The 72089-nt window shown below is 45.3% G+C and overlaps 1 protein-coding gene across 1 annotated transcript; it reads left to right on the top strand.

The window, feature by feature from the left end:
* Positions 1–31667: 31667 nt before the first annotated feature.
* Cnn3 (calponin 3) lies at positions 31668–71373 on the top strand. The gene is made up of 7 exons (XM_032897398.1): positions 31668–32000; positions 63503–63624; positions 63790–63856; positions 65445–65582; positions 65931–66047; positions 68158–68304; positions 70282–71373. The coding sequence occupies exons 1-7, from the start codon at positions 31944–31946 to the stop codon at positions 70624–70626; spliced, it is 993 nt and encodes a 330-aa protein (XP_032753289.1). The 5' UTR covers positions 31668–31943; the 3' UTR covers positions 70627–71373.
* Positions 71374–72089: the final 716 nt, after the last annotated feature.

Genomic DNA, 72089 nt, shown 5'->3' with positions numbered 1-72089 from the left:
TGTCTTGTTATATTATTTCTCTGGGAGAGAGTGCAAGATACAAGCTTTTCTGGTTATAGACTAAAGAGCACGATTTTGGGAGAAAGGTTTTGTCTTTCTGTTTTTGAAAAGGGTGATTAGGCTCTGGACACCTTCCAGAGTTATATGGATCAGATTTGATAGAGGGAGACAGCCCGAAAAACTAGATTCAAGAGACTCAAACAAAAAGTTATCTTGATGATGCTAAAACTTTGGCCTTGAGTATTATACATTGCAGAATGTACCTGCTTGGATTCCTGATCTCAAGGACTTTCAGCTGGGTCCAGTCAGCACAGACACATCAGGTACAACATTTGTTCCATTTTCCCTACCCCCTACCCCCCAAGAATATCTCAACACCCACCTACAGCTTGAAGAAGTTATTAAAGAGTCGTCGCCCTGATTCCCTGGACTGAATCAGGAGGGCTGAAGGTGGTTATTCTAAGGTTGTTTTTATGAGGAATTTAGAAATGGTCATAATTTAATGGGGAGGAATTAGCTAGATTGATTTGTACAGCCATAATTTCATTTAGTAACTAAGCTAAATTCATATCTTTACTTTAGAACAGAACTTATTTGTTACAAAATTTTAAAAGTACAAGGTTTGGACCCAATCCTCCTATTGATGCCATTACAAAATTCTGAGTTAATTAAACATAGGAATTACGGGCCAAATAGCAAATTCGTAGCTCCTGGTTCACCATTAGAGTGTTTTAAAAATATTCTCGTCAGAAACAGCTGAGAATAGTTAATGGACAAAAGTCCAGATTACCTTATATAGATACATAGTTTTCAAAAACGTCAGATATCCACAAAATATAACTTAAAACTATTTATCTTTTATCTGCTCCTAACTGTTCTCCTTTGGTGGACTTAGTGAATTGAGCATCTCTACCTCCAGGTGAGGAAAATCTTTGTGGCTAGGCAGCTACTGGGCAGAAACTGCCTATTTCACCTATAGACTAATACTATCCAAAAAAGGACACATTATGCAGAATAGTCGACTGATAATCTTTGCCTAGCCAGAATTATCAGCCCTTCAAGATTTCTGCATTTCAAGGGTCTGTCAATTGATCCTGGACCAGAAGGCTGAAGCCTGGTGCTCACAGGTGGCTAACTGGAGGACTGTGTTAGTGGAGATTTGTCTCTACAACCTCTCAGTTCTGGAAAGCCGTGTTAGGCTTTCTATGTTTATAAATATTTGATCATTCTCAGATTTCTGACGGGGTTGAAGACTGATTATAGTCTCATAGCATATGAGCCTGTTTAACTTTGATAATACGTATTTAACTGGATAGTTATCAGATAGTATATGAGCTAGCCAGGATATAACGTAGATTTTAAGCCTTTCTTAAGCTGGAATAGATAACTAAATGCCCTGTTTAACTGATGAAATGTTGGACTGGGTGTTAGGGATATTTTATGCTTTTAAATTACAAAATGATAATAGTTGTGCTCAGCTGACATCCGAGAAAAGGTTTTTAATTAGACAGAAAGGGTGAAGTGTAGGTTGATGTCATTATGCAGGTGAGGGCAGGCACAAGTTCGATCAAGGCCAAGACTGGACAGTAAAAGAATAAGGTGGGGACGAAGTTTTTTGTAGGGAGGGAGATAAGGAGAAGGAGAAAAAAAAAATCAAGAGGGAGACGACAGAGCAGAAAGATCCAGATCCAGGTGGACTGGATCTATTTTGTCTTGTCTAGGTGGGTGGTTTAAATCTTTATTTAATTGGCAGTGAATTTGTTGTGTGGATGTATTTAGGATTGGGAATTTAACACATAAATCTAATTGCTAAATTACAAGTTTCTAGAACTTTGATTTGCCCAGCTAAAGAGGACAGTGTGTGAAAGAAACGGCTGAGAGGTAGTTGGAGTGTGCTGTGTGTGTGTGTGTGTGTGTGTGTGTGTGTGTGTGTGTGTGTGTGTGTGTGTGTGGTAACTACAGTCTAGGGGACCAAGCAGAGAAGGCGGCTAAAAGGGAGATGTTGCAGTATAATTAAAAAGGCGCACAACCTGGTTCCCTAGAGTTCCCACTCCTCACACATCCGCCTGCTTTAGCTGTTTCTCTGTCAGCAGCTTTCATGTCCCCTTGGAGGGTTATTACCACGCCTGAGACTCATTGCGTTCTGCGGGCCATGCTAGCCCCAAGCATTCTACAGCCTAGCACTGCTTCCTGTCACAGACTCTGCTCATACTCCCAACGATCCAGTGAAAACATGACCAACAAACTGTAACCCAACAACCAGATTTATGTTAAATACTCAGTGTACAATACATCCACACAATTAACTTGCAACCAATTGATAAGGATATAGACCGCTCACCTAGATAAGATAAATTTGCCTATAGACATCCATCCCTTAAGAAATATTCATAACAACCTGTATGTATGTAGAGATACATGGCAAAGACCCTTTACGTCAGCCTGCATTTTGCGTCTCCCTTTCAGCTCCTCCCTCTCCTTCTAAAACCTCTGTTCCCGCCTCCCTTTCTTCTCATCCAATGACAGGCCTTGTTTTATCTTGTACCTGCCTTCAGTTGCATAATGGCATCAACCTACAGGAGACTGCCGGGAGAGGTCGGCTTGCAGACCCCATGGTAGAGTAGTAGCCGGAGGGAGCAGATCTGGCTCCAGGGAACTCATAGAAAAATGTTCCTTTATTTAATTTTTACTGCAACATAGGAGAGCAAGTGACAAGTAGAAATATGTCCTGAATGTGGGCAGCATCACCCACTGAGCTGGGGCCCGGATGGGATAAATGTTGGAGAGGATGCCGGCCAGTATATGTGAGCTCAGTTCTGAGCCAGTGTGTTAACTGTTGCTGCTGTTGTCCTGGGCATCCGACTCCAGCTTTTTCACCCTTTCAATGTAGACTGACACGGACAACTCTCCAGGAAGCTTCTAGGCCTTCAGCCTGGGCTTGAGACCGAATCATTGTGCCCCCTGGTTCTGAGAAGCCTGCAGGGGGTCACTGCAGGAGAAGTCAGTTTCCTATTGTGCAAGTCACTTGAATAAAGCCAATATTCTACTGGATCTGTTATGAGGGACGGTCCGAAGGCACGGACATATTCTCAGCCTGAATCCACAAAGCCCAGGATAGCAGAGATGTCAAAGCCAGTACCGTGGTCAAACGTTTGCAAGAGACGCCAACAGAGCTGCCGGTGACGTGTCCCTTGAAAGAAAGCAGTAAGGGATCCTGTTGTTCACGGTGTCATTCTGGGCCCTCAGAACCCCGGATGCACAGTTGGCCCCTCCTGGTTCAGCCCCCAGACATGACAATTAATTGTGGGTTGTTGTTGTTTTTTTTTTCTGGTTTTATTAATTTTATTTGTGTGTATGAGTGCTCTGCCTACGTGTGTAAGTGTGTAGCATATGTATACCTGGTGGTGGAAGAGGCAGGACACAGTATAGGATCCCCTAGGGCTGGAATTATAGACAATTGTGAGTCCCATCTGAGAACTGGGAGCTGAACCCCAGCTTTGGATAATCTTAACCACTAAGCCATCTCTGCAGGCCCTCGCTGTGAGATTTGGGGGTTTTGTTTGTTGTTTGTTTTGAGACAAAGTCTTACTGGGTAGCTCTGATTGTCCAGGAATATGTAGACCAGGCTGGCCTTGAACTCACAGAGATCCTCCTGCCTCTGCCTCCCAAGTGCTGGGACTAAAGGTGTGCGCCACAATGCCCGCCCGACCTCTAGATGTGAGATTTTGAACACATTTCCATAACACTAACTGGGTCTAAATATTCTCATCTATAAAATGAGGGAAAGGAAGCAGGACTTGTTTTGTGGTTATTATCAAACTTTAACGATTTAAACAGTATACTGGCCTGCCTTTGGATCCTTTTCCCCTGCTGGGCTGCCTTGTCTGGCCTCAATGAGAGATGTGTTTGGTCCTGATGAAACTTGATGTAGCAGGGCAAGTTGGCATCAGGGGGTGTGGGGGAGAATCCTCTTCTCTGAGGGGAAGTGGGGGATGGGACGAGGGTAGGACTGGGAGGGGAGGAGGGAGAGGGACTGTGATCAGGATGTAAATTGAATAAATAAATGAATTAATGAAAAAATAAATAATAAAAATATAAACAGTATCTGGGCATATGATAAAGACCCCATAACGTTACTTATAATATAAGTTTTAAAAGACCAGATACCACTTTATGAGGGAAGGATACAAAAACTTCAAACGGCTGAAAGTGTAGCTGAGTCGTAGAATGCTTGCCTTCTGTGTACAGATACCAAATAAAAGGAAAACCCTTCCCGTTTACAACTGCCATTCTCGGGATTATCTCTACTGATGGTATGCATGCAGAAAGAAATTAGCAAAGAGGACCTAAACTCCCCCACAGGACAGGCCTGCTTGCCAGGTTGCCTCTCTGCTGGTGCCTGGGAACTTGAATTTTGTTAGGGTTCCTCCTGCCCTTGGTGATAAGAGGCTGCCTGTGCCTAAACTATGCAAACAATATGGTTTATGCTGAACACCTGCTTTCCTCCTGGGAGTCTCAAATTGGCACCTGTGTCAAGCAAGCAGAGGCTGCCTGTGTGACTGCCCCCTCAATAAAAACTTGGATGTGGAGTCTCTAATGAGTTCCCTGGGTGATAAGATTTCAAACAGTTCCCACATGGAGAAGTCCTTGCCTGAGGTTTCATTTGCGTCTGGCTCTCTTGGGACAGCACACACACACACACACACACACACACACACACACACACACACACACACACACCCGGGAACCTATGCCTGGGTTTGCCCAGAGCTCCCCCTCTATTGTCTTTCTCATTACTGAATGTGTAGACATGTGTTTCCTCGCAGTGAGTCCTCATCCTGACTGGGGTTACACATGTGTCCTGGAACCTCTCAACACAATGCTGAACTTTTTACCTCAAAGAACAAACATTTCAGGGGAAAACAGCATATTACCTAATCCAGTGAAGATAAGTGAACATGTTTTCATAAAAAGACTCAAATATATAGAGTCTGAAAACTTTTTTTTCAGGTGTGGGAGGATGGCACTGGGATCAGGAAATCAAACCCCAGGGCCTTATGCACGCTAGGTAAGCACTCTCTCTCGAAGTTCCATTCCCACCTCTTGGAAGAGCTATTCCTAACTGAATGAAGGATACAAATGCCACCAAGCTCGGTGACTTTTCCTTGATATGATAAAGTCATCAGGAGCCTTCAGGACCTTAGAGTTTAACCGCCTTACATACACTGAAACAGAAAGTGGCAGGGCTATCATTCAAATCGTTTAGGTCGTTATACACTAAAAAGCTTTCTGGTTCTGCCCCACCCATATATGACTTTTTCCCTTCCTCCTCCTTTTCCCCCTCCTTTTATGAGACAGGGTGTCACAACACAGCCCTGACTGACCTGGACCTCATATGTAGATCACGCTGGCTTCATATTCATAGTCAACCTCCTGAGTGCTGGGATTATGGCTGTGCACCACCACACCTGGCTGGAACAAGGGCTGGGTTCGTCTGGAGTTCTTCCCTTTATTTAGTTCTCACTATGCTTCACTCGACCAGTTTTTCTACACAAGTGAAGGGAAACTGCACGTTCAGTCACAAACCCCATGTATCGTGGGAGTTCTGGGCCAATGTGTCGGATTGTGAATGTGCTATCACGTCTGTGTCTGTTTGAAACGTACTCAATCAGCCAGAATTAATTGAATACCTTCTTTTGTGCCCAGCTGACTTGTAAATTTCTTTGGTTGGACATGAATCCTGCAGCTTACAAGTCCTTGTTAGAAAAGCCTCTGAAAATCCTGCTTTCTCCTCTTGCAGAAGACTATCAACAAACCACGTGTTTGGGAACGTTGTGCTAGACTTCATATCCAATGTGCTAGGTACGGGTGTTGTTTTCTTTTCTTTTTTTTTTTTTTTAAGATTTATTTATTTATTATGTAAGTACACTGTAGCTGTCTTCAGACACACCAGAAGAGGGCATCATTATAGATGGTTGTGAGCCACCATGTGGTTGTGGGATTTGAACTCAGGACCTCTGGAAGAACAGTCAGTGTTCTTGACCACTGAGCCATCTCTCCAGCCCCCTGGGTTTTGTTTTCTATCTCTTTGATGGAACGCAGCATGGGAAAGAAAAGCAAACCTTCATTTTACAAAAGTTTAATAAAATGGAACTTTCTTGAGTCTGACCTGTCCAAGCCAGGGGATTACAGTCACGAGCTACCATTCCCAAAATGGTACTTCTCTCCAGCTGGTAAAATTTAAAACACTGGGAAAAAAAATAAAATAAACAGTTTCATGCAAGGCTCTTCAAATCTGGCCATGGGCATATTCTCTTGAGGGTGAGCCAAGAGATCGTATTGGTTTGCCACTCACTGGTCTGTAAGCATTTGTCTACTCTGGAGGGGACTGAGCCCTCCAGCTCTCCGTAGCCCCTATGGTTCTCATAACTGTGGTTTGCATTACTGCTGCAGCTGAAGGCCCCTTCTCTTTGAGTGCTGACAGGTTTCAAGGAAAGGCTGGGCCAAAACTGTTTCTATTTTCCTCTGCAAGTTCCTAACAGAGACATTCCCTGACGTCCTCATGCCTTTTTCTGAGGCGGCTTGAAGCCTCCCTTACATAAATTGGCAGAAACGGTGGAGACAGATAATAAGTGCATCCAGCTGTAACAGGAAGTAAACACAGTAAGTCAAACAATATTTACCTACTGAGCACAGGCGCTGCTCCCTAGCCTACACCCACGTCAGGAATGAAAGAGGAAAGTGTAGGGTACAGGCCACCAGGAACAATGGCTGCCTATCTTAGTGCTCTTTGATGACAGGAGGCTGCTGGGACTGGCTTCTGTAGGGTTGTTGTGAGCTGGGGAGGAAAGCTGTTGGGTCTCCATGATGTACCTGGTGCCAGCAAGAGGTCTGAGGATGTTGTTCTTGACTTCTAGAGGTCCCATCTCCTGCTGCTGCCTTTTCTGCATCTACTTGATGATTACCCTGTGCTCACCCACTGTCTCTTTTTCTTTTTTCTTTTTTTCGGAGCTGGGGACCGAACCCAGGGCCTTGGCTCGCTAGGCAAGCGCTCTACCGATGAGCTAAATCCCCAACCCCTCATCCACTGTCTCAACTTGGGGCAGTTGAGTCGGCTTGTCTGCCTATGACCTCACCTCCACCTTCTTGGAGAAGATGTTTTTCTAGACATGTGTCTACACAGCTAATGGACACACTTCTGATGAGACTCTGACCAGTGCAGTACGGGCAAGGAGGACATGTACAACCTCTGGGTCAAACTCTTGGTGTCTTCTGTCTGTTGTGAAGACAGACTCAGTTCAAAGCCAGCTGGCCTCAGACATGGGATCCGCTCACCACTCATATTTATCTTAGGTAGACACAGTTAACTCTTTCTTTTCTCCTGTTCTTTCCTTGGTCTTCATGTGGCCGAGATGCAGCAGGTGAAGTCACTGTCTTTGACCCAGAGAGACAGGACCTGAAAGCTGAAGAGGGTAACAACAGCAGAGACATCTGGGCCCTGACCTCCAGAGCTGGAGTGATCATTAACCCTTCCTAGACCGCTTCACACTTCCCTATAAAAGGAAAATCTCTACCTTGTTTGAGCTATTCTTAGATTAGGACTTTTACAGAGTCTAGAACCTAGTGAGATGGTTCAGTGGGCAAAGCACTTGTTCCTCAAGCCCAAGGACCCAAGTTCTAGCCCTGTTTCCCATGAAAAGGGAACCTGACCTCCACATATGTACTGAGTCATGCCCCTTCCCCACGTGTCTCACACACACGCACAATAGAAAATAAAATAAATAAACATTTTTAAACATCTAAAACAAAACTAATAAACCCATTTTCTTATGTTCTCTATATCTGAGAAGGAAAATGATCACCTTGTCACTTCTAAATTTACCAGACCCAGTTGAACTGGCCATATGAGAATTTTCATTTCTAACACCAAAAACTTTGGTCCATCTTCTGCATTCTGGTTAGCTAAACTAAGAAGGGGGAGTCAAGGAACACAGGCCTAGTTACTGGGCACCCCTGGGGAGGGGCATTTCCAGAAGAAGGACCTCTTCTCTCTCTCTCTCTCTCTCTCTCTCTCTCTCTCTCTCTCTCTCTCTCATCTATCTATCTCTATATCTATCACTACATCTACATCTGTCTCTATATCTCCATCTCTATATGCATCCCATAATTAATCAGGTCTCCTTTGCATGTGACATGAGGCTGGAATGGCTAGTGTCGGGTGACCTCCTTCTCTCATGTAGATCTTCCAGAACATGTGGCCGTGTAAAAGATGATAACAAGTCCCAATCCCTTTTGGTCAAGAATATTCAAAAAAGCGTGTTCTCGTGGAATCTTAATTCAGACATAAGGAATGTACATGAGACCTGTTTGACAGAAGAAGAAGGTTTTAGATGAAAGGAAGGTACCACCAGCGTTGATACTTCAGCCACTTCAGCAAGGCCACTCAGCTTGGGTAGCGTGTAGCATGGTTCTGCAGGCTGGAAGCAGAGTCCCTGCAGAGCTGGGCTGTGCGGAGAGGCATGCTCTCTGCCCACAGACTGCAAGTGTCTCTTTGTGTCATCACCAGTGGAAAAGGAGCCACTTCTTAGAGAGTCAACCACCGGAGTCCCATTCTCAAGACCCAGTGACTTCCTAAAGGCCCAACTTCAAACACTATCACACTGGGATTAGACTACAATGTGAATTTAGGGGAGAATGGGCAAAAATTCATGGACCCTCCCCAAATGTATGCAACATGCTGACACAGTCCCACCAGCTTCCAAATCCTTGACTCATTCCAGTGTCAGTCCTTAAGTCCAAAGACTCATTTAAATGCCATCTAACTCTGATATGGGTAAGACTCTAGGCACATCCTGAGGTGAAATCCCTTTCCTTCAGTGAACCTGTAAACCCAGTCAGCTGGGTTACTTTCAAAACAAAATGGCCGGGGTTGGGGATTTAGCTCAGGGGTAGGACCTTGCCTAACAAGCGCAAGGCCCTGGGTTCGGTCCCCAGCCCCAAAAAAAAAAAAAAAAAAGAAAAAAAAAAAAAAAACAAAATGGCCACCTACTCCTCTTCTGAAGGGAGATAAGAGGAAGAAGGAAGAGGTAAACGGTCCCAAACCTAGCAGACTAAGAACCACGCCTTCTCAGAGCTGAAGAATGACCTCTTCTGATGCCTTTTTTCTTTAGTTAGTCAGTGGTCCTTCCTTTGTGACCCACTGGAGTGCCCTTCTAATCCCTTAGATCATCTGGGATGGCAATCTCTCAACTGCAGCCTCCAAGACTGAGGGACTGCACTTGGACTCTCGGTGGTAGTGCCTGAAAGTCCACTACTTTGAAAATAGTACATTTTTGCCTTCCAATAGCTCTAAGGCCTCATCAATAAAAGCCACAGAACCGATGATGACTTCTGCTTCTTCTTCCTCCTCTTCCTGTTCCTCCTCCTCCACTTGTTCCTCCTGCTCCTCCTCCCCCTCACCTCCTCTTCTTCCTATCCCACCTCCTCCTTCACCTCTGTCGATCTCCTCTTTGGAACAGGATCTTGCTATGTAGCCCTGGTTGACCTGGAACTCACTAGATAGACCAGGCATGCCTCAGATGTACAATAATTTTCTCCCTCTGTCTCACAAGATCTGGAATCAGAAACATGTACCACCATGCCTGTTCTGAGACAGGACTTACTATGTAACTCAGGATGACTCTGAACTAACTTCCCACCTCAGCTACCTAACAGAAATAAACTCCCGAGCCCAGCATGACAGCCAACTCCTTATTCTCCCCCTCCCTCCCCTTCTCATCACACTGGTGGCATCTGTCCAGTGTGCACCGTTCACTCTTACACAGATATTCCTAATGAACTTGGGCTATGTCAGTTGGCCACACCCTGAATGACTGACATCTGAGCTTGCTTCCTTGCTTTTCACAGAGTGGGTAGGGCCAGAATTTTCTAAATCTTTTACATTCTAGATCCCTTTGCTTAACAATTCTGGCTTCAAATTTTTTTCTTCCTTTTCACATTTAACTAATAGGACTGGAGCCTCTTTTCAATGCTGGGCTTAGAAATCTATTCAGCTAAATAGCCTATTTCCCCTCTTCTCAGCCTCCCAAAAAAAACAATAGAGCACAAACATAGGCTCTGTGCTTGGCAAGAATTGTCTTTTCCTTATTGGCCAATAACAGGTTCCTTTCTTGGAGACCTGATCACACTGGGGTACCATCCACCCATTTGCTGGCTGTAGTGGTTATAACTCTCCACAAAGACACTTGGCAGCTTCTTTTCTTTCCTTTCAAAGGTGCCGGGAGACCTGACTTTAAAGTCCCTTCTTGGCAATCTGGACTGCTGAATCTAGACTATCCTTTACCTGGTTCCAAAGCTCCTTCAGCACTGTTAAGTGCATACACAGAACCAACACACTTCTCAGTACCAAGTTCCATCCTAACGCAAGTCACAATGGCAAAGTACCCCAAAGCTGAGACGCTACCAGCCCAGTGTCTGTTGAGGATTCTTTTGCATTTAGAATTCTGACTACATAGCACACACACACACACACACACACACACACACACACACACACAGAGAGAGAGAGAGAGAGAGAGAGAGAGAGAGAGAGAGAGAGAGAGAGAGGGAGAGGGAGAGAGAGAGAGAGAGAGAGAGAGCGCAAAATTCCACAACTGGATATATGTGGAAAGAAATCAAAGTGAATGAACAAGAGCATGAACACACCCACTATTACTATTTACTGCAGCACTGCTCGCACAGCCAAGATAGGAGTCAGCCTGGCGCCTATCAGCACATGAAGGGATAAGGAAAATGTGGTGTATGTGCACAATGCAGTTTTATTTCGCAATAAAGAAGAAGGAAAGTATGCCGTTTGTAGTAAAATGAACGAACTGGAGAACCATGTTAAGCAAAAGAAGCCAGATTCAGAAAGACAAAATTCCATGTTTTCTCTCACACGACTAAACTAGATTTAGCCACAATAAAAAGATACATAAATAGGAGGGAGGCCAGTTAGAAAAGTACGGGAAGGTAGGCATTCTAGGTGTATATGAAAATGTCACAATGAAACACGTTATTTTGTAAAATTAATATATACAAGTGTTGGAGCACAGTCCAAGGAGTCATGTGAGAATTCTGAGGGCTGGTGAGAAAATTCCAAGAAAACAAGACAAGAGTCTCGCGACTTCAATCTCTTCAAATCACAGAACTGTTCATGGAATGTGTTTGTGTGCTCTTCCCAGGTATAGCAGATAAGAGTGAGTTTACTTCAGCTGTTACTCATGTGCCTCTATGGAAAAACCTGTTTTTTCCATGTGTGTCTTGTCCTTGTGTTTGTACCCTTTATTCAGGTGAGTCTTCTTAAATAGTAAGAGTATAAATCGTCTGATGCTTGGAATGAAGTTGACTGTTGCATGAGACTTTAGTCCACCTCTTTTGAGGCTCCACTCTCCCAGGTCTGTGGCACGGACTAGATCTGTAAACACATGCATGTGTGAACAGAGAGAGATAAGGGGAGAGAGATGGAGAGAAAGAACAGTCTAGCTCTGGTGCTTCCTCATACAAGGGCACGAATCTTATTCAAGAGCTCTACCTTCGTGACCAGTCGTCATCTCTCAAGGATGCCACCTCCTAGTACCTTCACCTACTACTTGTTTTGATTTCAACATGGATTTGGAGGACCACTAGGAGCGGTCCATGGCAGACAAAATACAACAGACTGCAGATGCTCGTGCTGGGGACTCTTCCCGCCACAGGAGTACCTGGGGCAAACGGACTGAGGATGGTTTTGTGAATGAGGACAGGAGTCTGTGTTCATCACCCTCCCTCTCTTGAAACTAACCCCAAGCAGCCAAGTAGAAACTCTAAATGAACAGGCCCTGGAGTCCCCTTCCCAACAGGAACCCTGGCGAGTTACCCTCTCAGGGCCACCTTTCATATATAGAAGGAACATAACCACGGGATTATGTAAGATTCGGAGGGAAAAACAAAACTATATGGAACGTTCCACACACAGTAACCACTATGTGTTAGCTTCATTAAAATTAAGCCTCCAGAAGGCTGAGGAGAGGCCGTTGTAAATTTGAGGCCACACTGGGTTATAGAGCAAGACTCTGTCTTTAAAAACAAACAAAAAATTAAAACTCTAATTAAGTAATTAGTATTCTTTCGAGAGCACATGCTTATTGTTTATTGCCAGGAAGAAGGGACCCTCTGGGTTAAATAATTTATTAGTACCACAACTAATCATTCTCCTTGGCTTGGACCAAATAAGTACAACTCTAAAAAGCAGGTACTGCGGAAAAGTCTTTCTCCTTTCTCCTACCCCCATAACACCACCACCACCACTACCACCACCCACCACCACCCCACCCCCATCTCATTTTCTCTCCCTCTTTCTCTCCCTCTCCCTTTCCCTCTCTCTGTGTGTGTACATGTCCTGGCCCATGCATGGAAGTCAGGAGACAATTTGCAGGAGTCAGTTCTCTCCAGGGATCAAACCCAACTGTCAATCCTGGGAGCACATATCTTTCCAGGCTAAGCCATCTCCCCAGCCCTTAGAGAGAATTCTTATCACTAACACATCCTCCCTGCCTCGTTCTCCACTACCTCCTGTACCTTCTCTTTGTTTGGTATTGTTACCACAAATGAAAACAAATTACTCTCTAAATTTAAGAACCCATAGACTGGTGAAAAAGGACCACTAGTCAATTATGATGCATTGGGTTCTAGGATGTTGTCTTAGGGTTTTACTGCTGTGAACAGACACCATGATCAAGGCAACTCTTATAAGGACAACATTTAATAGGGGCTGGCTTACAGGTTCAGAGGTCCAGTCCATTTTTATCAAGGTGGAAACATGGCAGCATCTAGGCAGGCATGATGCAGGAGGAGCTGAGAGTTCTACATCTCCATCTGAAGGCTGCTAGCAGAATACTGACTTCCAGGCAGCTAGGATGAAGGTCTTAAAGCCCACACCCACAGTGACACACCTACTCCGACAAGGCCACACCTACTAATAGTGCCACTCCCTAGGCCTAGCATATACAAACTGTAACAGATGTGTTAAAAACTAAGTCTTGGACTCACACCTTTAATCCCAGCCCTTATGAGGCTAGCCTGGTCTACATAAGGAGTTCCAAGACAACCAGGACTATATAGCGACCCTGTCTCAAACAAACAAAAAACTCAGTCATGGGAAATGTCTTAGTTAGGGTCTGATTGCTGTGAGGAGACACCATGACCATAGCAACTCTTGAACGGGAAAACATTTACTTGGAGCTGGCTTACAGCTCAGAGGTTTAGTCCATCGTCATAGCTGGAGGAAGAGTGGTGTCACCCAGGTACGTGGTGCTGGAGTGGTAGCTCAGAGGTCTACATCTGGATCGGCGGGCAGCAGGAAGAAAATGCAAGCCATTAGGTCTGGCTTGAGCATCTGAAACCTCAAAGTCCACCCTCCCTGACACACTTCCTCCAGCAAGGCCACACCTCCACTAATGCCACTCCCTATGAGTCAGAGGGGGGTATTTTTATTCAGGCCACCACAGGAAGCTAGCAGCAGATCTGCAGCACTGTGAGCACCTGGGGTCAGGAAAGGCTTCCTAGGGAAGATGATAGAAGAGATGAGGTAAGGCCAGTGAGCTAGAGCAACACGGGAGAGCATGAAGGAGGCCTCCAGACAGATGTGTTGCTTGATGACTGAAAGTAGAATGTAAGTTAGGAACACCCACCCAGGTAGGAGTGCCCGCAAAGCTCAGAGACACAATTATTCCAGGCTGCCAGCACTCAGGGGACTTGGGTAAGAGAATGGCTATAAACCCGAGGCCTATCATAACTACGTAAGGTCCTGACACAAATACAAAGAGGGTGTCTTAAGCCCTAAGATGTTTGGCACTGTCCTCCAAGCACAGTTGACTCCCCCACTAGAAGAGCAGGGTTGGTTTTGCAATTGTCCTTGTGTGCATGTAGATTTGGCTAGATATAAGACGTGAAAACAGGCCTCTGGTGGTTCAGTTGGTGGACTATTTGCCTAGCGTACCCAAAACCTTAGGTTTAATCCTGGCTCCAGCTAATAGTCAGAAGGTAGAAGCAGTATGATAAGAAGTTCAGGCCCATCCTTGGCTATATAGCAAGGTGGAGGCCAGCCTTGGGTACATGAGACCCTGTCTCAAGAGAAAGAAAGAAAAATACCTCTTGAGTTTCATAAATTAGTTTGAATAATAAATGTCCAGTAAGGTAAGCCGTGCTTCTCAAGGCCCAGACTTGGTCGTGCTTATAAGCTGACTTCTGAGTCCAGGACAGGACCTGGCACACAGGAGCCACTCACTGGTTATTTGTTGAATGGGTGACTGAGCTAGATGAAAAGATGTGTGTATTTTAAGAGGACTGCTTGTTGACCTTTGTTCATCCTTTTGGGTTGGCCCTGATTGCAACCGTATTTTTGGCTCACGTCTGAAAGAGGCAACAATTTTTTAAGTTGTATATTAACCCGACTTTTGAATGGTTATGTAAGTGGAAACACAGTCTTCAAGAGGTAACTTTGAAACTTTAATTAAATAAAGTCTAAAAAAAAAGAAAGGAAAGAAAACAGAAAAATGTTTTTTTTTTGTTTTTTGGTTCTTTTTTTCGGAACAGTTTAATTCTCACAGGTCAGCCTGGCCTAGGAGCCAGAAGGTCAAAGCCTACAGAGGTCAAATCTCATCTGCATAACAGCCCACAGCTATGCCCCTTCCACCTCTGCCCGGAATCCTTCCCTCACTTAAGGAGGTTTAATAAGAATTGGCTCAAGAGGCAAAACAAAACAAACAAAACCAGAAAACATTGACTGGAGTCAAGAGAAAAAGAAATCACATTTTCCACAAAATAATAAAACGTAGCTTCCTTCCTTCCTTCCTTCCTTCCTTCCTTCCTTCCTTTCTTTCCTTCTTCTTTTCACAGCGGCTTGCTATGTTGCCTAGGCTAGCCTTGCTTGCACTCCTGAACTCAAATGATCCTCCTGCTTCAGCCTCCCAAGTCCTGAAACTACCACTAGCACACACTACAGCTCTTGCTCTGACACCCACGGTTTCTTGGGGTGATTTATAAGCAGTCAAAGGTGATCTCTCAGGGCTCTGAGGCTGGGAAGCCTGCAGTTCAGTGCCTGCACTGGGCCGTTGTGAATCTCCTTCACACAGCACAGGACTGAGAGCAGACGGGCCAGTCGTTCTCTAAGTCTCTTTTATAAAAGCCTTAATCTCATCCAAGGGAGGGGCTCTCAGACCCTGCCAGTCCCATCTCCCGACGCTATCACATTGCAGAGTAAGTTAGAGGACACAGTCAGACCACAGCACTCTTGGTGAGGCAGCAAAACCGGGCAATTCAGAAATGCATTTCAACAGCTGAAAGGGATTTTTTTTTTGGCAGGGGTGGAGGATGGGGTGGTATTTGGAATAATACCTAGAAATCACCCCCATACACTCTTCTTGTAGCTATCCCTTTACTAAGAAATTTCCTTAAAAACTAATTTTTTGGGAGGGGGGATTTTAGGTGAGGCCAAAATAATTTAAAAAAAAAAAAATCTATGATCACAATCCAAACAATTTAAAATGCAAAGTTGGAGAAAGAAATGGAGACGAATGTGGAGGCCAGCTCTGAGCGCACAAAGGGGAGTGGAAAAATTCTTTCCTATTATGCTGACCACATTCCTCTCCTAAAACATAAGCTCTCGGCTGAACCAGTATTATAATAGGCGAGTTTTTATCCAGGGCGGCTGGACAACGGGTCCACCTACCTCTTTTTTCCAACACCAGGGGTTGATGTAGGCTTCCCGCTTGCTATGCCCATGCTCCACCACTGAGCTGCAAACTCGGCCCTCTTGACTTTTTAATTTAAAACCAGATATAATTAACTTGCTTAGGCTGCCCTCGCCCTCTGGTGCAGGCAGGCTGTGAACTCGGGATAGTGCTACCTCAGCCTCCCAGGCAGCTGGAATTACAGGCCTGAGTCACTCACCTCACTCACCTACTTCATTTCAGTTTGGGGCTGAGTTACCAGATGCACTCAAGACTCCATTTTGAAAATCACCTTAATTCCTAACTAATTTGGGCTTATTTTAATCCTTCCTTAATTCAGAAAAACACACAGAAGGTTTTTTGTTTTGTTTTCTTTTTTGTTTTTTGTTTTTTTTTCTTTTTTTGGGGTGTGTGTGTTTTGTTTTTAACCTTTTTGACCTCCTGTCTTGTTACTTAAAGTTGTGTTTCTTGATGTTAAAATATATCTGATTCTGGTTTAAATAAAAGCTTGGGCCGAGAGGTAGCTCAGTTAATAAAGTGCTCTCATCACAAGCACAAAAGCCTGGGCTCAAGGCCCAGCGCTGCACATGATTAGACATGGTTAAGCATGCCTGAAATCCTAGTGCTTAGAGGTAGAAGTTCAAGGTCATCTCCAACTTGTTAGCAAGTTTAAAACCAGCCTGGGCTATAGACTCTGTCTCACAAAGAAGAAAGAAGGGGGACAGGGGTGGGCAGTGTGTTCCTTAACTGGAAGTTTTGGAGGCTGAAAATACAAAATCATGCAGCTAGTGATGGCCCCTGGAGCAGTATGTCAGCATGGCAGATGGCATCATGGTAAGAACTTACACACCAGGGGTTGGAGAGATGGCTCAGTGGTTAAGAGCACTGACTGCTCTTCCAGAGGTCCTGAGTTCAAATCCCAGCAACCACATGGTGGCTCACAACCATCTGTAATGGAATCCGATGCCCTCTTCTGGTGTGTCAGAAGACAGCTACAGTGTACTCATATACAAAATAAATAAATCTTTAAAAAAAAAGAACTTACACACCAAGAGCGACCACCTATTGAGACTGGGGGCCAGAAGCAGGCAGGGACAGACGGACGGTCTTTCTCCTTTTATAACAACCCATTCTTGTGAGAACTTAAGGTTCCAAGAGAACAGCACCAATCCTTTCAGGGGGTTGTGCACTTAGGACCTAACCACATCCCACTAGGCCTCCTTGTCTGTGGGCGCATGCGTGTATGTGTGTGCGTATTCATATGTATGCAGTGCGTAGAAGGTCAGAAGTCAACCTTAGGTGTCACCTCTGTTGCTTTTGGCTGCTGGGTTGATCCCTTCCCCTCCCCAGAGCTAGGGTTACGAGAGTGCACCACCACCCTGGCTTTTTTATGTTGGAGATTGAACTTAGGTCCTTAACGCTCTTCCAGTAAGCATTTTACCTAAGGCCAGCTTCTTAAGGATTCTACTCTCTTATCACCACCACACGAGAGCAAGCCTCCGGCACTCGGACTTCAAGCGCATACCCTCCATCCAGCCAAACCATATCATTACCCTTTAAAGGCCAAACTCCTCACAACTTCCAAGCCCTCTTGCTCTGATGGCTGCCTGACCCTCCTAGGCCACCGTCCCCCTTCCCCCCCATCCATGCCTCTAGCTACTTCTTTTCTGTGTTTCACGCTGGACCTCTCCCAGGAAGCACCCTCCCTCTCTTTATCTTCTTAGTAATCTCATCTCCATTTGAACACCCAATCTTCTCCAGACGGCCCTCCCTAAAGCTCACGCCCAGGCCTTCAGCACAAGTTTGCCCTGTTCCTAGTAGTGCCTGACTATTCTATATCCTGCTAGGTCTGATAGTTGTTGACTCTATTCTACGTCCTGCTGCCTCTTAGATTGGAAGCCCCAAAAGATCTTACCTGTCTCATTTCCCAAGTATTCCGGGAGCCTAAAAATGTCTGCCACAGGGTTGGCACTCAACAAACACTAGCTGACTTGAATGATAGCAATTCACCAGATGACAGGACTCTGTAAACTGCTTGTTTTATGCTCAGTTATTAAATATGAAAAGGTACTGGGGGGCATAGATACAGCCGAGAGGTAGAGCAAGCAAGGTAACAAGGGTAAGACCTGGGCTTCTTTCACCAGGGCCTGAGGTAGAGACAGGAGGATCAGGACTATGAGGCCATCCTCAGCTACACAGTCTATTCTGGTCTGCATGAGACCCTGACTCAGGTAAAAAGAAGAAACAATGACTCTTAAGAGTGCGTTTGAATGCAGACATATTCACAAATCAGACAGCATTGGACTCTAAACAGCACACCTCCACACAGAGGGATCGAAGAGAAGTGTTTGCAGAAAGAGGTAAAGGAAACATCTCATTGCTTAAACCCAAAGTCCTATGAGGAGTTTAGCTGGTGGTTTCTGATTGGTTAAGCTGAACTTTCCTTGCACTACTGACAAGGTTTCATTTTACCGTAGGGCCTCCCAATTCATTACTGTAGTTGCTGCTTTGCTGAGAGGTAAACCAGGGCCTTTGCACATGCTAGGCAGAGCTCCTACCATCATAGAGTTGGCTCCTAGCCCCAACAAGATAAATATTCAATAGTGGTCGCCTCGTGTGAAGTATTGAGGTGATACATTGTTGGACAGAATGGTTCCTGCCCTCTTGAAATTTATAATCTAACGGGAAGGAGAACAGGGGGTTAGGCTTCCTGTATGAATGCTTTAAATGTCAATGATGGGATCCAAGCATCTTCATTACAAAAGGGAAACTGAATTGCATTCATAAGTGTGTGTGTGTGTGTGTGTGTGTGTGTGTGTGTGTGTGTGTGTGTATGCACATAAACATAATTACTTTAAGAAAAAGGTGCCCAGCAACTTTGAACAGACTGGGAGCTTCCCTTGTCTCAGTGCTGGAGGAGTTGTGTGTCAGAAAGGTGTTCTGGCTTTCATATTCAGAGTAAACAAGTTTACGATGGAATTAGACGGCATTAGTATTCTGATCCCTTCTTAAATCAAATTATCTAAGGTTTTGGTAAACCATAAAGAGGACTGGAATGTGGCACTGGAATGCGGACCATTACTTTACTCCGTCCCTTTGTTCAGAGTATCTCCACTGAATACGCTGTCTGTCATAGTTACCTTCAGTTGTCTACTCTCCATAGCGGGACACTTGGAACCTTAACTGAGGAATTGCCTCCACTGGATTGGCCAGTGGGAACCTTGTCTGAGGCATTTTCTTAGTTGTTAGTAGATGGAAGAGGGCCAGCCCACTGTGGGCAGATAATTCCTGTGCAGGCAGTCCTCGGTTGTATAAGGAAAGTAGCTGAGCACCACAGAGCCGGCAAGCCAGTGAGAGCAGCAGTCTTCCATGGAGTCTGCTCCAGTCTCCACCTCCAGAATCTTCCCTAGAGCTTCTGCCCTGACTTCCTTTGATGATGAACAGTTACCCAGAATACAATATTTTCCTGCTCAAAATGCGTTCGCTCAGTGTTTTATGACAGCAATAGGCAAACTGCCCATTGCTTACTCTTGGGCCTGGTTATCAGATCAAATAGAACACGACAAGGGCTGTGTTCAAGGAACCTTTATTTTACATCATAACAGCCGTAATGGGCAAGGACTGTACTGATGGTGGCAGTTTCACTATGTCAAAGAGAAGGGGAAAAGTGCTTCTTTTCAAAAAGTTATTGTTGTCTTTAATTATGTGTATGTGGGGCTCTGCCTGGGGAAGGACAGATGTCATATCCCCAAGCTGAGGTTATAGGTGGTTGTGAACTTCCTGAAGTAGATGCTGGTAAACCAAACTCTTCCTCTGGAAGAGCAGTATGCGTTCTTAACCACTGAGCCATCTTGAACATGTGGTTCTTCCTTTAAGTATAAATGTCATGTCATCGGAAGGCAGGGTGACTACAGTACAGTACAGACAATGTTCATAAATAGCACAATGTTCACATTGTGTTCTTACCCCTTGTTGTTACTCTCTTGTACCTAATGTATAAATCAAACTTCACCATTGCTATCTACATAGAATTGAAAACATTACACTTTGTTTAGGGTTCAGTTCTATGCTGGGTTGTTGGCACCCCCAAGGGTCTTGGAATCTGTTCAAAGTGGGTTAGGGAGCTGGTTATACTAACAGAATTGATTGCCTCAAGTAAGGGAGGAACATTCCCCAATGGGGACATAAAAGAGAAGTGTCTTCCAGAGCGACGTCAGCCATACCTGTGTGCTCCTTCAGGTCCATCTGGAACACAGGCAGCAGAGGTGGGCAGTGTGCTGCTCCCTGAACTCCACTGCTCTGCCTGCCTCCCTAAGGAGTCCTGCCAGCATCAGGAGCATCCAGCCAACACCGGGGACAACCAGATGGCTACAGGCCAGCATAAGAACATAGTCAGCAAGAGCCAGGGCGATACGACAATGCCAGAACCCAGCTGTCCTATTACAGCAAGCCCTGGGTATCCTGACACAGTTAAAACACAATCTCATAAAGATGACAGAGGCCTTTAAAGAGGAAATGAATAAATCCCTTAAAGAAATACAGAAAAACACAATCAAGCAGGTGAAGGAAATAGTGAAACTGTTCAAGACCTGATAAAGGGAATAGAAACAGTAAAGAAAACACAAACTACAGGGACCCTGGAGATGGAAAACCTAGGGAAGAGATCAGGCACTACAGACATAAGCATCACCAACAGAACACAGGAGATGGAAGAGAATCTCAGGCAAAGGAGATACAATTGAAGAATCAATGCAGTGCTCAAAGAAAATATTAAATCTAAAAAGTTCCTGGCACAAAAATCTGGGAAATCTGAGACACTGTGAAAAGACCAAACCTAAGAATAATAGGAAGAGAAGAAGGCTCCCAGCTCAAGGGCCCAGAAGATATCTTCAACATAATCATAGAATAAAACGTCCCTAACCTAAAGAAAGAGGCTATAAACATACAGGAAGCTTAAAGAACACCAAATAGATTAGACCAGGAAAACATCCTCCTGCCACATAATAATCGAAACACTAATGGGGTGGGGGAGGCCAAGTAACATATAAAGGCAGACCTATTAGAATTACATCCAACTTCTCAACAGAGATTCTAAAAGCCAGAGGACCTGGGAAGATGTCTGGCAGATTCTAAGAGACCACACATGTCAGCCCAGATTACTATACCCAGAAAATGTTTTAATCTCCATAGATGAAGAAAATAAAATATTCCACAACAAAATTTAACCATCTGTTTAGCTCTACAGAAGATACTAGAAGGAAAACTGCAACCCAAGAAAGCTAAGTACACCCAAGAAAACACAGGAAATAAATAATTTTACACCAGCAAAATCCAAAGAAGGGAAACACACACACACACACACACACACACTCTCTCTCTCTCTCTCTCTCTCTCTCTCTCTCTCTCTCTCTCTCTCTCTCTCCAACAACATCAAAACAACGGGAATTAATAATCATTGGTTGTTAATATCTCTCAACATGAATGGACTCAATTCCCCAATAAAAAGACACAAACTAACAGAATGGCTGTGAAAACAGGATCCAGCTTTCTGCTGCATATAAGAAACACACTTTAGCAACAAAGATAGATATTAACTCAGCAAAGCAAAGCAAAGCAAGCAAACCCAAGAATCAAGCTGGAGTAGCCATTCTAATATCTAATAAAATAGACTTTCAACCAAAAATAATCAAAAGAGATAGGGAAGGACACTTTGGACTCATCAAAGGAAAAATTCACCAAGATGACATCTCAATTGTGAACATCTATGTCCCAAGTGTGAGGGTACCCACATTCCTAAAAAAAAAAAAAATATTAAAGCTTAAATCACACATCTAACCCCACACAATAACAGTGGGAGACTTCAACACCCTTGAAGGGTCATCCAGACAGAAACTAAACAGAGAAAGAATGAAACTAATAGATGTTATGAATCAAATGTACCTAACAGATACCTACAGAACATTTCACCAAAGCACAAAAGAATATACCTTCTTAGCATCTCATGGAACATTCTCCAAAATTGGCTATATAGTCAGTCACAAAGCAAGCCTCAACGGATACAAGAAGACTGAAATAAGCGTGGGCATCTTATCAGCTCACCATGGACTTCAACAATAGAAACAACATAAAGCCTACAAACTTATGGAAACTGAACAACCCTACTCAATGATCACTGGGTCAAAGGAGAAATAAAGAAAGAAACCAAAGGCTTTCTAGAGTTCAAGGAAAATGAAGGCACAACCTCCCCAAACCTATGGGACACATTGAAAGCAGTGCTTAGAGGGAACTTCACAGCACTAAGTGCCTTCATAAAGAAACTGGAGAGATCTCATACTAGCAGTGTAAAAGCACACCCCGAAAGCAAATACACCCCAGAGGAGTAGATGGCAGGAAATAATCAAACTCAGGGTTGAAATCAGTGAGTGAGAAACAAAGAGAACACCAAGGATCAATGAAACCAAGAGTTGATCCTTTGAAAAATTCAACAAGATAGACATAGACAAACCCTCAGCCAAAGTAACAAAAGGGCAGAGGGACAGTATCCAGATTAACAAAATCAGAAAAGAAAATGGAGACATAACAAACACTAAGGAAATCCAAAGAATCATTAGGTTTTTACTTCAAAAGCCTGTACTCCACAAAGTTGGAAAATGTAAATAGAATGGACAGTTTTCTTGACAGATACCACTTACCAAAGTTAAGTCAAGATCAGGTAAACAATTTAAATAGTCCTATTCCTCTAAGGAAATAGAAGCAATCAATAAGTCTTACAACAACAACAACAATAACAAACCCAGGGCCAGATGGTTTTAGTGCAGAATTCTACCAGACTTTCAAAGAAAAACTAATACCAACATTCTCCAAACTATTCCCAAAAAAAGAAACAGAAGAAACATTGCCAAACTCATTCTATGATGCTATAGTCACCCTGATACCTGAACCACACAAAGACTCTACAAAGAAGGAGAATTTCACATTGATTTCCCTTATGAACATTAATGAAAAAATACACAATAAAAAACTTGCAACTCGGGGTTGGGGATTTAGCTCAGCGGTAGAGCACTTGCCTAGCAAGCGCAAGGCCCTGGGTTTGGTCCCCAGCTCTGAAAAAACAAAACAAAACAAACAAAAAAAACCTTGCAACTCGATCCAAGAACACATCAAAAGCATCATCCACCATGATCAACTAGGGTATTCCTAGGGATGCAGGGATGGGTCAATACACAGAAATCCATCAGTGTAACCCACCATGTAATGAATTGAAAAAAAAAATCACATGATTATCTCATTAGATGTTGACAAAACCTTTGACAAAATCCAACAAAATCCCTTCTTGGAGAGATCAGGTATACAAGGTCCATACCTAAACATAATAAAAGCAAAATACAGCAAACCAATAGCCAACATCAAATTAAATACTGAGAAACTTAAAGCAATTCTACTAAAATCAGAAACAAGACAAGGCTGTCCACTCTCTCCATATCTGTTCAATAGAGCAATAAGACAATCAAAGGAGATAAAATGGATACAAATTAGAAAGAAAGAAGTCAAAGCATTGCTAATTGCAGATGATATGCTAGTATACATAAGCAACCCCCAAAATTCTACCAGAGAACGCCTACAGCTGATGAACACATTCAGCAAAGTGGCTGGATGCAACATTAACAACAACAACAGAATCAGTAGCCCTCCTTTATATAAATGATAAATGGACTGAGAAAGAAATTAGGAAAACAACACACTTTACAATAGCCACAAATAATATAAAATATCTTGACATAGGTCTAATCAAGCAAGTGAGAGATCCAGATGACAAGAATTTCAAGTTCCTGATGAAAGAAATTGAAGAAGAGATTAGAAGATGGAAAAATCTTCCAGGCTCATGGATCAGTAAGATTAACATAGTAAAAATGGCCATCTTACCAAAAGCAATCTACAGATTCAATGCAATTCCCGTAAAAATTCCAACACAATTCTATACAGACCTCGAAAGAGCAATTTTCAACTTCATATGAAAAGACAAAACAAACAAACAAACGAACAAAAACCCAAACAAACCCAGGATAGCTCAAACAGCTCTGTAAATAAAATAACTTCTGGATGTACCCATCCCTGATTTCAAGCTGTGCTACAGAGTGAAAGGGACGAAAACTGCATGGTATGGGCATAAAAACAGACAGGTTGATCAACCCACAAATAAACCCACACACCCACAGACACTTGATTTTTGACAAAGAAGTCAAAACTTATACAATCAATCTAATAGAAGAGGAAGTGAGGAATAACCTTGACATTGGTACAGGAGACAACTTCCTGAACAGAACACTAACAGCTCAGGCACTAAGATCAACAATTAATAAATGGGGCCTCACGAAACTGAAAAGCTTCTGTGAGGCAAAGGACACACCGTCAATAGGACAAAAGAGCAACCCACAAAATAGTTAAGGATCTTCACCAACCCTATATCTGATGGAGGGTTAATAGCCAAAATATATAAAGAACTCAAGAAATTAGGCACCAACCAACCAAACAACCCAATTTTAAAAATGGGGTACAGAGCTAAACAGAGAATTGTCAACAGAGGAATCTCAAATGGCTGAGAGGAATCTCGAATGGCTGAGAACACTTAAAATGTCCAGAGTCCTTAGTAATCAGGGAAATGCAAATCAAATGCCATCTTAAACCTGGTTAGAATGTCTAAGATCAAAAACTCAGGTGACCGCACATGCCGGTGAGGATGTGGAGCAAGAGGAACCCTCCTCCATTGTTGGTGGGAGTGCAACCACTCTGGAAATCAATTTGGCAGTTGCTCAAAAATTTGGGAATAGTTCTATCTAAAAGTACCTTTTATTCATCTGATGTAATTGTCGTCAGGAGGCTCACTGCCTCAGTCTGCCAACCTAGGCCTAGTCTGGAAGTTTCTAGCCTCTACAACCTTATCTCGGCCTAGAATGTTGTCAGCCTGTGAGACTTACGGCTGGATAAGCTCACCCTTCCTAGTTCTTTATGAACACAGTTTGGCTGCTTCAGCTCAGCTGTCCCGGCTTCCGCTCCTCTCCACGCTGACTGTCAGTCTAGCGTCCATCAGCCTCTCCTGAACTGCTCTGCTTGGCCTCACATTAACTCTGGCTGTATGCTGTAATCTCCTGGCTCCTCCTTATTTTCTAGTTTGTTCTGTCTTCACCTGTGCTTAGCTCGTTCTCGCTCTGCACCCTGTTTCTGTACAACTCTTCTGGTAAAACTGCCTCCTCCTTTTTTCTTCCTGTGCTGCTCTCTTAAGTAGCTTCCCTTTCCTCTCTCTTCTCGTGAGAGTTGGGCAGATCCCTTTCGGTCACATCTTTCTCGGATTCGTCACATTGTCTGTCACTCGATTAGACATCGCTTTCAAACATAGGCGCTTCCTTCCACAAACTAACTTTATTTTCATTGTTTTGGATTAAAGATGTGCACTAAAGGCCTGTCTGCATTCCAGCTAGAGGGATTAAAGGCGTGTGCTAAGGTAAATAGTCCAATGTTGGGGTTCACAACGTGATCAAATGTCTCAGAACAGTTCTACCTCAAGACCCAGCTATACCACTCCTGGGCTCCAACATACCACAAGGGCATGATTCAACTATGCTCTCAGAAGCTTTATTCATAATAGTCAGAAACTGAAAATATCCTAAATGTCACTCAACCGAAGAATGGATAAAGAAAATGTGGTACATTTACATAATGGGATAGTACTAAGGTATCAAAACAAGGTCATCACGAAATTTGCAGACAAATGGATGGAACTAGAAAATCATCCGGAATGAGGTAACCTAGGCCCAGAAAGACACGCATGGTATGTACTCACTTATAAGTGGATATTAGCCTAAAACACAGGATAACCACGCTACAATCCACAGACCCAATGAAGCTAAGTAACAAGGAGGGCCCAAAGGAAGAGGCTTGAATCTCACTCAGAAGGGGAAATAAAACAGTCGTCAGAGTTGTACGGAGCAAATGAACTGCTTGGGAGAGGAGGCAGAGAGGGAATGGGGTGGGGATCGGGTGTGTAGGAGAGGTGGGGTGGGGGCTGGAGGGAGGACTGGGAGAGAGAAGGAAATCTGCGTGGTGGTGGTGGCCGTCGCTGGAAAGCCTCGATGGAGGAGGCTCTGGGAGTCCCTGAGGGTTGGTGATCTAGTTGAGAAGCCTGGCAGTAGAGGATATGCAGCCTGAAGTGGCCACCTCCTGTAGCTGGGCTGGACTTGTAGTGATGGGAGAGGGAAACCAACCCATCCGCAAAACCTCGACCAAAGCTGGTACTGCCTATGCAAGGGTAAAGATGGAGCAGAGGTTAAGGGACCAATTAGTGGCCTAATCTGAGACCCATCCCATGGGACAAAGCCAACCCCTCACACTGTTTTTTTTTTTTTTTTTTTTTTTTCTTTTTTTTTTTTTTTTTTGAGCTGGGGATCGAACCCAGGGCCTTGGCGCTTGCTAGGCAAGCGCTCTACATGAGCTAAATCCCCCCCCACCCCCACCCCCACACACTGTTAATGATACTATGCTATCCTTGCAGACAAGAGCCTAGTGCAACTGTCTCCTGAGAGGCTTCACCCAGCAGCTGATGGAAACAGATGCAGAGACCCCCAGCCAACACTAGGCAGAGCTCAGGGGGCCTGGTGGAAGATTAGGGGAGGGGAGATCTGAGGGAGCCAGAGGGGTCAAGGACATCCTAAGAAGACCTACAGAATCAACTAATCTGGGTCCATGGGGGCTCACAGATACTGAACCACCGACCAAAAGTATCCTGGTGCTGGACCTGGGACCCTTACATGTATGTAGCTGATATGCAGCTTGGCCTTCATGTGAGTCCCCTAACAACTGGAGCAAAGGCAGTCTTTGACTCTGTTACCTGCCTTTGGATCCCCTCTCCCTGACCGGGCTGTCTTATCTGGCCTCAGTGGGAGAGGAGCACTTAGTCCTGAACCGACTTGATATTCCAGGGTAGGGTGGTACCCATGAGTGGTTTCCCCTTCTCTGAGGAGAAAAGGAGGCAGGCAAGGTGGGAAGGGGTACTGGGATGGGGGAGGGGGGCTGCAATCAGGATGTAAAGTAAATAAGCAATCTTAAAAGTGAAAACTAGAGTATTTTTCTAACATATCCCAAAAGATATCAGCTGTAAAGCAATTATTCAAATTCTCCAGGGATTCCAGGAGTTTTTTGAAAATCATCCTATACCAGGCTGGGTTTTTTTTTTTTTTTTTAAGATTTTATTTTATTGCATATTAGTATACTGTAGAGCTGCCTTCAGACACACCAGAAGAGGGCATCAGATCTCATTACAGATGGTTGTGAGCCACCATGTGGTTGCTGGGATTTGAACCCAGGACCATCAGGAAGAGCAGTCGGTGCTCTTAACCACTGAGCCATCTCTCCAGCCCCCACCAGGCCGGGTTTTAAGGTTTGTGCATGTGGAACTCAGAGGTGACCTCAGCTGTTCTCCCTCAGGCACCATCTATCTCCATCCCCCATTGGCCGGGTGGTCAGTCATTTGGCAGGGCTGCCTGGCTGATAAGACCCAGAGATTTGCCTCCTCCTCCTCAGGATTATGAGCACAGCACACCACCCACTTTTGCCTTTTTTAATAGGAGGTGTGGATCTGAGATTCGAACTCAGACCCTTGTGCTTCATGCACTATACCAACTAAACTATCTTCCCAGCCCAGGAGAATGCGTTCTAACAAAGAGCAAACGTCCTTTACAGCTCTCCAAAGCCTGCTTTCGACTAACGAATATTTGAAAATGAAGTTACTCTGTTTAAGAGCGCCCACTTCAATTCAAAGTATTCTTCACATTTGAACATAAAATCAGTGAAAATGCTTAAGATTTTCAGGCCCTCCCTGGTGACATACTCTCTTGTTAGAATTTGGTCAGGGTTTTCTGAATTTATCTTAACAGTAAGTGAAAGACGCACTGTAAAAAGAAAACAGTTGGCTAGGCATGGGGACTCATGTCTACAACACCAGTACTTAGAGGCTGAGGCAGGAGAATTGCCATGAGTTTGAGGCCAGTGTGTCCTACACAGTAGGGCACTGCCAGTTAAAAATTAATTAATCAATTAGCAAACAAATAAATATCCAGGCATGTTAATGCATGCCTTTAACCCCAAGCACAAGCAGACAAATTTCCACGAATTCAAGACCAGCTTGGTTGACATATTGCTGTCATCTCAACCTTCCCAACGCTGAGACCCTTTAATACAGTTCCTCATGTTCTACCAGCCCAAACCATAAAATTATTTCATTGCTATCTCATAACTGTAATTTTGCTACTGGTGAATCCTAATGTAAATGTCTGATATGTGACCCCCTAAAGGGGTCTTAACCCATGGGTTAACCGACTGACATATTGAATTCTAGATCATCCAGGCTGCCATGTGGAAACCCTATCTCAAAGGAGAAGGGAGACTTCAAAGAGAATTAAAAAAAAAAAATTCAGGTAGCAAGTGAGTACATGAGATCCCAAACATGCTGTTAGAAATCCTGAAATGTAAACAATGAAGTACCACTCCACAGAAACACACTGCATGCTGGCACCAGTTTAAATCATGCTTGCTGCTGGGAACATGAAACATGACCATGATGTTGGGAAAAGATAGGTTGTTTCTTTCAAAGAAACTTTTTAATTAACCTTTATTTGTGAGTGAGTGTGTGCGTGTGCACATGAGCCTGTGAAGCTTGGAGGCAAAGCCTCTGCTTTCTCAGCCATCTCATTCACTCAGCTGTTTGTTAAAAAGCGAAACACACGCCTCTCACCTGCCAGCCTCTCTTGGAGGTTTGTATCTAAGAGGAATGAAAGCCTATGTTAACAGCATGTTCATGAATGACTGCAGCACCTTTTTTGGTGGTCCCTGATTGAGGGTGTTTTATGATCTCGCAACTTACAGTATTGTGAAAGTGACATGAATCTAGTAGAAACTCCAGTGGAAATTACAAATTCTTCATATATATATGTACACCCCCACACACACACATACATATAAAGACAGAGCGTCTCTATATAGCTTGGACTTCCTGGAACTTGCTACATGGACAAACTGGCCTCCAGTTCACAGAGATCTGCCTGCCTCTACCTCCCCAGTACACCCTCAGGCCCAGCCAAATTACAACTTCCTATCTTCTCCCAAGAAAGTGCTAGGCGTCTAAGGCTTTCTCCTGACGTCCAGCAGTAGCAGAGAATCACAGCTCCAGACAACCAGGTGATCCAGACAGTAAACAACCATTCAGACCTGGTAACTCACACCGGCAATCCTAGCACTTGAGACGACACAGGTGGGTTACTGCAAATGGGAGGCCAGCCTGGGCTACAGTGAGTTTTAGGCTAGCTTGGGTTACAAGTACCCTGTCAATAATAATAATAATAATAATAATAATAATAATAATAATAATAATAATAATAAACAATAAATAATAATAAATCAACTGAGGATGATCTGTGGCACACAGTGCACTGCTCAGCTGTGGCGTTCTGTAGATTGGGCGTGATAACTTTATTTCCGTTTATGATATTTTCAATTTACTATGGGTTTATTGAGATGGAACGTCATTAGAAATCAAAGTACACATGAAGATGACTTGATGGAGTGGGCTCTCTTCTTCCTCCATGTGGCCTCTGTGACCAACCTCAGGTCGTCAGGCTATGCCACACGCACCTTTAGCACTGAGATATTTCTTGGCCCAGTTATCCCCAGTTCTAAAAGTCTTCACACCCCTCCCTTTTCATTCCTTCTTTAGGACCAGCTCTGGCTGGTTTTGAACACACAGTGATCCACCTACCTCTACCTCGAGGGTCCTAGGACTGAGGGAGTGCTCTGTCTGTCACATTCATTCTTGAACACAGCATTACTTCCACCTGGCAGTGAGTTAAGTGACTAGAGGAACCTTCGGGTGCACTGACAGAGCCCACGAGGATTAACAATACTCTGTGAGTGTTAGCAGCAGTGCCCAGAGCACCATGTACTTTGGAGAGGATAATGGTTGTCTAAAGGAACAGAGCAAATGTTACTGCTGGTTTTGAAGCCACACAGGGGGACAGGAGTGTTAAATTCCCATAGTCGTGACAGCCGATACTATTGACTGGCAGTATCATTTCATGTCACAAACCTTTGAAACTCCGCAGTCCTTAATGACAACCTGGAAAGTGCTAGAAACCACACCTCCGATGACAGAACCGAATAAAAATCCCCAAGCTTTCTTTCAAGTATGATTTAGGAGAGTCAAGTGGCATTGCCCACGGCTCCTTACCCACTGCGGCCAGAGGCCCTGAGGTTTAGGGTTCTGGAGAAGAGCTAGGGGGTGAGGGCTGTAATTTCGACTTCATATCTTTCTCAAGTATTGGCTCTAAAAAGTGGGTTTGGTCTTGTGGATGACAGAGAGCCACTATCACCGGACTGGAAAAACAGCTCCAACTGCTTGTATCGTCATACTGGGTCAGCTGCATCATCTTTCTGTGGAAAGAATGCCCTAATTATTCTAAGTACCTTCAGAATCAATCAGTAAATCATTGGAAGTCCTTTCACGTTTCTGCCTATTTGACTCGTTATTGGTCTATCACATTGTACCTTACAGCCTTGATGGAAAAGTCTTTCAGCTAACAGAAATTTTGTGCCCTTTCTCTTCTCTGTAGCTCAGACAGACCTCGAGTTCAAGTGTACAGCAATCCTTCTTGTGCCAGCATAGAAAGCTTGGGACACGATGGACGCTGCACTCCCTTATTTCTATCCCAGAAAGGTTTCGACTTGGGCTATTTGGGTTTCTCTTTCCATGCAGGCAGCAGTCTCTTCTGGAATGTCAGCTTGTATTTGGGGAACATAAACCAACATACTGGGACTCAGAGGACTGAAACCTGTCCTGGATGTGCCCAAAGACACCAAGGCAATCGGTGACACTCTGGAGGCAGTGGTGGTGCTCATTTAGGAATTTGAGTTGCAGCCTTCAAGCCACTAAAACGGATTATGAAGTCTACCGATTAAGTTTTGGGGAAGTAAACGAGCTAACCTTTCAAAGACATACAGTCCAGTGTAGTTCCAGGAACAAGGCAGGGGACAACGCTCTGTTCTCATCTTTCCTTTATCAGTTTGCCTTTGAGATCAGAAGAAAGGAAAGGGACGGGAAAGTATACAAAGTGCTGGATTCAAAGAGATTCCCGATTAAAAAAACAAACAAAAGCAGGTAGACTTCACAGTCAAGGCAGTCCTCTAATTAAAAACAAACGAACCACCTAGACTCTTGGGCTGGCTGAACTCCTGGTGAAGATGATTGCTGAGGGTAACTGGTGTGAATCCAGAAAAGGACTTGAAAAGCCGCCCCCGCCCCTGCCCCTGGCTTTGCCACAGCATTTCCCCACTTTCTTTCGCTCTGCATTCAAAGTTTAGACAGAATGAGGATTTTGGCCAAGAGGCAGAGGTCAGACCCACAGGTACGACCCACAGGGGAGGGAGACTTGGCAGGTGTCGGTGCAGGCCTCCCGGGCCTGGCACGTGGGCTTGAAGGCTGCTCCCGGGGTTTCCAGCGCAGCATCTGGGCGCGCTGTAGCCCGGGAGGAGACGGATGGAGTGGCTGATCAGCGGCGGGCCAGCTCAGGGAGCTTCCTGTCCTTTCCATCGTCCGAGTGCACGAACGCCTGAGAGTTGATGAGAACCAAAGCGGCTGGGAAGCCCCTAGGCGCCGGGGCGGGGCGGCCGCAGCCCGCTGACCAGCCGGGAGGAGGGGCGCCAAGGTCTTCGGTGGCGTGAGGGCGGGGCCAGGGGCTGGGACCCGCGGGAGGGAGCGCCGCGCCCGCCGCGCTGCCATTGGCCGGGAAGCCCCGGAGCAGGCGAGGGGGAGGAGGCGGCACTCCATTGGTCCGGCTCGCTGGCCAATCCCTAGAGGCCCGGGTGCGGGGGGGTGGGGACCTGGCTGGGGGCAGAGCGTGCGGAGCGGCAGAGCGAGCAGCAAGCGGGGCAGCCGGTCCCACTCCAGTGCGACCCGGAGCCTCCGCGGGACTCGAGTCCGAGCGAACCTCGAAGCATCATCGGCGTCCGTCTGCCGCGTTCCGGCTTCTGCGCTGCGCAGAGTAGCGAGCTTGTGCATCACCCGCGCGGCCACAGCTGGGGGCTAAGAGCAGGGACACCGAGGGTGACTGACCCCGACTCCGAGCGCAGCCCCTTCCTGTCGTCCGAGCAGCCATGACCCACTTCAACAAGGGCCCTTCCTACGGGCTCTCCGCCGAGGTCAAGAACAAGGTACGCGCGCCGGGGAACTGGGGGTCTCCCGGGCCGGGGGTGGGGGGAGGGCTGCGAGCCGCGGCGGAGCGACTTCGAGGCAGCGGGAGAGATAGATGCTTCCCGGCTCCCTGAGCCGGCTCGCACGCGCTGGTCCTGGCTTTGTTCCCGCGCCTAGCCCCCCGGCGGGCTATGGGTTCCTGGACGCCTGGAGTCCCGCAGCGCCGCGGGGCCCGCTCGAAGGTTGTAGGGTGCGCCCCTCCGGGAAGGGGGCGCTCCTGAGTGGCCTGCGGCCCTTAGGCGGGGCCGTGCCTCGCGGCTGGGTCTCAGAGTTGCCGCCCCCGCCATCCGCCAGGGCCCGGGCTGCTGTGGGACCCTGCGTCTCCTCCCATCCCCTCCTGGCCCCCTCCTCCCACAAGCGAAGTTACGTGTCCAAACCGGGCCCCTCATTGTTCCTTTCCTCCTCCATGGGAGGGGACGCAGAGTGTCCCGCCGACCCCTGGGACCCGCGGGCGGAAAGGAAGCCCGTCGGTGGTGTCTTGATGCAATCGCCGCTGATGCGGGAAACCCAGACAAAGCCTGAATGCGCAGCAGCCTGCGAGCCGGATCAGCTGTAGATGGGAGACTTAGAAATGCAATCCTGAGAAGTTTGCAGCGCGTTGAATTGTCACGATATCTCGGCAGGGTCGCTTTTGTTCGGGGTTTATTTGCTGTGGCGGGTAGCAATTTTGGAGTGATTGGAAGCTGGCTACGCTGCTTTGCGCGAGTACTCATCTCAAGAATGCATCAGGGTTTATCTTTCAGACTTTTGGCCTGGGAAGAGATGAGAGGCGTCCCCCTCCCCAAATCCTCTCCTTCCTTCCTCCCTGCCTGCATTCCAAGTCCATGACATCAGGGGTTTCGGGGAGTGGGGGTGACCAGCCAATCGGCGTGGAACTGCGCACAGACCGCTCATTGTCTCCCTTTTGCTGTTCCGGCCATAGCCCCACAAAGGAGGGCTGCTGTGGTTTAATTCCCATTAACCTCCCGGGAGCCGAAGCATGTCAGGATTGTCACGACGCTGTCCCACCTCCGGTAGAATACTTGGGCATCATCAGGGCAGCGAACACCCCTAGAGTTGGGGGTGTCTGGGGTGTGAAGGGAATTACATAGAAGTGATGAAGCGCACCGTTGTCAGACCCAAGCGAGAGTGGTTTATTCCTTCCCGCTGCTGTACCCCTTTGTACTTCATCTAGAAGATTCTAAGCAATCTTTGAAGCAAAGGGGCTAATTTTATTCTGTGTTAAAAAATTGTAATCTTTGGGGTTTTAGCCTTTTCAAGTGTTTTTGTCTGTTTAAAGGTTTCCCTAAAGAGGCAGAAAAGTTTGTTTGGACGACAGCTCTCGACAACTGAAAACGTCGTTGCAAAATAGCGGTCCTTCCAAGTTTATAGCCCTAGCTTTAGGAAGTCGAGGGCGTTGTCGTGTGAGAACTGGGTGGTTTGTGCCCTGGTGCCGCCTGGCCCAGGATTTGCAATTCCCTCTGGGATTCTGGCGCCCACTGAGTCTCTTTACCTTTGCATTGTAAATGAGGGACTGGTGACTTTGGCAGCCCTACAAGTGACTGGACTTTTCCTGGTTCTTGGTATCCAAGCTTTCTTTTTGCTGACTGGAGTAATAGCTTCTCCCAGTGTAGTTCTCCTCGAGCCAACAACTTCAGGAAGGAAATGCAGAGACTCAGGCTGGATCACCGGTACTGCAAGAGTTGGGAACTCTAAATCCTCAGCTTTTTGGAAACTTTGGAATGTTGTAGAGGCTGTAGGGGTTAAACACCAAGCCCATTTAAACAAAACAAAACACCCCCTTTAATTTCTGTAGGGCTGTAGTCCAGGACCCTTTCATAAAAATCCTTTTGATCTCCCTAGATCTGTGCTCTGTGAGGTGGAAGCCTCACTGGGATTCCAGCACCGTTTTCCGATAGGGTGTGACTTCTGTGAGGTGGAAGCCTCACTGGGATTCCAGCACCGTTTTCCGATAGGGTGTGACTGGCCCAAGGTTGCTGGAGAAACTTGGAGTATTCTAAGAATTTCAACAAGCAGTGTCTTAAGTATAGATATGTTCAACCGCAGGACCTGTTGTCTGTCCCTGCCCATCCCCTATTCCGGTCATCCACCTGTCACTACTTGACATTGTAATTATTCCTGTAACGATATTTGTCATCTGTTCAGGGCCCCGAAACCAGATCTGCACATTTGAGTGAGATGTTGGGTTTTGGACAAAAAGAGCGGACATACGGAAACTCGAATTTGACATTGCGTCTTCACAGTCACGCCTGCCTTTTTTTCATGTATAATTTATGACTTGATTAAATATCAGGATTTTGTTGTATCATTTTATGTGTGTGGGAGTTTTGTTTGCATATATATGTTTGTGTACCATGTGCCAACAGTGCCTGGGAAGGCCAGGAGAGGGCTTTGCATCCCCGTGGAACTGGAGTTGATGATTTGAGCCACCAGGTGGGTCCTGGGGGGGTCTAACCCAGGTTCTCTGCAAGGGCAACCAGCACTCTTAGGTGTTTAACTATAGCTCCAGTCCCCCTAGTTTTGTTCCTTAAAATATCATTTAAGTCCTGAGGAGGGAGTGTGGAGTGAAGAGTTCAGCAGATGTCAATTCTAAGTCCCCCTTGGCCAGTCCCTGCTTCCGATGACGTGGGCTGTCTGTCGGAATCCCGATTAATGAAATGGAAGGGGATATTGTCACCCCTGAAACACTTTGTCATGGAGGAGTGTCCACTTGGTTATTGTTCAATGACTGTCTTGTGAGTCAGCTCTAGTAAGAGGGGCTTGTCCTTTCTCCAGTCGTCTGCCCTGCTCTAAGAGTTCTTTTTGTATCACACAGCGTTGAGCTTATACTTCAGTAGTGAAAGCAGCCCACTGACGGACTGAAGGAGTCTTTGATCTTCAATGCTTCGAATCTGTAAAATTCCTGAGCAGCATCTTTGGAAATAACACTTATTTGGTGGGATGCCAATACGTAGCAGAAACATATGAACTTCTGTAAAAAGCTGGGGGATGGGGTGGGGGGGCAAGAAAATGTGGAAACCTGGATTTAAAAATAGTAGAGTCCTCAGCGTGTGCTGTGAACAGGCTGTTTCTGCTTTGCTTTCTTGAGACCGGGTGTCATGGAGTGAAGGCTGATCTTGAACTCCTATTCCTGCCTTTGCCTCCCAGTTGAGAGCTGGGATTACAGGCACGCACACACCATAGCCAGCCTGTCTTTAAATAACAACAAAAGAAAGAAGCAATAAAAGGACCAGTGCCGGGGTTGGGGATTTAGCTCAGTGGTAGAGCGCTTGCCTAGGAAGCGCAAGGCCCTGGGTTCGGTCCCAGCTCCAAAAAAAGAAAAAGGAAAAAAAAAAAAAAAGGACCAGTGCCTGTGATCCACATTGAATCCAAATGCGGCCCTTGGAGTCGAAGTGGACCCTGAAGGAGGACGGGTTCTCTCATAAGTGATGCTGTCTGTCCCAGTGGAACAGGCTCTGTGGGGACTAGAAGGGAAAACACAATAAAACCAACAGATCCTCCACGGAAGGGCAACATCTCCTGTTGGACACAGTTGGGTCTCGACAAAATGTTGGAGCAGGTAAAGTCGGCCTGGGACGGATGTCTGGACTGTACAGCTCTCAGGGTAGTGGAGGAAACCGGCTGGTTGGGGAAGGGTGTGGCGCCCCCAGTAGTTTTACCTCAGCTCTCTCTTGGTGGTGGAGGCTGAGCATTAAGAAAGAATGAGATTGGAACGTGAGATCAGAATGTGTGCTATTCTCACAGTCGTCTGTTCCCACTCAGAAAGCCTGGTTTCAGCAAACTGGCTACTTGAAGAATCTTCTTGATCGCCCAGTGGTATTGCCAAACCGCCGAAAGCCACCTTGGAAGACTCACTCCTACATTTTTAAGCCACTTAAAAGTAAACTCTAACAGTCACATAGTAAAATGAGGACTTGGGACCCAGGACATCCTTCCCTGCCGCTGCCTGTCCTATGTCTTTCAAACAAACAACTGCTTTTAGGGTGGCCTGGATCAGACTATCTTCCAGGTGACACAAGTATAACGTCTTTACTCCCAGCACCTGAGAGGCAGAGACAGGTGGATTTCTGTGAACAGCCATGACTATGTAGTTGAGACCCTGTCTCAGAAAATCAGAAAAGGAAAGTAATGGTAAAACCACTTAAGGTGGCACAGCAGAATCACAGTAAACAGTGTGTAGCTGGGCTGGGCTTTTTGTTGTTGTTTTCCCTTAAAGCACTGAAGTTAAAATTTCTCATAAGAGAACCTTGTTACTGTTTATTTCTTTCCAACAGGGATTAAGAGCTGGGTCTTATTCACAGATGGATCTCAAGGTCCGTATTAGGTGTTTTTGAAGGATGATATTAGAGTTTCTGTGAAACCAAATAAAATTCTCAGTATAAGAAATGAAAGTTGAGTAGTGGTAGCTCAAGCCTTTGAAGGCAGAGACAGGAGGATCACTGTGAGTTGGAGGCCAGTCTGGTCTACAGAGATAGTTCCAGACAGCCAAGGCTACACAGAGAAACCCTGTCTTGAAAACAAACAAAACAAAAATTAAAAAAAAAAATGAAAACACATCTTGCAAGTTGTAGTAAATATTTGTCGGTTTATGTGCAGGTCTGATGTTTGTGAAAGGCTTAGATGTTTTTGTTTCGTTAGTTTCTTGAGCCTGGGGCTGACTATGTGGGCCTGGAACTGCCTGTGTAGACTGGGTTGCCTGGAACTCACTGAGATCCACCTGCCTCTGCCTCTCAAGGGCTGGGACTTCATAAAGAAGTGTGTCCTCACCCTGGCCATTCTTGTTTTTCAAAGCGTTTGTTCTCTGTATACACAGAAAACTTAACCACTAAAATAATTCCATCTTTGTTGCTCACTAGGGGATTATCTCCTAGGGGAAACTCTTGAATTCCCAGTTAGAGGGAGATGGTGGAGAGCCCCTCTTTCAGGTCCCCTTTGACAGGCTGCTTCCAGTGCTGCCTTCCAGAGATGGGACAGACTGGTTCTTCAACCAGGGCAAGGTCTTCGTTGCTGGAGGGATTAATTGTTGAGGTTTGTCTGCTAGCTTGTGTTTCTTCACCCCCATCACCTCATCTTGACCAAAACATAAAGAAGATGCACTTCAATAGGATAGGAGAGGTACTGCTCCTACTCCGGAACACTTCCTTACCGTGCTCACTGTCCTGTGGTCTTTCACAGTCAGAGAACATTAAATTGTTCCAGTATGTACGTACGTACATTTGTGTGTGTGTGTGTGTGTGTGTGTGTGTGTGTGTGTGTGTCCGTCCGTCCGTCCGTCCGTCCATCCATCCATCCATCTGTCTGTCCATCCGTCCTCCATGATTGTTCACCTTCCAGATGAGGACGGGAGGATCAATGAGTGTCTTCTGTCTTTTGTTGTGGGTGTTTTGCCGGCCTGTAGGTTTAATGAATTTTTTCCTCTGCACTCCATTCATTGTATTCATAGCTAATGTTATTTGTGACTGCAGTTTTCTCTTTTAAAGCACAATTGGATGACTTTGGGTTTTGTTTCCCCATCATTGTATCTATCTTAACTTTTCAGGGAGTGTTTGTGGCTGTGGAAAGCTTGTCTTTACTGTGGGGCAGGTCCCATGTTCTTGAGTTTAGCCATATTCTGTGTGCATTGGTTCTCTCTGGCTCTGAACTCAGCCATGTGTGGGCTCTTAGCTGTTAAGGCCTGTCTCCTTGTATCCTCACATCTTTTGGTATTTCTGGGAATGGGGAGTACATCCGGGTTGTTTGTGGGGACTCACACTTAGGGTAAAATACAAGTACATTTTGCAAATGTAATAAATGAATTTCTGAGCACTGAAAGGCCTCCTGGTACCATCATCTCTGGTTCCTGTCAGTGACTGATGATGAAGCTTTCAGTGAAGAGTGGGCGCCTGGGTTTGAATCCTGTTCCTTAAGACTCCACCTGGACTTTGGGCAAGTGACTTAGATGTGACCCTGAGCATTACACGGTTGGTGGGAGAAATCTCTCACCTGGATCACTCGCTTCAAGCCTTCAGAGTAATGCCTGCAGCCCAAAGCTCACACAGCACAGATGTAACGTTGGGCATCTTGCTGACTGGGCAAGCATTTTACTGGCTGCTCAGATTCAGTTCTGACTTCTGAACCGTATTTGCCTGTGACTCTTGATACTGTCTCCAAAAGCTGAGCTTTCATTTGTGTCTGAGGCTTCTGGTAGGAAGGGGGTTGGAACGCCAAGCATCCTGTTTCCCTTTCTCATCAGGAATTTGATGGGTTCCTGGATCCCTGTCCAGAAGCCCCTGTAGCATCCTGATGCTTTCCCCCAGAGGGCTCAGGACCTCTGCTCCTTTCTGGCCTGTTTTCCCTGGGAGGTCGGGGAGAGCTTCTCTGTGTGTCTCCTTCTGAGCAGGGAAGGGAAGCCGTGGGGTGTGGGTGTGCCTCTTGGGTGGAGCATCTACAGCGGGAAGGCTGGAGAACTGGGAGCCGAAGGCAGCAAGAAGAGGCCCTTTTTTCTCTTCCTCTCAGATCTGCCTTTTTAAATCCCAGCTTCCCAGCCCTGCTGGCTCCTCACACCCAGGCTCAGCCAGTAGGTAGAGTGTGAGCCTCATTGCTGTACTTTTCTCCCTCTCTTGCTTCATGTGGGAGGAAATCCGAGAAAAATAATTAATACCATGTGTAGCAACTCTCTTGCTGTTGGTTAATTCAGACATACGATTCTACTTAGGAAGCAACAGCAAGCCAAAGGCCGTAGATCAGCTGGTAGGCTGTTTGCCTAGCCTACACAAAGCACTGTGTAAACCCAGCATGGTCACAGAAGCCTGTAATCCTAGCACTTGGGAGGTGCAGGCAGGAAGATCAAGAGTTCAAAGCCATCCTTGGTTGTGTGGTGAGTTTGAAGGCAGCTTGAGTCATGTGTGCTTGAAAAAATGGGGATGGGGAGAGAATTCAGTGCTTGCCATGAGGACCCGAGGTCAATCCCGATGGGAAAACGGAAACGACTGGGTTATGTTAACACGTGCTTGTAATCCCAGCTCTGAGGATGGGCATCTCTAGAGCTCACTGCTCAGGTAGCCTAGCCTACTTAGCAAGTCTCAGTCGGGGCTGTGAGAAAGAAACCATCTTGGGGGATGGGGACAGGAGTAGATGATGCTTGAGGAATGAATGACACCCCTAGGTGTCCCCTCTCTTCCACAAATATACATACTCCCCAAAGGGAAAGCAACAACAGTTATCTTAAGTGTCCCATCATGTGTAGAAATTGTACATGAACCTCATAAGCTTGTCAGGGTCCACGGCCGTTAGCAGCAAAATTGCATCCCTTGAGATGTTGTGAGGTTGTGGGCCTGGACATTTGCTGTGGGTTTTCCTTCTGTCTCTGCGGAGACCCTGGGTGCTGTATTAGGAACGAGCCCTCATGCTGCCCACCAGGGCCAAGTACACCCAGACGTATATCTCACCCCCTAGATTTCCATCTCTAGTTTCTTCTTCCTCTCCTGGCTTGGTCCTGCTGCTCTTTCTTTTCATTCTCAGTGGCCAGAGACTCTGTTTTAGATGTTTTTCTGTAGTCGATTTTCTAGCACCATTCACCCATAGCAAGGGGCTACTTGCCAGAGCAGCCAGTAGAATAGTTTTCAATCTGAGATATCTTTGAGAAATATCTTCGTGTGAACTTTTGAACCGTGCTGGCACTGCCCCTTGAGACTTCCAGATTCCCCAGGCTGTTGGAAGCAGAGCTCTTTGCTGGCAGCGGGCTCTGGGGTATCAGTGCGATACAGTGACACTGAGGAACAGGGATAGTGGTTGTTTTTTCTTTTTCTTTTTTGAGGTGGATGGATCTTCTATATCGCCCAGATTGATTTCTTTAATTCCTAGGCCTAAGCAGTCCACTCTCCTCCTTTCTCCGCAGTGGCTTGGGAGTCTAGGTATACTCTACCCTCTTCTCCTGGTACTTTGAGATGGACGACGTTTAACCTGGATAAGGAGGGGAGCAGAAAGGGCGTAGACTCTGGGGCAGACCTGGAGCTAGACTCCTGCTTGGCACCCAGTCTTTGGATGTGTCCTCTGTGCTTTCTTCCTTGCTGACGAGACTTCTCTAACTCTTTAATCTTTGATCAGTGAATGCAAGAATTGTGCGGAGTGGGAACGGTGCCAACCAGTAAGAGCAGAGTAGTGAAAGAACCCTGTATCCCTCGCCCTCATCTCCATGACTCCTCACCTCCATCCACTCAGATACTCAGAGACTGAACTCAGACACCTTGTATCCCTCGCCCTCATCTCCATGACTCCTCACCTCCATCCACTCAGATACTCAGAGACTGAGCTCAGACACCTTGTATCCCTCGCCCTCATTCATCTCCATGGCTCCTCACCTCCGTCCACTCAGATACTCCCCAGACTGAACTCTGGTCTGTTGTACAGACTTCATATTTGTTCTCTGCTTCCAACCTGGAAAAGTTCATTTAAAGATGCTTCTGTAGGAAAGCATATAGCTCTGGACACAGACTCATGTGTATATTAAATATTAAGCAGTTTTCATTTTTTAAAAAATCAGTTTACACTCCTATCCCGATGGTGTGAAGCAGAGAAAGGCCACTTTTTTTTTTTTTTTTTAATCAACTGAGAAACAGAAACTGAGTATCTGGAAGGTGGAGAATGGAGGATTAGGATTCAAGGCTATCTACAGCTACATAGTAAGTTTCAAGGCCATTCTGGGATCCGTGAGACCCTCCCCAAAAGCCAGACAATGGAGTAGAGAGATGGCTCATTGGTAAAGAGCGCGTGCTGTACGGTGCTGAAGTCTGGAGTTCTGGGTCTTAGTTCCTATGTAACAACCCCTGGCTGTAACCCCAGCATGAGGAAGGTAGAGGCAGAAGGCGCTCTGTGGCATGCCGGGGCCAGGTCAGGCAGAGACCCTGTCTCAAAGGAAGAGGTGGCAAGCGATAGAGAGGACACCTGATGTCCTTTCCTCAGGTCACAGTGTACACAGGTGCACACACATACACATGCAAGCCAGACAAGCAACCACCAACCAAACAAAGCTATGTAGTGGCTTTCGAGGCTCAAGGCACACGCTCCAGTGTTCATTATCATACGGTGAATCACCAACATCTGTCATCCCGCTTTCACTGTTCATCCTTCCGGGCTTGGGGAAGGCCTGGGGTGAGGACACTTCCGTTAGAAATTACTTGATAAGCAGTACTTAGGTGGCATCGGAATGGTCCCGTATTAAGTGGCCATCAGATGGTATCGGCTAACTAATTGTAATGATGTGCAGCCAATGGTCTGTGGCTCTGAGCTTCACACTCTTGTCGTCAAACAACTCCGATGGAAAGTAAACCCCAAAATGTTTGTGTCCATACTGAACCTGTGCACAGACTTTGCTGCCTATTGGCTAAGCACTATAGGATGGCGGCCATTTATAAAGCATTTGCACTTCTCTTAGGCAACGTAAGCAATCTAGAGATGATTCTCAAATACATAGTAGGGGGGTTGGAGGTGGAACTGCAGGTGTAGAGTGCCTAATTAGTGGGCGAGGCAGTGGGCCATCTCCAGCACTACACATTTTCAAAGTCACAGAAGGATGTGATCACTTGCCCGTACTATTTAAAATGTCATTTTATGCAAGGGGCCTGAGCATCCGGTATTATTTGTAGTGCAGAAGGAATGCCCTGGATTTAGTCCCTGTGGATACCGAGGGACAGCTGCTGAATGGGAAGAGTCTTCCAGTGTCTTGATGAGAATGGCCAACAAAGTACAGGAGAGGAGGGACGTTTAGGGAGTTCCTGCAGGGTTCATGAATGTTGATTCTCAGCTGCCCTGGGATATGAAGGCCGCTAAGGATCTCCTGTTTGCAGCAGAGGAAGGAAGTCTGGCCTGAGTGCAGATGCCCCAGCAGTGTCTAGACCTCTGCTTTAGTTAAGGGGCAAAGAAAAAGGTGCTGAGCCTGGAGAGGGCGGACCAGGGTAAGGAATCCCAGGACAGGGTCCTTTGACGGTATGCAGAGGAGGAGAGGAGGAGAGGAGGAGAGGTCCAGGAAGGCTGGTCTCACGCAGGAGGAAGCTGGAAACAGGCCTGAGTTGGGCTGCTGAGCAATTACTGCTAACCTTTCTCGTCCGGGCGAGGTGGAGCACTTTCTCCCGCAGGTGGAGCACAGAGAGAGGAAGCGAGGCGGCTGGCTGACATGAAAGAGATGGTGTCAGGGTTGCTCGATGGTTTGTTGTTTCAGTTAACACGGGAGCCTGTGCTCACCGGAAGGCTAGCGAGAGAGAGACTGGGGACAGAGTGGGGTCGAGGGGTAGCAGAGGTGGGGAGAAAGTGGAGGGCCCTAAAACATAGAGGCGATGTGGACTGGACCTCTATGTGTCACTTGGCCTTGGCCTGGCCTGGAGCTTCTGAAGTGGCGGCATAGGCCACAGGGAGTAAAGGTGGTCTGGTCAGTGTGTGGAATACACTGCACTCGGCTGCGAGCCCTGCTGGCCCCTTTGCTGTCAGAGTCTTTTTCCCTCCACCCATTCCTCTGGCCCTGGACCTGGAGGGGAGGGAAAGTCGGATTTCCTTTTTGTATTCTGTGCCTGTCACATCACCTTTGGGAGACCTTTGTCCGAGGACAAGAACACTGGGTACACTACAGTTCATGAGGGCTGAGTTTGTTCCTCTTGGGTGTATTCAGAGTGCGTGACAGTCACATACAATGTGCGTTGTCTGTACTGTTAATAGGGATGTCCTGGAGCCTCTAATCAGATCCTAGCTGAAAGGAGGAAGCTGTGTTCAAGGTGTTTGTTTTGTGAAGAAGCTGAGACTTAGCCTCCTCCTTTGCTGTGGTGGGTGAGAAGCTTGCACTCTGGTGTGCATCTAACCTGTCCACAGTAGCATTTGTGCAAGTCATGGTGGCATGCAGGTACGTGACCACAACTCCCACTTTACTATTTTTCACATTATCATATTAAGAGAAAAAAGCCAGGCATGGTGGCGCAGGCCTTTGGTCCCAGCACTTGGGAGGCAGAGGCAGGTGGATCTCTGAGTTCGAGGCCAACGTGGTCTACAAAGCAAGTCCAGGACAGCCAGGGCTTATTAATTTAGGGTTTCTTGTAGCGGTAAATATTAAATAAATAGATGTGGGACACCAGGCACCATGTTACGCTACCTCCTGCTACTCTCTGTCCCCGGTGGTCTCTCTGCCTCCATGGCTAGCCCATGTTGGTGCCGGCTACTCTCTAGCCCCAGCAGCGGCCGCCCTCTTGCCACTCTCTGCTGTGAACCCCTATTCACAATCCCAGCATCCCAGTAAAATCAAAACTCTAGAAGCTTGTAATTTATCAGTTAGATTCATATCAGTCAATTCTCACTCCACATAATAAACTCAGAGCCAATTGATATTGATATAAGACAATCTAGATAAGACAAATTGTCCTGTAATTATCCATCTCTTATGAAATATTCATAGCTACCTGTGGCCATTTCAGGCCACACAGATCTGGATCGTGCTTCTCCTCCTTCATCTTGGTTCTTCTCCTTTCCTCTCTCCTCTCTCCAAAGCTCTGCTCTTGCCTTATCTTGTGCCTGCTCTCACCTGCACATCGACATCAATCCACAAGTCCTTACACAGCTTGGGTCTGGGAACCCTGACTAGGGTCTGATGTGAGAATGAAGAAAGGACAGACACACATACAGAAGAGCTGGGGTAGGGTGGACTAAGCTCTCTGAAACCACAGAGCCTGGAGCTCAGTGGGCTTGGTCTGTGCAGTTGAATAGAGAGGTGGGGTTGTTACATAGAACTGACATCCACCCTCCCACAGTTCCTCATCCCATTCTGTCACCCCACCCATCTCCAAGAGGATGGCCCCATTCCCCCACTCCACCAGACCTCCCCACTCCCTGGGGCCTCAAGTCTCCAGTCTCTCACACAGTCGCACATCTTCTCCCTTTGAGGCCAGGCCAGGCAGTCCTCTGCTGTCTATGTGTCAGGGCCTCATATCAGCTGGTGTATGCTGCCTGGTTGGTGGCTCAGTGTCTGAGGTCTCAGGGGTCCAGGTTAGTTGAGAATGTTCCTCTTCCTCCTCACCTTCCTGCTCAGCTTCTTCCAGCCTTTCTCTAATTTAACCTCAGGGGTCCCCGACTTCAGTCCAACGGTTGGGTGTAAATATCTGCATCTGTCTCAGCTGCTTGTTGGGCCTCTGAGAGGGCAGCCATGCTAGGCTTCTATTCGTAAACGCACCAAACTGTCAGTAATAGTGTCAGGCCTTGGAGAGGGGGCATGGTTTTTAAAGACGATTGAGTGAAGCAGTCTCTGGCCAGGAGTCTCCTCAAGTTGTAAACGTGGAGCAGAGAAGCTATGCTGCTTATCATCATCATCATCATCATCATCATCATCATCATCATCTTCATCTTCTTCTTCTTCTTCTTCTTCTTCTTCTTCTTCTTCTTCTTCTTCTCTCTCTCTCTCTCTGTCTCTGTCTCTCTCTCTCTCTCTCTCTCTCTCTCTCTCTCTCTCTCTCTCTCTCTTCTCTCTCTCTCTGTCTCTCTCTCTCTCTCTCTCTCTCTCTCTCTCTCTCTCTCTCTCTCTCTCTTTCCCCCCCCTCTGAGTTTCACCTGGCTATGACAGTGTCAGCAGCACACTGTCACTCAGGGCTTGAGGTGCTCCCTAAAGGTCACTTCCATGTCATTCATGAGGCACAGGGGAGCTTTCTTAACCACTGAGCCATCTCTCCAGCCCACAGGGGAGCTTTCTTAAAGGGGGGGATTTAATGGAGATTTTGTGTCCTCTAATTTTCACAGAGGAAGAATGCAGTGCCTTCCTGCACATTTAATACATTTGTGTGAGGCCCTAGCCAGCTTGTAACCTGCCTTTAACCTTTAGTGGTCAAGATCTGTAGCTAGTTTTATAATAAAGGCACTCGCAGTCCGAGATAACAGATCTGGGTGCCCAGGCGGAGGACCATAGTTAGGGCTGACTGAAGTGCTGATAAGGTGCCTCCAACCTGTCCTAATCCGGCTCAGTCGCAGATCCGGGAACCATGTGACTAGGGGGAACTCACGGGGGATGGAATGTTCACCTGGGCGGAGGGCGTCCGAGGTCCCTGTCACCAAGGAGGTTCCAGCACTCTGCTTTTAAACTATGATGAAGCTTTTGCGTGATCTTGAGACACCGCAAACTTGTTGAAGTGAATGAATGTGCACCCCAAAGCTGCAGAAGGTGCCGAGCCAACATAGCTCACGTAGACTTCAGCGCTGCCCATGTGTGGGCTCAAGGGTTCTGGAGGTGGCTACCATCCTGAATCCAGAACGCAGGGAAGAACTGACAGCACCAGCTGCTGTGGAGATCAGGTGAACAGAGAACACAAATTTGAGAAAGAAGCAGCCTTGTTGACATCCAGTGGGGTTTCTGCTGGGGCCTTCTGTCATCCAAATCTCTGTCGATCTCTCAGACCGACAAGGGAGCCCATTATCTAGGGGATCTTCTCCAGCCGGCCTTCTTACAGGTGGACTTTCTGCTTGTGCTTAACTGATGCTAACACGTGTTTTCCTTCCGGCTGGTAGTCCATCTCCTTGGGTCTCCTGTGTATTCATCCCGGAGTCTAACCTCCCTGTGCCTCAGAATAAACTGGCTTTCTCTCCTATAACTTACAGTTAATGTTCTGATTACAGCTGACCTCTCTCATAAACTTCCAGGCCCCTCCTAGGGTATGTATAGTCACTCCTAGCCCAGTTCTTCACAATAGGCTACACAGGATTGATTTGACACTCATTCATTCATTCATTCATTCATTCGAGGCAGGCTAGGTTCCGACTTGAAATCCTCCTGCCTCTGAGTGCAGGAATATAAACATGAGTCGCTGTGCTTGGCTGTATTGGATTTCTTTCATTTTTTTTTTTTTTTTTAACCTCTCTGGGTCTCTCTAGAGACTGATGTCAGTTTGTCATTCTCTAGTTGGACACATCTGCATTACAGTATTGTGATGGATGTGGTCCAACCAGGTTTCAGGTACCCAATAAGAAATTCTGTATTTGATTCTAAACGCTACCTCCAACCTCAGTCAGCCTGATAACCTGGTGATGAGGAAAAGGCATCTCTGTAGATAAGAGTCTAGACCAGTGGTTCTCAACCTGTGGGTCCCGACCCCGGTCACATATCAGGTAATTACAGTCATGAAATAGCGACGAAGTAATTTTGTGGTTGGGGTTTCATCACACACGAGGAACTGTATTAAAGGGTCACAGCATTAGGAAGGTTGAGAGCCACTGCTCTAAACAATAATTTGGCAAATGGATTTTGGCTTCTGTACAGTTAGCCGATAATAAATGCAGACGGTTTAATAGTTCACCTCCTCTTTTCACGCCTGTTTCTTGTAAGTCATGTCTTCCTTGGGTATCGCTTGAGGCTGTGGTGATTCAGACAAACAATAATTATATCGTATACAAGGAGAACATTAGTTTACCTCGCTCACTGAGGAAGCACTGTTAGCGCTGGACCTTTGGGGCAGGGTTTCAGGTATATGTTGAATGATTTACTTATTGTACAAAGTGAGATCTTTCTGACTCCCAGTTTAAGTTTTATAAGCACACCATGGTTTCTGGATCACTCAGTACCTGAGCAGAAGGGCACTGAGCCCTGGTGACTGCTCCTGGCCTCCCTTCCAGGCCTACTGCAGACAGCATCCTGAGTGGGCCATCTAAGATTACTAGATTAGCTGGTCAGGGAGAAGTGACGCACGCCTGTGGTGAGCACAGCAGCACTCAGGTGCAGGTGTCTCTCAGTCACAAGACAGACCTTTAAATCTGAGGCCGTAGGCTGCTGATGGGACCCCGAGATGAAGGTCACTGTCTATTGTACCGTGTGTGCAGTTCGGAGCCACAGGTGAGGTGCCTGTTTTACGTCATGGAAGGAGACCTGGGCAGCTGTTCTTGAATGTGATTTCTGCCAGGTGCTTGCTCACTCTCACTGAGGTGCCCCTCCCTGCCCCGTCCCCTCTGGGGCAGCCATCCTCTCCTATCAGTAAAAGAGACTCTTGTTATTGGAATAGAAAGTGGGCCGACCTTGCCTCCAGGATTTCATTCATCATAATTCACTGAGTGAGATGTTTCTGTCCTTATTAACTGAAGTTTTTGAGTCTTAGTGTGTTCTAAGGAAGCCAGTCTCAATACTCACCCCCCCCGTGTGTGTGTGTGTGTGTGTGTGTGTGTGTGTGTGTGTGTGTGTGTGTGTGTTTAGGGTCACACTCTCAAAAATCTATTTCTAAGTATGTGTGTTCTGCATTCAAGAATCTAAAGATGATTTTACTAGACAAACAGGCTGAAGTGTTTTTCCTTGTGTGCTGTGCTGCTTGGATTAGGCCCTAGATTGGTTCCTCTTGGTACTTTTAAAGCTTTAGCTTCTTCCAGTTTCACAGCATGTGGACCTCACCAAGCCATAGGGTCCTTGTGTTTATCTGACTGTTAGAATTTGAATTGGTCAAGGCTCTATGGAAAGCTTGGTTGTCTCCCTGTGGTGGCCTGAAGGTCTGGCTGTACCTTTGAGAGAAAGGCCTGCCTTTGAGATGCCCTTGGACTCCACTGTGTAACCTGGCACAGACGCAGTTGTCCTTGACTTTCACATTTCCCTAGCAGGTCCCCACTATAAATGACTTGGTTTCTGTACTATTAAAATAAGATCTTTTAGGGCAGGGTCTGCCTTTGAACTGTGCTTCCTAGACGTTAGCACAGAACATAAACAAAAGACTGAAGAAGCTGGAAGAAGAATCCATGAAACACATGGCAGATGCTGTTTTAGTTACTGTTCTGTCATTGTGAAGAGACACCATGTCCAAGGCAATTCATAAAATAAAGCCGTTAGTTGAGGGCTTGCTTATAGCTTTGAGAGCTAGTTCATGATCATCATGGCAGCAACAGCTATGGTCCTGGAGCAGCGGATGATCTTTACATCCTAATCCACAGGCAGCAGGCAGAGAGAGACAGAGAGAAGAGAGACAGACAGGGTCTGACATGGCTTTTGAAACTTCAAAGCCCACACTCTCAGTGACACTCCGCCTAATCTTTCTCAGTTTCACTAACTGCAGACTAAGCATTCAAACATGAACCTTCCTCAATCATGAACATGGGGCTTCCTCATGTAAACCACCCCAGATACTCACATGAGTGTGATTTTTAGGTAGATAGTTTGGGGTTATGCTGAGTCATCTGAGTGGCTCAAACACAGCACCAGGAGAATTCAAACATGGCTGAAAGTTAGGAGACTGTTGTCAGCACCAGAAACAATAACCTGGAATATTGCTTCTGGGTCTTAACAGTCTCTGTGATGATTTATTGCAAAAGGGAAAATTGATTGGTTCCTTGTATTCATGGGCAGGCACCTGCAGATTTAGTCAGCCATGACAGAAATGTGAAGAGAGAAAGGGTGTGTTTAACAAGCATGTATTTTCACTGTCATTCCCTGAGCTCTATATACTAGCATATGCAAGCTCACATGCACAGTATTTACATTGTACCGGGTATGGTAATAATCAACAGATGATTTAAACTATACAGGGTATGCATGGGCTGTGTGTAAATGCTATGCTATCTTATGTAAGGGTCTATGGCAGCTAGGGATTTGGGTGTCTGTAGGGGTCCTGACTCAGAGCCCTATGGCGGATTGAGGAATAACAGTGCTCTTCACACTTCCATAGACGGCAGTGTGCCCGGAATGTGGCCTCAGGCAGCTATTTCCGGGAGGGTGAGCCCTCTGCCTTTAGGTGTGCCAGCAGCATTTTGTTGAATGCTTGCTGCTTACCACAAAACAGCACCGGGTCTGTTTCTAGTCCTTTGCTGAGATGACTTTGAAACATTTGTCTTCTAGTTAATGTGTCTCCCTGTTGAAGACTTCCAGTGAAACTTCTCTAAAACCAGCCAGTTCTGGGCTGGTTCTTAGCAACTAGAAGGCTTTTTAATTGATGTAGTGTCTCTTTCTACTATTAGGAAGCACAGGCCCTTAGGGCTTGTGGTTTTGATGATAATCTTTTTCCTGTGTTTTATGTTTTATTTGACAGAGGAAGGGGTTGAGATTAGGAGGGGCTTGAAGAGAGATTTATATATTATAGTTCACCTGGCATTTCTTACCTGTCTGTCACTGTCACTTTATCCTCGTAACCTGCTCCTAGTGTCTCTGATCACTGCCAGATTTAACTACCAAGAAATGAAGCTGTTGATTGGGCTGAGCTTTGAAGAGTCCTAAGTTTGTTCCCACAAGTCCCTCTCTGCCCGTGTCATCCCGTGTGTGTGTTCTACAGACCTACATAGTTTACCGTTTGTGAACAGATACTGTGGCAGAGTCTGAAGGTAGGATTAGAGATGAGCCACACAGGATTGGCCTGCACTTGAGGGATGTACAACTCCAAGTGGATGCCCTCTGAGTTGTCCAGACCAGAGAGCCGGGCGAGGCAGATGATAGAGGCTCCACACAGAGAAGAGACACAGGCCAGTGACTCAACTTACTGCCCTGGAGTTGGGTTCTCAGTACTGAAGGAAGGATGGACAGACAGTTGATGTTCATGGGGTGTGAGAGCAGACTGGGCATTGATTGGTAGAGGAGGATGGTTTACCCAGTTAACACCAAAGGCCTTTTTCCCAATCTTCCTGCTTAACCGTGTTTGCAGAAGATGCTGTCCAGCCTCTGTGAGGAGGCTCCATCGGCTGTGCCCAGGCATGGTTCTCCTCAGCGCCATGCTCTTTGCTTCTTTCTTTTGTTTTGTTCTGTCGCTCGGTTTTATTGAGATAGGGTTTTCTCTCTGTAACTCTGGGAGTCCTGAAACTCACTCTGTAGACCAGGCTGGCCTAGAGCTCACAGAGATCCACCTGCCTCTGCCTCCCTAGTGCTGGGGTTAAAGATGTGCACCATTACACTCTACTACGATTTCTTCCTTTCCCTCCCTCCCTCCCTCAGTCCCTCTCTCCCTTCCTCCCTTCCAGTTTACTTAGGATGTCTGTGTGAGGGTGTTGGATCCCCTGGAACAGGAGTTACAGACAGTTGTGAGCTCCCACGTGGATGCTGGGAACTGGACCCAGGTCCTCTGGAAGAGCAACAGCCAGTGCTCTTAACCTCGGAGTCACCTCCAACCCCTGATTTCACTTTCTATGTGTCTTTGTACCAGCTTTTTGTCCGTTCGTATATTAGTTCTATTTTCGGTTTTCGAGGGGCCTCTATGCTGACTTACTATTTCCTGCAGCTCTGGAGTCCACACTCTCTCACTAGTGAGTGTGAAGGCTCCTTTCCCCCACACTGTTCTATGTTGTCAGTTGTTTTCTGGATGGCAGCTCTTCTAACTGGAGTGAGGTGGAATTTCAAAGCACTTCTAGTTTGCATTTCCCTGATGCCTGAGGTCGTTCAGCCGAAAAGCACTAATTTGACCATTTGTGTTTCTCTTGAGAACTGTTTCATAGCCTGCTTATAGATTGGACAAAGTTTGATGTTTCGTGTATTTGAAGTTCTTTATATATTCTATTTATATAGTCTAGATATTAATATCCCAGGCGTGCACCGCCACACCTTACCGAGCCAAGCTTTCTTACTCCTTTCTGTAGGCTGTGCCTTTTGACATTGGGGTCACTGCTTTTTGGGTTGTTTTGGTTTGGCTTTTTATTTTTGCTTTGTTATATATAAGGAATAAAATGTCATTTTAGCCTATGTTCAGAAATTAAAGCTTTTAAGGTGAAAACAGTGAACAAACTGAATCAGCTAAAAGGTTTTTTATTTGTTTTTTTCTTATTTATGCTGTTTTGATCAAATCCATCACCCATTCTGCCCACCGTTTTCCCTCCCAGCCCCATGTGCTTTATTTTTAGCCCCACTGAGTCCACTTGGTTCTGTCTGAATGGGCATGGTATAGAGTCACCTGCTTGAGCATGTGTATCCTCTCAGGATCACATCCCTGAAGGAGACTCTCCTTATTCCGCCAGGATCCATCATCTGCCAATGTCCAGGAGTGGGGCATCACGAACCCTTCCGTGTTGTCGTAAATGAATAAAAATAAAGTAAAAGTAAAAATGTATAAACGAAAACCGGGGGTGGAATGTTTTCCCTCAGGGTGTTTTTCCCTGCTAGGGTTCCACACCTCGCTTCCCCAGATATCTTCTGGATATCTTGGCAGAAACACAACCCAGCCACACACTTTCTTATACTGAGACTCTTACACAAAAGAGCATACAACTGGTGTTTTTACCCTGCTAGGGTTCCACACCTCAGTGCCCCAGATATCTGCTGGATATCTTGGCATAAACTCAGCCCAGCCACACTTACTTAAATTGAGACTCTTTCTTAAAAAAAAAACACACTCATTTAGCATTAAAGCAATCCAGCGTCTAGATTTGGCAGATCCACATTACACTGTCCTAATCCCAGTTCCCAAATTACTCATCCCTGCACCTTTTATTTACCAAGTCTCCAGCTTCTTCTCCCCCCTGGTACCTCTAACTCCTCTCAGTTCCCCATCGTCTCTCCAACTCCTCTCTTCTTCCTCCTGGCTTCCTTCTCTAACCCCTCCTCCCTCAACTGTCAATCCTCACCCCCCCCTCCTCAGGTTCCACTCGCTCAACTGTCTCCAACTGTCAACTGTCAACCTAACCTCTGAATCTAATCCCCCTCTCACTCCCAACTCCTACCTCTGCCCAAATCTCACGCTCTTGCCTTTATTTAACAAATTCAGAGAAAACCCCAAGGCAAACCACAACATTTCCCCCTTTTTTTCCAGTTAAAAAACTTTTTCCTATACATAGGTGAACTAAGCATCATTATTACCATTCTGCAATTTATAAAACCAACAATATGCTGATCACCCAGTCCACCAACTCTGTTCACCAACCATGTTATCCACACCACATCTTGGCAAGGCAAACCACAACATTTCCCCCTTTTTGTCCAGTTAAAAAACTTTTTCCTATACATAGGTGAACTAAGCATCATTATTACCATTCTGCAATTTATAAAACCAACAATACGCTGATCACCCAGTCCATCAATTTTGTTCATTAACCATGTCATCTATACTAAAAACTATACTTGACTATATCCTGGTTATAGATCCTATGCCACCCTAAAACTACTCTAACAGATTTATCATCTTTCTCAATACTAAACCATTCGGGTTGTCTATGAGACTACTAGTCTCCAACCACATCAGAAATCCAAGAATGATTAATATTACCTGAAAACATAGGAAGCACAAAACATGGCTTCCAAGCTTAGCCAATTTTATAAAGACTGCTGATCACATGGATAGTCCCCTTATTCCTTAATATGCTGGAGCATCAGTCTTCAGCCTTCTGGCCCAGGATCATCTGACAGACCTTATCAATGCAGATTCTGAAGGGCTGATCACCCTGCCTCGGCAGAGATTATCAGTCGACTATTCTGCATAATTTGTCCCTTTCTGGACAGTGTCTTGTCTGTAGATGAATTGAAGCAATTTGCTCAGTGGCTGCGTTACCGCGATTTGAGCAACTCCATTGATGCTCAAGTTCTTCTTCGAGTCTAAGGGGCCCTGTCAGGGGCAGACAAGTCTCTAGTAAAATGATCTAGATGAAGAAATGTCCATAAACAGGTTATTCTTTGGACTTCTGATGCCCTTGAAGATTTCCTATCTACATAGGCGTTTCTGAACTGTTAAGCATAGAGTACCGTTGGCCCTCTCTAATCGAAGTGTTTACAAAACCCATCTAAACTGACTTAGAACCATAACCTTGCCATCTGACCCTTAGCTGGTACTGGTTAATCAACTAAAAATAATGTATAACAGCAGTTATAGGACCGGGTCTAAGACTTGTATTCTTAGATGCATAGTGGAGGCACAATGCCCATGTTAAAGTAGCAATATTAATCTCAATTATAAATCAACAAGAAAGTATACCATTGAAAACCTCGCATTTGTGTAAAATGCATTCTATACCAATGAAAAGATTACAGCTTCAACTTTGTATCAATTACAAACATTTCTATCAATGTAAAATATAGCTGTAAAATTTTGTTTAAGAGTAAGTTTGCCAATCTATCTGTTTGTCTATTTCTCTAATTTCTATGTATTACTATATCTAAGAAGGATACAAAAAAGGAAAGGAAAAGTAGCAATCCCTGAGTTTACATTCTCTAGTTTCCCCTGCCCAAAGCTACATTTGTATTGTATCCCTTAAAAGAAAACTTATCCACAGTTCTTAAAATAAACAGAACCATCCACCCCAACATAAGGAAATGGGACGACGATCTTCCTTGTCTGCTTCTAGCTGGATTGGGGCGAAGAATTCCCTTCTGGGGCCCAAGGGGTATTAGGAAAAGTTGGCTTTGTCGAAGTAGAGCTAGCCGGGATTTGCCTGCCAGTCATTCTGTGCTGAGAAAGTTCATCGCTTAGCTGACATCTTGACTATGACAGTCTGAAGGGCTGGATAAGTAAGATGTCCATTCTGGGAAAGTTCTGAAAGCAGGCCTTTAAATCAAGCATCTTCAGTGTAATTAAGGGAGAATCAAACACGAAGTTGGACTGGAAAGTCCCGGAATCTCAGCATCCCAGAGTGTGTATCATTTCAGAGCTATCTTTTCTTCCTTCATCCTGCAGCACACAAAACTTTACAAGCATTATATAGTTCTATAAGCATTTTCAAATGGGATAAGCAGGGTGCACAGTTTAGTAAATAAAGATCAAAAAAAAAAAAATGACTACCTTTTTTTCAGGTTAGGTTAATCATATAATCAAACCAGAACATAATTTTGTAATACATACGACACAAGTTATGAGGAATTTGCACTCAAAATATCACTGGCTGTTTATAGACATTTCAGTCTCAGCCAGTTCATACACGGAGACCTAAACAACCTCATATATACATCACCTATTTGTTGATCGTATTAGTCTCCTTTTTCTTCTGTGTTGCCAAGGACTTCAGGAGGTCTCCCCCTGTCATTTCTGATTTTTATCAGCTTGGAAGGAACCCACAGCTTTTCTTCTCCTGTAGAAACATAGGCATAACCCCTTCCCCAGCGTAACACATTTCCCATTTTCCATTCTGACGTCAGAATATCCTTAATATAAGCAGGCTGGTTTAGTTCAGTAGTCTTTTCCACAATCCAGTGTCTTTCAGCAGCTGTGCTGTTTTGTTCATCAGCATTTAAAAAAGTTTAAGGTTAATAAAGCACTATGTAGCCTATCTCTGGGAGTTTTTGTTGACCCTTTTTGCCTGTTAAGCATCTCCTTTAGACTTCGATTAGATCTCTCCACAATCGCTTGTCCTGTAGGATTGTGTGGTATACCTGTAACATGTTTTATATTATAATAGTCAAAGAAGCGCTTAATCTTGTTAGAGATATATGCTGGACCATTGTCCGTTTTAATTTGTATGGGTATTCCCATTATAGCCATAACTTCTAACAAATGTGTAATTACAGAATCGGCCTTTTCTTACGTTAAGGCAGTTGCCCATTGAAATCCTGAATATGTATCTATAGTATGATGTATGTATTTCAGCTTACCAAACTCTGTAAAATGGAGAACATCCATTTGCCAAATTTCATTTTTTTCGGTACCCCTAGGGGTAGTTCCTGTAGGCAATGGAGGTTGATTATATAACGAGCAAGTAGGAAATTGCCCCACAATCTCTTTGGCTTGTTGCCCAATGATAGAAAATTATTTCTTTAAGCCTTTGCTGTTAACATGGTGTTTTTTTTATGAAATTCTGAAGCATCTAGTACACTTCCTATCAGTAGCTGGTCAATTTCATTATTACCTTTGTGTCAGAGGGCCTGGCAGACCTGTATGGGATCTTATGTGTGTTATATATAGTGGGTAACTCCTATTTCTGATTTTTTGTTGTAGCTGAATAAATAGTGATGTCAATTCGAATCATCCTGAATAAGTTCAGCAGTCTCTATGTGCAAAACAACCCTTTCTGCATATTGAGAGTCAGTTACTATATTAAGAGGCTCTCAAAATCTGACAACACCATGAGTATTGCATACAGTTCAGATTTTTGAACTGACTTATAGGGACTCTCAGTCACCTTGTTTACATTTTCCGATTTATATCCTGCCTTCCCTGACTTACTGGCATCAGTGTAAAATGTAGGGGCTCCAGATATTGGAGTTCCCTTTACTATACGAGGGAGGATCCAGTTAGTTCGTTTTATGAACTGAAGTCTTTTGCTTTTAGGGTATTTGTTGTTAATGTCTCCTAAGAAGTTAATGCATGATCTTTGCCAATGTTCATTTTGTACAAAAAAAGAGTTAATTTCTGCATTAGTAAAAGGTACCACAATTTCAGCCGGATCCATTCCAACTAATTGTCGAAGTCTCAATTTTCCTTTAAGTATCAATTCAGAGACCTTCTCAATGTAGGTTTTCAGTTTCTTACACTGTTTATGTGCTAAAAATATCCATTCTAAGATATAATCTTCCCTTTGCATGAGAATTCCTGTAGGGAAATGAGTAGAGGGCAAGATCACTAATATGCAGGCCATTTTTGGATCAATACGATCCAGATGTGCGTCCTGCAGTTTCCTTTCTACCAAAGCTAGCTCTTTCTCAGCCTCAGCTGATAGTTTCCTTGGGCTATTTAGTTCTTTATCGCCTTGTAGTGTTTGAAATAAATTGCTCAACTCTTGAGTGGTCAAGCCAATCACAGGCCTCAACCAGTTAATGTCTCCAAGTAGTTTCTGAAAATCATTAAGTGTCCTTAATTTGCTTCTTTTGATTTGCACCTTTTGTGGCCTAATTCTTTGTACACTTATTTTATACCCTAGATAATTAATAGAATCCCCTCTTTGTATTTTCTCAGGGGCGATTCGTAATCCCCAGCATGGTAATGTTTTTTTTACTTCATCAAACATTCTTTCCAGGATATTTATATCTGAATCAGACAATAAAATGTCATCCATGTAATGATAAAGAATACCTTGAGGCAATTAATTGCAAATTATATCTAATTGCTGATGTACAAAATATTGACAAAAAGTTAAGATATTTAACATTACTTGTGGAAGGACTTTCCATTGATATCTTTTTATTGGGCAACCTTTATTAAGGTTAGGCTCCGATAAGGCAAACCTTTCCTTATCGCCTTCATGTAGAGGAATAGTGAAAAAGCAATCTTTTAAGTCAATCACTATAATAGGCCACTCCTAGGCAACAAAGAAGGCAGTGGGATCCCAGGCTGCATGGAACCCATCGGCTGAATAATCTTATTAATTGCTCTGAGATCTGTCAATACCTCCATTTGCCAGACTGTTTTTTAATGACAAATACTGAGAATTCCAAGGGCTGGTGGACTCCTCTATATGCTGAGCCTCCAGCTGCTCCTGGACTAGCTGCTCTAATGCCTGTAGTTTTTTTTTTGTCATGGACCACTGATCAATCCAGATGGGTTGGTCAGTCAGCCACCTTAGTGGCAAGGCTGTTGTTGTTTTAACAGCAGTGGCTCCTTGGGGTAGCACTAAATTGTCAGCCTCTGCTGTATCTTGCTTATGGACAGCTTGGACAGTCTCTAACTGTCCTTGATAACATTCCCTGACTAATTTAAAGTTTTTATTAGGAGTCTGATGAATTTTAGGGCCAGAACCTGAAACTGAGGGGATATTAATTTGAGTTTTCCACTGCTGTAGTAGATCTCTTCCCCATAAATTAATGGCTATATCAGCCACGTATGGCCTTAATTTTCCTACCTGACCTTCTGGTCCTATACATTTAAGCCACCTGATGCTTTGTTTTATTTGGGATAAAGTGCCAACACCTTGAAACTGCATATCCACTCCTTGAAGTGGCCAACTAATGGGCCAAGATTTTGGAGAGATGATGGTAACATCTGCTCCAGTGTCAACCATTCCTTCAATTTCGATATTATCTACCAGTATTTTTAGTTTTGGCCTTTGGTCCTCTATAGACGTTAGCCAAAATATTCGTTTTGAAGTCTTGTTGTTTAATCGTTCTGAGGAGGAGAACTCTCCCTGCCTGGTATTGGGGCTCTGAGGCCCCCTTGGGAGTTTTTTTCAGGATGCGGTCCCATCTGTCTGTTGTTGCTGTACACTTCCTAGTCAAATGTCCATATCTGCCACATCTTTGACACATTCTAGGAGGCACAGTCCCCTTTTGTATCACTTTGGTTTTATTACAGTAATATCTGAGATGGCCCTGCTCACCACAATTAAAACATTTGAAATCTTGGGTCATCTCTAGCTGTCCAGTGGCAGCTTCTCCTATCAAAGTAGTATCAGGAGAACAAGATCCAACATCAGCTGTATATCTAATCCACTCATCTATTGGTGCGGACCTTGCCTTTAGTGGTCTAATTACTTCCCTGCATTTGGTATTTGCATTTTCAAAGGCTAAAGACTCAATTATCGCCTTTCTTGCCGCTGAATCTGATACACTCCTTTCCACAGCTGAGGTAAGCCTTTGTAAAAAGTCAGGAAGGTTTCTTTAGGACCTTGTATGACTTGGAGTGAATGTTTCAAGTCTTTTCCCTGATTCGGCGACTTTGTCCCAGGCCTTTAAGGCTGACAACCGACACCATGACAGAGTTTCTTCGTCATATATAGCCTGCACCTCTACTTCAGCAAAGCGGCCTTCACCAAGCAGTTGATCTGTGGAAATCTCTCTGCCCCTAGCTCTATTTTGTCTTGCTATCTCCCTCACTTCTTCTCTCCACCATGAAATCCATTGCAAATTTTCAGCAGGCTCTAGAATTACTCTTACCATATCTTTCCAGTCTTGGTGGATTACTCTATTTTTAATAGCCCAAGAAATTAAGATTTGTTTTACAAATGGCGAATGCATTCCAAAATTAGTTACACTTTCCTTAAATTTCCTTAATTCTAATACATCCATGGGTTGCCATTCAAATTCTTCATAACCCTGTGGATGTTCATCGTTTGAGGCCTTTGTTGCACCCTAACTGGATTGACTAAAGTTTTGTTTCTAAAAACCTTAGGTTGGCTTTCCTTAATTTTATCTTCTGTCTCTACCTGAGTTTTTTCTTTAGTTGTAATTTTAAATTCCTCTCTTAAAGTCTGTATCCGTGCTTCATATTTCTCTTTCTGTCTTTCCCCCTGTTCTTTGAGTTCCTGAATTCTCTGTTCAAGGTTTTGCTTCCACACTTTGAATTTTTCTTTATATTGTACTTCTAATAATTTGTTATCCATTATCTTTTGATTGATTAATTTTAAAAAGTTATTCTCTAAGTCTTGCTTCCAAACCTCATTACTTTCTCTCTGCTGTTCAGTATGATCTGTGAGCTGTTGTATGTTCTGTTCTAACATCCTTTCTAGTTTCTGTCTATCACTTTCATTTTCATCTTTCTGTCTCTTATTCTGATCTATAATTTTCTGTGTCTTCAATTCTAGTGTTCCTTCTAGGCTATATTGCCAAGATTTAATTTTCTCTTTCTGTTGTTCATGTTGTTCCATAATTACCTGTATCTTCTGTTCTAAGGCTAGAAATTTGCTATTTAGGGCTGTGTGCTGTTGTATGTTCTGTTCTAACATCCTTCCTAGTTTCTGTCTATCACTTTCATTTTCATCTTTCTGTCTCTTATTCTGATCTATAATTTTCTGTGTCTTCAATTCTAGTGTTCCTTCTAGGCTACATTGCCAAGATTTAATTTTCTCTTTCTGTCGTTCATGTTGTTCCATAATTACCTGTATCTTCTGTTCTAAAGCTAGAAATTTGTTATTTAGGGCCCTGTCTTTTGAGAAGATATAGTAAATCAGAAGAATGAATATTGCAATACTGGTAAATGATAAAGTGTCTTTTTCCTCAAAATTCTCAACTGTCAGACCATTCAAAATATCATTCCATAAGGCCCAAAAGATATTCATTATGTTTCTCATCTTTAAGTATCATAAAGTTATATATCTCTCTTACATCAAAGTAGTATCTGATCTGAAGCCCCTTGTACCTTTTCTCCCTCTGCTTCAGAATACGTGCAGTCCTCTCGATTCTTCGTAGACCCTCCAGACCCAGTCAATTCCCAATCCACTAGTACTCCTGCCTATTCTGGGGTTGAGAGGGAAGTAAACTTTTATCTCAGGTTAGTTGAGTTCTAATGGTTTAGTTGGGCGCCATATGTTGTCGTAAATGAATAAAAATAAAGTAAAAGTAAAAATGTATAAACGAAAACCGGGGGTGGAATGTTTTCCCTCAGGGTGTTTTTCCCTGCTAGGGTTCCACACCTCGCTTCCCCAGATATCTTCTGGATATCTTGGCAGAAACACAACCCAGCCACACACTTTCTTATACTGAGACTCTTACACAAAAGAGCATACAACTGGTGTTTTTACCCTGCTAGTGCCCCAGATATCTGCTGGATATCTTGGCATAAACTCAGCCCAGCCACACTTACTTAAATTGAGACTCTTTCTTAAAAAAAACACACTCATTTAGCATTAAAGCAATCCAGCGTCTAGATTTGGCAGATCCACATTACACTGTCCTAATCCCAGTTCCCAAATTACTCATCCCTGCACCTTTTATTTACCAAGTCTCCAGCTTCTTCTCCCCCCTGGTACCTCTAACTCCTCTCAGTTCCCCATCGTCTCTCCAACTCCTCTCTCTTCCTCCTGGCTTCCTTCTCTCACCCCTCCTCCCTCTACTGTCAATCCTCACCCCCCCTCCTCAGGTTCCACTCGCTCAACTGTCTCCAACTGTCAACTGTCAACCTAACCTCTGAATCTAATCCCCCTCTCACTCCCAACTCCTACCTCTGCCCAAATCTCACGCTCTTGCCTTTATTTAACAAATTCAGAGAAAACCCCAAGGCAAACCACAACACTTCCGTGCTGGGATTTTGGCTGTTTTGATCTTGGGCAAGTCTTGAGCACGTGCTGACACCTGAGTTCATGTGCCCAACAGCCCTGTCATGCCAGGCAGCTGCTTTGCTGCGGGAGTCTCCTTACCTCTGCTTCTACAACTTACCCCTTGTTCTGTGCATGTTGACCAGTTGTGGGTCTCTGTATTAAGCACAAAAACAAGCATCTCCAAGGGTGGGAAGGTGCATTAATCTGTGTTATTGGGAACTTAGGGTGCAGCTTATTACTGTGTCCATTTAGCAGAGTAAGAGTGGGGGGTTCTTCTCTCTGACTTAGGCAGCGTGGGTTTTTGGCCCGATCAACACAACTCATGAGTAACGTGAGTAAGGAGTGAGCCTCAAGTCCAATCAGAGAGATTGGTTATCTACAGCCTCTGTTCCTCTATTCACCCTTGGCCATATCTTGCCAGACTGGTTGGTAATAGCTTTCAAGGTTCACAGCTGTTGTTTGCTTTTCTCTCCCAGTAGAAGACTGACTTCCCGTCAGTAGCAGGTTGATTCCTCCATGTTCTATGACTCAAGTATATGTGGTGTCTTTAGGGCTTAGCATCAAATTCTGGGGGTAGCCAAAAATACTGGCAGTAGCCTATAATGTTTGGGGGGTATCCCATACCTGCTGCTGGGCTTTTAAAAATATTCTGTGGTATGTAGGTGAGACTGTCCCTCTGTTAGAGGACATCTCCATTTGACCTATATACTATCTATAGAGACAAGAGAGACCCTGCCTCAAAACCAAGGTGGAAGGAGAGAACCAAATCTGAATTGTTCTCTGACTACTCCCTTTACATCATACAAGCACACACATACTAATACAAGATTATTTTTTTTTTTTTTTTTGGTTCTTTTTTTTTTTTTTGAGTTGGGGACCGAACCCAGGGCCTTGCGCTTCCTAGGCAAGCGCTCTACCACTGAGCTAAATCCCCAACCCCACAAGATTATTTTTAAAAAGCCATCACCACCATCTTATCACAAAGAACAGTCCCTGAAATAGTTTCATCTCTTCATTTGAAAAAGCAAGAGGATATTTTCCACCTGCATCCCACTGTGTAGCTCATTGGCTTTACGTCACATGACTCCACTCGCCTCTCTTCCTGTGCTGGGAATACAACTTTGCAACACTTTTTTTGTTTTTAGATTTATTTATTTTTTAATGTATATGAGTGTTTTACCCAAGTGTATGTCTGTGCCGCCATGTGTCTGTGGTTCTTTTTTTTTTTTTTTTAATTTATTTTATGCATGTGCGTACATAGTCACTGTCTTCAGACACACCAGAAGAGGACATCAGATCTCATTACAGATGGTTGTGAGCCACCATGTGGTTGCTGGGATTTGAACTCAGGACCTCTGGAAGAGCAGCCAGTGCTTTTAACCACTGAGCCATCTCTCCAGCCCTGTGTCTGCAGTTCTTGGAGATTCTAGTTGTGCAGACAACCAGAAGGAACTTAGTGAACTTGTTGAAGTCCGTCTCGCTGTTGTGCAGACAGGAACTGACTGGATCAGAAGTTAGGCTCCTAGTGAAGGCAGCTACAGCAGAGAAGTGTCCTACAAAAATGGATCTGTTTGTCGTGTTGGAGACAAATTATCCACCAGCGACAATCTGGAGTAGGAGCGTAGCTGCTGCTTACCTGTCCCTCACTGACAAGGTGAATCTCAGGCAGACTCTTTACTATCCGTACCTCCCCCTTCCCAGTGTTACCTGAGCTGGCGAGGAGTAAAAGGAGATCTCAAGGACTGAGGGAGGACAAAGGCAGGAGCCTTGTTGCACAGGAAGTAGATCTTATATTATAATATGAACTAGCCTCCAGGCTGGATTTGATCCTCGAAACTCTGCAGTGCTGTCTTACAATAGAAACCTGTTAGGTTTCCTTTTGTAATCCTGGTTAAGCAAACACACAGTTGAAGTAAATTATCCATTATCCAATCCCCTTTCTCTAATTAAGGGTAATGGAGTGTGAAGGGGACACAGTAATCCCTGAAATCTTGTTTACTTCAGCGGAGTAATGGGGGAGGGGAGACACCTGCCACAGTCAGCCATTCTGGGACTCTCTGAAAGCTTTCATGAGTCTACAAGAGGAGGATGTGACGCTTTTATTTATTTGACATGAGAAATGACATCTTTCCCAACTTGGAGTAAAAACTGAAAAGCCGCCATGTCCTATCTGTTGAAGAGGAACCACAGTCAGGTGTGGTCCCTTGAGCCCATTTCTGTTTAAGATTCAGTGCTGACCTTCATTGTTAGACATAACCTAGCCATCTTCTCCCCTGTCCCCTGGCCCTGCTGATGCACGGTTCTGTCTTAGAAAGGACACACATGCAGCCTCAAGTCCTACATAGCTGTGCGTGTCTCCTGCCTGGCTAGTTAGACCTGAACTCCAAGGACCTCCTCCTGAGCCATGTAGTGGTGTGCACTGCTCAGTAATTAAGCCTAATTGTGTTTTATGGCCAGCAAACACCCGCACTGTTCATTTCCATTTTTGACAGCGTAGTAATTGATGCCCAAGCTCCTGTCTAGCCCCTGGGCTCTGCCTAAGTGTGTTTGCTTGGCATTTTCACCTGTGCTGAATGAAGAGACAAGAGTATATGATCTTGTCTTGTTTCCAGCTGCTTCCACTGCCACCGCTGCTTCCCCTCCCCCACCCCACCCTCCTTTTTTGAGACAGTGTCTGCTGTGTAGCTCCTGCTGTTCTAGAACTCACTCTGTAGCCCAGACTGGCCTAGGTCTCCAAGACCCACCTCCTCCGCCTCCCGAGAGCTGGGATTAAAGGTGTGCTGCATGGTGTTTTAAAATTTTTCACTTTTTAAAAAAAAGTTTAGGTGGCTCAGGCCTTTAATCCCAGCACTCCCGAGATAGAGGTAAGCGGATCTCTATGAGTTCAAGGCCAGCCTGGTCCACAGAGTGAATTCCAGGAAGGCCAGGGATACACAAAGAAACCCTGTCTCAAAAGACGAAACTGAAATATAGGGTGCCACTCCCTTGATAGAATCTGACTGATACTTTCTTCTGGTCTTCTGCATGGAGCACAGACATGCGTACAAGCAAAACACCCAGAGACATAAAGAAAGAAATCTCCAAAAAAAAAAAAAAAAAAAAGAGAGAGAAAAAGAGAAAGAAAAGGCTTAGGTTTATGGTCTTGTGAAATTCAGTGGTAGTGGTTTTTAAGTCCTGAGCACTGTTTTTAAAATGTGTGCTGATGTGCCCGCACACGCACGTGCAGTGTAACATGTAATACAAGGCAGATCCCAGAACTTTGGGAACTCCTGGAATGGTATGTTCCAGATAGCTGAGATACTGTGTTAAGTAGTCCCATGTGTCGGAATCTCCCCATCCTTCTTTGGAATGTGGTGATTCATGACTCAGTCTTTAAAAGTTAAAGGTCCAGCTGATGGCTGGCGTATTGCAACTAAATCCTGTCCGTTGCGTCATGCACGACTGGGGCTTCATCTTGTATTGTTCTCTCCTTGGTCCGGCTTCTCTCTTCACGCTCCTTACCTGACCCTGCCTTCACCCACGGTCCGTGTGTGGTTCCTGCAGCTGCAACAGCTGGGTAAGGTCGCCAGCAAGCGCTCCTGCGTGGGGGGAGCTACCTGTCACAGCTGGGGCTTAGAAGTGGGGGACTTGGTGAGCCAGTGGTGGGCGTCCCCGCGAGTTACTGAGTCCCTCTGAAGTTCCGGAACTTGTATTTCAGATCGCATCCAAGTATGACCAGCAGGCCGAGGAGGATCTGCGCAACTGGATAGAAGAGGTGACAGGCATGGGCATTGGGACCAACTTCCAGCTGGGCCTGAAGGACGGCATCATCCTCTGCGAGTGAGTGGCCGAGCGCCCCCCCCCCAGGCCTCCCCCTTCATTCTGGTCCCTGATACTGTACCACTGTGTGATGCCCTCCCTTCCTGACAGCCGGGCCGGGGAATCAGCTTAATATTCTGGCCCTTGCTTTTGGTCCATAAAGTGTCATTGTAATTCTGTTTTTAGACTCATAAACAAGCTACAGCCAGGCTCTGTGAAGAAAGTCAACGAGTCCTCACTAAACTGGCCGCAGGTAATTGTCAAACAGGCAACCTCCTGTCCACCCCTTTCCCTCTCTCGCTCCCCTTCCCTTCCTCCCTCCCCTTCCCTTCCTCCCTCCCCTTCCCTTCCTCCCTCCCTCTCTTTTCTCCGTTCCTTCTCTTGTTTGAGATAAGGGTTTCATGTTGTAGCCCAGGCTGGCCTCACATTCATTAAACACTCCATGATGGCCATCCAGAACTTGGACCATTCCTGCCTCTGCCTCTCTAGGCCTAGTCTTACAGACTGCACTGTATGTGATTAACTCTGTGTGGCACTACTCCAGTTGGTTTCTTTTTATTTGGTAAAGAAAAAAAAGTCAAAACTTTTGTTTGCAGTTTGTGTGTGTGTGCGTGTGTGTGTGTGTGTGTGTGTGTGTGTGTGTGTGCGTGTGTGTGTGTGTGTGTGTGTGTGTGTGTGTGTGTGTGTACAGAAAGTTGTGCACATGGCTAGATTTGTTTTTGCCATTGTTGCTGATTGAGCCGGCCTTGTTAATATTTAGTTTTGGATGATTTTACATTTAGTCAGTCTACTTTGAAGGGTTTGATAAACTTACACAAACACCCATGGACCACAAGGCTAAAGTGGGGAGGGCAAGGTGTTAATTCGCTGACTCGGTTCATGGTGGAATAGTGTAGCACAGCTTCTTTTCATCAGTGAAGTAACATCAACATGACTAGTGATTGGTCTTAACTGTGTTCGGGAGATGGGGACCGTTCATCAACCAGCTAACTCTGAAACTGAAAACGCACAGTAAGCCGTTAATGTATGTGTGTAAGTTTTGGCAAGAGAAGTCCAGGCCTAGAGAGCACTGGTGTAGAGTTCTTAATTCATGCAAGGATAATGGGCCCAGGGAGTAAATGTACAAAGAGCTTGCCACCCATCCCTGAGGACTACAGTTCAGAACCCTGTAAAAGCTGGGCGGACCATAATCCCAGTTGTGTGGGAGTTAGACACAGGGAATTGCTAGGACAAGCTGGCTAGCTAGACTGGCTAAGCTAACTAGGTGAGTCCTGGGTGTACCAGAGACTCTCCCTGCCTCCGCAGAGGATGATGGATGGAAATACCAAATGTCAACCTTTAGCCTGGACATGTGTACACGCACTCATGCATGCACGCTCATGCACCTACAACTAAATACATGCACCCCTACACATAAATGCATATCACACACACATATACACATGGCCAGTTCTGCCCTGCGGTCCCAGTTTGCAGAGTGCATACATGAAGTCCTGGGTTAGATCCCCAGCACAGCATTCATAGGGAGGGTAGTACTCATCTGTAATTACAGCGCCAGGTCTGCAGGCTGAGTCTTGGCAAAGAGGATCAGAAATCCAAGGCCCTTGTTGGCTTTACAACCAGTTTTATATAGGTTAATATGAGATTCTGTCTCAAAAGAAGAACAGCAAAAAAGAACCAACTTTAAAAGACTGTTCTATTAGCCCTTTTCAAGTTGCACACTTACTGTGTATGGGATAGAGTCCTCACTCTGTCTGGTGTCTTGTCACCAGTCACCCAGACTGAAGAATCTCGGCATGTCCGTATTTAGTTTCAAACCTTATGTGACTTTCTGTTTACAGTTGGAGAACATCGGCAACTTTATTAAAGCCATCCAGGCTTACGGTATGAAGCCCCATGACATATTTGAGGCAAATGACCTTTTTGAGAATGGCAACATGACCCAAGTTCAGACTACGCTGGTGGCTCTAGCAGGTCTGGTAGGTAACCTCTCTTCACTCATTAAAGGAACTTTCCTGCCCATGGTGATGAATGACATCACTGTTCTCCCAGGGATGCAGGGACCGGGTGGGGAGGGGCCTCCTGTGTCCTCCGTAATTGCTAGCTTTGTGAAGAGGCTGCTGACATCAGCTTGGGCTAGATAGGTTAATTAGAGCCCTCACCTTTCAGAGGGTACAGTGTTATTGAAGAGGCCTGAGTGTGTTTTCTACCTCTGGTATGACATGAGCTCACCACCGAGAAGCCTGTCTGTGGGCATTAGTTCTTCACTGTTTTCTCTTCAGAGAAATCTCTGCTCCAGCTCAGACGGTGAATGTGTTTCTGTCTAGGCGAAAACAAAAGGATTCCATACAACCATTGACATCGGCGTTAAGTACGCAGAAAAACAGACACGACGCTTCGATGAAGGCAAGCTAAAGGCTGGCCAAAGTGTAATTGGTTTACAGGTAAGTGGTGTGGTGTCCTTTCTTCATGCATCTGCAGACTGTCATGACTTACTGTCACACAAAATGCTATGCCTCTCATTAGTAAAATATGCATGGACGTTCCATAATTTAGATAGCTTGATATATACATGGAATTCATAGTTTTTGCCTCTATAAGGCTCATAGGGCACACGGCATGGTACACTAATAATCCCAGCACTTAGCAAGCTAAGGTAGAAGGACTGCTCTGAGTTTGAAGCCATCCTGGGCTACATGTGAGTTCAAGGCCAGCCTGGTCTACAGAATGACCTTGTCTCAACAGATGAAAATTAAATAATAGAAAATGATGATGTTTTAAAAAATCTTCAGTTATGTCATCCAGCTTGACCATTGTTTCTCTAGGAAATTAAGTTTATAAATTTATAAATGCTTAGGTGTTACTGACCAAGGGAAGCAATGTATAAAAGGCCAGCATGCTGAAGTCATTATGTACTGGCGCTGTGTGGTGCTGTGTCAGCCTTGCTGACTTGGGAAGCACTTGGTTAAGGTGACTTTTACGGTCTCCCTGGAGAGCGCCACCAAAACACAGCCAGGCTGTGTCAGTGCTCAGGACCTCCTTGATGGTGTCACGGACCTCTTGACTGGGTCTCTGTCAGGTGGCTTTAATTTTAAAAAGTACACATTGTATAAATGGTGGGAAATTGGAAAGAGTCCAAAGTTAGTAAGTTAGAACTCCCTGCGAGTTGGAGCATGCAGCCTAAACAGTGTTTAAACTGGTGTTTGAAAAGATAGGTTAAGAGACAGTTATAAAATACTGTTAACTTTTAAAGAGGCGTGTGTGTCTTTTTGTAAAATGTGGGTTTCTATGTGTGCGTATGGCTCTGGACATACACAGGGACACATACACACTAAAACCCCAGGGTATTCACAGATGTCTGTTGCACTCTCTAGTTGTAGTTGTTATACAAAGGTTAATGTTGCAGTGACTTTTCCCCCCATCTCCTTTTTTGGGGGGGAGGGGGATGTGTTATGAATTGTGTGAATCTTTTCTATTGTATGGGTTTTGATTTTAGTAATGAAATTTTTCTAAGTGTTCCCTGAGCCTGGTGATGTACACCTACCTGTGACCCCAGTTCTTGGGAAGTGGAGGACCAGAAGTTTAAGATTATCCTTGACTACCTAGGGAGTGCAAGGCCAGCCTGCGTTTATGAGAGATTGTCTCAAAAACTATTTAAGGAGAAAACCATCACTGGTGGAGAAACCCACAGGCTGCTGCAAGTGCTCCTGGGACCTGTAGTTCTCAGCAGGGAGAGACGTTAATTATTCCTTGGAACCTGTTTCTTTCATTTCACTTCATGCTCCTCTTACTGCCTTGATCTGGTTCTGGCCGGAGAGTTGAGAAAATAAGTGTATTTTTCCCCATGAAAATGGTGGTGGTGCCTGGCATTTGCTTTTCTGCTTTAACTCTGAGCGTGCAGTTGAAGATAACTGTGGCTTCGGCCCAGCGCAAAGTTGTAAGCACCAAACAGTACAAGATTTCTTTTTGTAAGTTGCTGCTTAGTCCCTCCCCACCCCTCGCCCCCATGCAGTTCTGGAGGGTGAACTTTGCAGCCGACAGGAACAAGGTTGGGGGGCAGCAGTAGTTGGGTGTAGTTGGAAGCCTTGTTGTCTGGTCTCCTCCACTAGCTGTGGTTTCTCTGAAGACGATACGCTGTATTTAATCTGGTACCTATTACAGAGAAAAGAGCATCAGGGAAGTCTACATCTCCTTCTGCAAGTTTACATGCAGCTAACTGTGCTATGGGTTTCTTAGATTTAAGAGTGCTTGGAATTTTTCTTCTAAGGTTAGCTTTCACACAGTTTCTTTTCCAGAGCACAGAGGGGAGTTCATGCCTAGTTGCCTAAGCAAATTCCTCAGCTCAGGAATTTATAAGTCCCTGGCTTTCCTTACTTTTCCTTTTTATTTCTTTTGTGGTGCCTGGGCGTTGAAGGGAGATCTTTGTGTACAGGAGAGACTCTCTGCGCTTCATCCCCCGCTGTGCTTTCCCTCTCCCTAGAAACACAGAGCAGTCTCTTGTGCGGATGTTGTTACTGACCTCTGGTAATTAATGCTGATCTTTTAACTTAAAAGATGGGAACCAACAAATGTGCCAGCCAGGCGGGTATGACAGCCTATGGCACTCGGAGGCATCTTTATGACCCCAAAATGCAGACTGACAAACCCTTTGACCAGACCACCATCAGCCTGCAGATGGGCACCAACAAAGGAGCCAGCCAGGTAAGCCGTGCCTTCTCAGTGCTTGACGCAGGGGGCACAGAGGGTGCCCCATGTTAGCACCGACCCTGTAGCTACACCGACCCTACAGCTACACTCGCAAGTGGGACTTTTCCCATAGTCCTTTTAGTCTTCAGGAAAGTAGATTTTGCCGAGAGCGAAAGAATCAAAGGACTCTTTCTCCGGCCTGCAACGTGTAGCGTGACTAATGGTTTTGGTTGGCAGTAAGAACAGCTGGCCTTTCTGCCTAACAGAAGAAAAAGTCGGTGTTTATATATGTTCCTACTCCAAAGGCCGAGGAAAGGGTAGTTGGTTCTCCCCTGCCCCGTTTTGGTTTTGGTTTTAAAGGGGCCCATTTAAGTGGGTGTAGAAGATTATTTGGCATTTCTGGTAAGAGCTGTTTAGTCAGAATTCTTTGGAAATATTAGAGTAACAGAAATGAATTTGTATGAAATGCTAGTTAAATAATTTTTAAGATAATGGGGAGGAAAGGGTAGTTTATTCTGCTTACGTTTCCATGCCATAGTTCATTCTCCGGGGCAGCCAGAGCAGGAACCTGGGTCAGGAGCTGAAGCAGAGACCACAGAGGAGTGTCACCCACCTACTCAGCCACCTTTCTTAGACAGCCAGGCCTACCTGCCCCGGGGCCTCCAGCATCCATTAGCAATCAAGAAAATGCCCCACAGACACGCACACAGGCCGATCTGAAAAAGCTCATTCCTTCACTGAGCTTACAGTTCCCAGGTGTGTCTACCCGAGAGCCAAGATTAGTGGTCACAGGTTTTAAGTAGATGAGGGTGTGGACGAGATGACCCGGGGTAAAGGCGGTTATCTGGTGATGTGAGTTTGACCCCTAGAAGCCTTGAATATGGAAGGAGAGTGCCGGCTCCACAGAGATGTTGCCATTTGTACCCTGGACCCATGTCTGTCTAGTGCCCTCTCCACCACCCCAAACAACATACACACAAATAGTAAAACCAGTGAGATGCCAATAACTATTTCAAAGCAGCAGGATTTTATATCTACAAATAGTGGGACTGCGTTTTGGTAAGCCTTCCTGTTTTCACGGTGGCATCTGTCACTCCCCGTGTGGAGAGCGCCCTGTCACCTGCAGTTGATTCTCTTAGCTGTCACTCATGCTTGCCTTTCACTCACTCACATCTAAAGTATGTGCTTGACATCAGTGGACACTGAGGTGTGAGCTACGCACTGTGAAAGGAAGAAAGGAAACGTCTGAGGCCAGGGCTCTTTGTGACGGCCTCTTGAGAAGACTCAGTCCCTGAGATCTGCTCAGCATGGTTCTTGTTAAAGACACGAATGCTTTCTTAAAATTGGAGACCTGGGTGGTCGTCAATAGACCATGTTCATGTATAACTTTTAGGTATGCAGATATGGGGCTTTTCCAGCAATATATGTAAAAAAAAATGTAGGGTTTTATGTATATGGCTATTTTGCCTGCTTGTATGTATGTGAACCATGTATATGCCTGGTACCCTTGAAGTCAGGAATGGCCTGGGGTGCCCTGAACCTGAGTTACACAGTGTAGGTGCTGGGAACTGGCCCTGGGTCCTCTGCAGACAGACAAGTGCTCTTAGCCACAGAGCTGTCACTTCCAGCCCTGGGCTTGGTTTCACTTTGTATCTGTCCTTCACTTAGTAGAATGTTGTAGTGCCTCTAAATTACACATAGGAAGTTAAAGTCAAGGTAAGTTAATTTGCTTGATACCATATAGTGATCTTACAGCGGACAGAGATTTGAAGGATGGCCAGGCTTCGCTCAACAGTGCAGGAGTCAGGGAATCCCATCATAAAAATAAATGAGTGGTGTAAGAATATTTTGGTAAGTTAGGGCCACATCAGACCAACTGAGAGTTGCTGTGTTAATGCATTCTGTGTGAGTTTGATAATTTAGACAGAGTAAGAAGTATAGATCTTCGCTGACCTCTTACCTTGCATACTAACTATTATGATCTAATATCAGGCTGGGATGTCGGCACCGGGTACCAGAAGAGACATCTATGACCAGAAGCTAACATTACAGCCGGTGGACAACTCAACCATTTCTCTACAGATGGGCACCAACAAAGTTGCTTCCCAGAAAGGAATGAGCGTGTATGGGCTTGGGCGGCAAGTGTATGACCCCAAGTACTGTGCCGCACCCACAGAACCTGTCATTCACAACGGAAGCCAGGGCACGGGAACAAATGGGTCTGAAATCAGTGATAGCGATTACCAGGCAGAATACCCCGATGAGTATCATGGCGAGTACCCAGATGAGTACCCTCGAGAGTACCAGTATGGTGACGACCAGGGCATCGATTACTAGAGTCACACACAGGAGTGCAGTATTTAGTCCATTGTTTATCCAGTGAGACCCAAGCTAGCCTTGAGTAATTCTTATCTCGTCTTCCTAAACACTATTACGCTTACTGTACCTTTAAAGAATGCCTTACGTACATTCCTTTCTCCCTTTCCTGCCTCCTCCCTAAATTGCCTTCTAGTGCTGTAGGAGGGAAGCCTACAGCCTAACCAGTAACTCGCGTCGGAAGTGAGAAGGAGCGCTGTGCGAGGGCAGCCAGCTCTTCCGTTGAGGATCTATGCATTTTTTTACACTTACTCGTAAACTGGTATTTTCAAACAATAGGAAACTATTTTTTTCTTTTTTACAGTTTAGTATGTATCTGGCTTGTACACGGAAGACTAAGAAGTCGATTTGCTAAGTGTGGTCTTTGCCAAGTAATCTAACATGCAGCTTTAGAACCTGACACGTGGATGCTTCTGCGCAGTGTTGTCTGCTAAGTTTTAAATAAAGTCGTGATCAGTGTGATTCGTGATTACATGTGTACTCATTCTTTCCCGAAGCTGACAAGGTCTCTCCCGAGTGGCGCTCTAAAGGCGCGTCTACAGAAATGGCCGCAGACATGTAGGTGTGGGTGGTGTGCCTGCAGACTTCATTTGTGCCAATGTATTACTGTAGAGTCGCTGTTCCCTTCAACTGTATTTATTGCTGCATTTCTCAGCATAAACTTATCCCATTGTATTTTTTATAAATAAATATTTTTTTTGAACATTATATGAACCACGGGCTGGTTATTTTCTGGTTCTCTACGTAGGCAGAATAAGGTCAGAAACCAGATGCCTTGTTCCGTGGGTACTAAGAGAAGGCTATTCTGACGTTAATTAATCTGTACAACGTGGCACTCAGTGGAGACTGAGTCTAAGCTGGGGGTGACAACTTAACACCAGTGATCCCAGCACTAGGGAGGCTGAAGCAGGAAGATTTCTGTGAGTTTGAGGTCAGCGTGGGCTGCAGAGACTCTGTTTTAAAGCTACAAAAACAAAACAGTGACAACCAAAAGAAGAAAAAGGACCCATTGCATATTGCAACCAAGAATTACGTGCTCCTTGATTTATTATGACTTGACTGCCCTGGGCTTATCTGAAATTCAATTTGGAATTCTCTTAAAAGAAAGAGAATTACATATTAATATGCACTGAGTGTGTTGTAATTGATCCTGAAGCCCTGCGTGGGATGTGCTGTTTGATCAGCTCGGGGAGTTGAAGCCATCAGCCTTGACTTAGTGTGGGAAAAGGACAGTGCGGCCACTGAGGGAAGCTGCTCGGTCACCCCTCTGACCTTGTCTCAGTGATTTCTTCCGATAGGGCTGACTGGTGGCCTTGGGTGGTTTTTGTCGAGATGTTGAACCCTCAGAAATGGACGCTCGCTCTTCCTGGGATGGCTGGCTTTGATGCTTCAGGGAGTGCCCTGTGAGTCACCATAGGAGACTT

The sequence above is a fragment of the Rattus rattus genome, chromosome 3, assembly GCF_011064425.1.
Source record: "Rattus rattus isolate New Zealand chromosome 3, Rrattus_CSIRO_v1, whole genome shotgun sequence".
NCBI classification, from domain to species: domain Eukaryota; kingdom Metazoa; phylum Chordata; class Mammalia; order Rodentia; family Muridae; genus Rattus; species Rattus rattus.
Note: the sequence above shows the minus strand (reverse complement) of the source record. Positions and strands in the feature narration are given on the sequence as shown.

Bases quoted from the DNA above. Each gene is read 5' to 3' on its own strand.
- Cnn3 (XM_032897398.1), top strand. From the start codon at position 31,944: ATGACCCACTTCAACAAGGGCCCTTCCTACGGGCTCTCCGCCGAGGTC. The intron at 66,048-68,157 runs GTAAGTGGTGTG...TTAACTTAAAAG, and splicing joins AAAGTGTAATTGGTTTACAG to ATGGGAACCAACAAATGTGC. The intron at 68,305-70,281 runs GTAAGCCGTGCC...ATCTAATATCAG, and splicing joins CCAACAAAGGAGCCAGCCAG to GCTGGGATGTCGGCACCGGG.